General features: G+C 51.6%; 1 protein-coding gene across 3 annotated transcripts; it reads left to right on the top strand.

Moving 5' to 3' along the window:
* The first annotated feature begins 26,063 nt into the window (after positions 1–26,063).
* Positions 26,064–46,969, top strand: P2RY2 (purinergic receptor P2Y2). Of its 3 annotated transcripts, none has more exons than XM_034995637.1 (4): positions 26,064–26,283; positions 35,342–35,518; positions 38,976–39,044; positions 39,311–46,969. In XM_034995637.1, the coding sequence occupies exon 4, from the start codon at positions 39,315–39,317 to the stop codon at positions 40,446–40,448; it is 1,134 nt and encodes a 377-aa protein (XP_034851528.1). In that variant the 5' UTR covers positions 26,064–26,283; positions 35,342–35,518; positions 38,976–39,044; positions 39,311–39,314; the 3' UTR covers positions 40,449–46,969. The 3 variants fall into 3 exon arrangements, with proteins under 3 accessions (XP_034851528.1, XP_034851530.1, XP_034851529.1); XM_034995638.1 differs by lacking the exon at positions 26,064–26,283 and adding an exon at positions 27,952–27,969; XM_034995639.1 differs by lacking the exon at positions 35,342–35,518.
* Positions 46,970–62,303: the final 15,334 nt, after the last annotated feature.

The following is a 62,303-nucleotide window of genomic DNA, read 5'->3' on the forward strand; positions in this document are numbered from 1 at the left end:
AATAGTACAATGAACCCCTGTACCCATCACCCACTTCAACAATTGTCACACAAGTGCTGTTTTTACAGACATGGATTTATGAACATTCTTGTGCATAAATCTTTGTTCATAGTCCACACTGTTTCCTTCCATTTATACTGAATTCAATTCAGTCCAAACCACTCCCTCACAATGCCTCCCAGCATACCCATGGGATTTGATGAATCGGACACCGCCCCACTCTTGGGGGGGCTCCCAGTCTGGTGGAGGAGGTAGATATTGGATTGGAATGACCAGGAGGGGCAGAGGCTGTGTAACTGGAGAGAGCCCTCAGCCTGTTACCCGGGAGGGACACCTCCACACAGGGCAGTCACTCCCCCCAAGGAGCCGATTTCCCGAACCTCCGCCCAGCCCTGTCTTTCTTCCCTTCTGCCACATGGGGGCGCCAGAGCCTTTCACAGCCTCTCTGGAATCTCCCATCAGCTTCGTGGGTGGGTGGCTGGGGTGAGCTCTGTGTCCCTTCTCCTGGTGACCCTGGCCTGGTGATGGCCATTTCTTGGCCTTAGGATCCTCACATGGGAAACGAAGGAGATGAATTCAGTGAGCCATCTGGACCCACCTTTAGCCAACTCTCATAAGCAATGTGTCCTTGGGGTCCATTCCCCGCACTTGCTTCTGGGTGGTCCGGGGGGATTCATGTGCGTGCCCCTCCACTCTGGGTCCCAGGAGAGACTAATGCTTACCAAAACAACCTCCCACTTTTTAGAGGCCTACAGGAGCCCGCAGATTTGCTGAGACACCCCAGCTCCAGGCACAACATTAGGGTCGTGGGTGGAGGAAGAGAAAATGAGTCACCAGGGACTTCCAAAGTCCCTCCGGCCTAGCCCAGAGGATACGCGGCCCTCAGAGGGAGGGCCTGGTCTGTGGAGGACAGTGATGGCTGATGTGTCTGGCAGAGCTGAGGGTTGAGTCAAGGGGCAAGGTGTTGGTTTTCCTGAGAGGGCTTCTCCAAAGTTGGAGTTTCCTGCCTCGGCCAACAAAGGGGACCGTGGGCCAGGCTCTGAACTCTGACTGGATGTCTGTATCTCCCTGGGGTGCTCTCTCAGCTGTGACCGCAACATGCCCCTACTGGCCTTGCCTCTCCTTGTCCTTGTCCTTCCCTCAAATGCCTCCTCTTAATCCAGTGAGCTGAAAGCCACTCCCCAAATGGCCAAGCATCCCAGTCACGAGGGGGAGGAAGGGCCAGCTCATGTATCCCGAGCACCTACTGTGTGTGAGCCTTTCCCTGGGCCTGTCACTTTGTATTTGCCATCACATTTCTTTCCACAGCAGCACCTCATAAGGCAACCATTATACGCTCATTTCACAGAGGAGGAAGTCAAAGCTTAGCCCTGCAGCGTGAAGACAAGCCCAGGCTGGTCTGACTCACACCTGTGTCTCCTTCCTTCTCCCCATCTGCTTTCTGCACACACTCTGAACTGTTGTGCACAACGCCTACCTCACCTATTCATCCTCGCTGCCGCTTTACTTCTGCACATACCCCTGCCCACCAAGGGCACACATGCTCCCAAACTCACATATGCCAAACTGGGTGCGCTGGCGGACACGTGTGCCCGTGTGGAGCCCAGGCCTGACTGGCAGCCCCAACTGCTGCTTATCAGCTAGGTGATCTTGAGCAAGTCACTTAACCTCTGTGAGCCTCCATTTTCTCATCTCATCAGAATAGTTTAAATAAGATATCGTATGTCACGTTGTTAGAACCTTACCTGCGCAGAGTGCTCAATAAAGGTTAGCTATTTCTTTTTAAATTTTATTATGTTATGTTAGTCACCATACAACACATCATTGGTTTTTGATGTGGTGTTCCATGATTCATTGTTTTCGTATAACACCCAGTGCTCCATGCAATATGTGTCCTCCTTAATACCCATCACCGGGCTAACCAATCCCCCCTCCCCCCTCCCCTCTAAAACCCTGTTTGTTTGTTTGTTTGTTTCTTTTTTTTTTTTAAGATTTTATTTATTTATTTATTTGAGAGAGAGAGAGAGAGAAACAGCATGAGAGGGGATAGGGTCAGAGGGAGAAGCAGGCTCCCCGCCGAGCCGGGAGCCCGATGCGGGACTCGATCCCAGGACTCCAGGATCATGACCTGAGCTGAAGGCAGTCGCTTAACCAACTGAGCCACCCAGGCGCCCAAACCCTGTTTGTTTCTAAGAGTCCATAGTCTCTTATGGTTCATCTCTCCCTGATTCCCCCCCCCCATTTTTCCCTTCCTTCTCCTAATGTCTTCCATGCTATTCCTTGTGTTCCACAAATAAGTGAAACCATATGATAATTGACTTTCTCTGCTTGACTTATTTCACTTAGCATAATCTCCTCCAGTCCCATCCATGTTGATGTAAAAGTTGGGTATTCATCCTTTCTGATGGCTGAGTAATATTCCATTGTATAGAGGCACCTGGGTGGCTCAGTCGGTTAAGCAGCTGCCTTTGGCTCTGGTCACGGTCCTGGGGTCCTGGGATCGAGCCCCATGTCCGGCTCCCTGCTCAGTGGACAGCCTGCTTCTCCCTCTCCCTCTGCCTGCCACTCTGCCTACTTGTGCTTTCTGTCAAATAAATAAATAAAATCTTTCAAAAAAAATACTCCATTGTATATATGGACCACATCTTCTTTCTCCATTCATCTGTTGAAGGGCGTCTCGGCTCTTTCCACAGTTTGGCTATTGCGGACATGGCTAGGTTAGCTATTTCTAAACTTTTCGCTACTTGTCATTATTCTTAGACACGTGCATCCTGTACCCTCTCTACACACAGAACCAGCTGTGTGCGGCATATACACTGAGGACAAGGATTGCCACGCACACCTACGCAGCCAGGCAGGAGCCCACGATGGAAAAACCAGCCACCTGCTCTATGTATCAGGTGCCTATGTTCCTGTGCCTACTGGGGGGAGGTAGGGAATACCTGGGCAACAGAAGGCAGGGAGCCTGGCCCTGGGGTCTAACCCATCTGGCTGGGAAGTAAAATCCGTGATCAAGGTGTGGTCTGCAGACCAATCTAGGACCTTGTTAGAGTCTCGAAGAATCTCATACCCCACTCCAGAGCTTCTGAATCAGAATCTGCATTTTAATAAGGTCCTCGGAACACCAGGGTAGAGAGGAGGGAAGTGGGCAATGATCCCCCGGCGAGAGGGGGCTGGCTTTGGGCACGGCCCTGGTGTCTCCAACCTGTGCCCTATCAGCAGGTTGATACCTCCCGGCTCCTGCCCTGTGCTTGGGAGTTGGCGCTAATGCGTGAGGTTGTCCAACTCAGCCTTGGGAGGATAGGTTGGATCCCTCAACCCTGTTCTAAAAGTGTATAAATAGCAAGGTCTGTCCCTGGTCCTTCCCAGGGCTCTGAGAGGCTGGGGGTTGGGGACCACGTCAGGGCCCCAGCAACTGGCAGAGGGTGCCTGCTCTTCAATCCCTCTCCTGAAATGTATCCATACTTGTTTCTGATTCTCCCCACCCAGCATCATGGTAGGGTCACTGCCAGAACTCTGGCCCATCTCTCCCTCCTTGAGTAAGGTGAGGGCTGGGTCCCTTGGGGCTGTTGGAGCCTGAGGCCTGGGCCAGTGTCCCTCCCTATCCCTGTTGGGGCTAATTTTAGGGCTGTCTTGACAGCTGCCTCAGCTCAACCTGAGCTCAGCATTGGGGTCAGTTGGGGTCAGTTGGGGAATGGGCCAGACCAGCCCCAGCTTGGACTACAACAGATAAAATTAGACTCCTGACCCCCTGGCCACCATCCCCATGGCCTGGAGAGACCCCCTCAGTACTGACCAGCAGGATGGGACAAGAACTGGTCCTACTTTCAGTCTGACAACCCTCTCCAGGCAGACAAACCAAATTCTGTGGAAACCAGAAGCCACAGAGATCAGAGAACTCGGGACTTGCAGTCCCTGTAGCTCAGCACCTTGCTCGCAGAAGGGAAAGGGCAAGGGGCTGAGGCCTGGACCTGAGTCACACAGCAAGTGAGGGCAAAGCTGGGGCTGAAGCCCAGGCCTCCTGGTGCCCAGCTGGCTTCTATGTGCTGCACCCCAGGGCTGGGTGGAGATGTAGATGGGACCAGTATCTAAAGTAGCCCATGAAGGTCAATCCTGGGCCGTGGTACCTCCCTTCCTGGAACGTGCAGAGAGGGGACCCCTCTTATGCCAACCCAACACATACTTCATAAGCCCCCTTGCCATGTCCAGCTGTCTAGGATTCAGGAGCAGAAGGCACCTGGAATAGTTAGCAGAGGAAGGATTTTAGCCTCTGATAACACAGGGTTGGAGTCCTTGCTCTGTCACCAACATTCTGGTCCTTCGTTTCCTCCCTGAAGACATGGATGTGGCTATACATATTCACAGACTGGTTGGGACAGAGGCGATGAATGGAGGATGGGAAGAGCACTGGGGACTCAGGAGCATGCTGTGCCCACAGGGCTGTCAGCTAGCTGGGGACGCAGGCTTCTTCCTATGAGAAACCTGAACCCGAGTGGCTCCCACAGTCTTCACCCCCATTGCCTCCAACTCCACTGTCCCTCACCCAGTGATGTTGCAAGAGGAAAGGGAAACGAGTCTTGAAGCTGACCTGGGCAAGAGGGAAAGGAAATGCAAGCCGGGGTCAGAGAGGGAAGCTGTAGTTTTCTCTTCCCCCATCCACAGCTTTTGCTCCTTCTGTTCTCTCTGTTCCTGCCTCCTCTCATGTCCTTCTCCTGTTCACTCACTCCAACCACCCTCCCACCTCCCTAAATCCCCATTTCTTCCTAAGATCTCTCGCCCCGGAGCCCTCTGCCCTGGCCCTATGGTTCTCTGGTTGGGTCTACGAATGGGAGTGTCGCTGACTGCATGTCCATATGGGACTCGCAGTGCCGGGCTGGCACTCAATAAATATTGAATGGCCCACCTCAAATCCTTTCTGAAACAAGGCTGTGTGTACACGAATAAATAGATAAACGTTGACTGACTAAAAACACACACATGCCCCCTGAGAAAAGCCTTGTTTATCCATCCTCCCTGGATAGCAAGTCGATTCCCACTGTGGACTCTCCGGATGATTGAAAGGGGAAGAATCTGAGGATTAGGAAGGTGGGAGTCCTTCCAGGTGGAAGGAATGTCTTGAGCCAGAGCTGGGAGCTGAACACTCAGTAGTCAGTGGAACAGCAGTGTGAGATGAGCTGGTGAGACTGGCAGGTCATGAAGAGCCTTGAATGCCAGGCCAAGGAGCAGACTTTATCCTGAGGGCAGTGGGGAGCCATGGGAGGGTTTTGAGCAGGAGAGTGACAAGGTTGGATTTGCTGCCACTGGCATTTCCTCTCTGGCGCTGCATGGAGTGTGGGTTGAAGGCAGAGAGCGTGGAGTCGAAGCGCCCTCTGCTCTCAAGGTCAGGTGAGAGAAGATGAAGTATGAACACAGGTGAGGCTGAAGAAGTGGAGAAGTGGACGATCCCCCAGGATATCACAGAGGGGTGGCCAGGACTGAGTGGCAGATTGGAGGAGGGCAAGGAGGGAGGGAGAGCAGGCTCCGTGATTCTCGGAGTTCCAGGCCCAGGTGACCAGCTGGCTGGAGGCACCCTGGCTGGGAGGTTGAGAGGGCAGCAGGTCTGGGGAAAGATGCAGAGATCGGCCTTGGACATACCAGAGAGATGGTCTGACTAGAAATGGGAACATCTAGATTGGTCAGAGGGTGTGGGGCAAGCAATCTAAGTAACAGCCTCTGAATGACTTGGAAGTGTCCCAAGTGGCCCCAGGTTAGTCCTAGGAGCCCCAACCACCTACAGTGTCCGTGACAGACAGAACTCGGACTTGAGCCACGGGGAAGGACTGGGACAGGGTCAGCAAAGGGTCTGACAGGATGGAGGGGAGGGTCTGGGACACCCCAGGAGGCAGGGTAGGAGTGACTGATGCAGAGGCCTGGGATGGAGAGGAAATAGGAAGAAGCCAAAGGTGGGCTGAACTGGCAGGCCTTACGGATCAGCCAGCCTGGAAGCATCATTGTAGAGACAGGCAGAATGAGGGCCAGTGAGGGGTGGGGATGGGCCGGGTCACACAGTGAGGCAGACAGGTCGGCAGCTCCTGGCTCAGTGCTGTCCCCTGGGCCACACTGTCTGGGAGTGGTCAGCTGGGTGGGACTCTGGGATTGAGCTTCCTGGTCATGCCCGGGTGTCATAGGCTTATCTGGTCTAGCAGGGTGTACCAGGGCAGACAGGTGACAACCCAAGTCCTTACCAAGCAGCACCCCGAAACCCACTGTCAGTCCATCTCAGCCCTGTGCTATTACTGTCTCATTCCCAGACCGAGGCTGGGCTGCAGTGGAGGAGGAAGCCACACGCCCAGACCTGGGGACTCACAGCCCCGCACAGAGCCATGTTCCCGGCAGAACCTGCATGTTTGGGGAGGGGGCAACTATGGCATCATGCAGCGTGTCCTGCACAAGGCGAGACGTAATAGGGGCAACAAATGCTTATTCAGTCCTACTTAGTGCCAGGCACTGTTCTAGGATCTTGAGACATTGAGAGGGATTTATGTTTTAACTGAAGACTGACAAAAGCCAAATGAATACATAATATAATGTCGAGAAGGGTGAAGTGAGATGAAGAAACACAGAACAGGGTAGGGGGTGGGCATTTTCAGCAGGGAGCATGGAGTACTCATTTGAGAGACAGAACCTGATTGTGGATCCACCTGGCTGGGTGACTTTGGCCAAGATCCTGCCCCCCTCCCCACCTCACTAGGAATTGAGCTGAGTCATCTCTGAAGGCCCCTGTCAGCTTGGCTATTAGAAGGGCCTGAGGCGGATGGCTAGGCAATGAGCTTTCTGGAAGACCAGGCTCTCCCACAAAGTCGAGCCCCACCCACCCACACCTGCCCTGGCTGCACACGAGACCCCCCCACCTCCCCGCCAACTTCGTTCCTCTGGGCAGGGAGCCCAGCAGGAGCTGAGGAGCCCAGGGCCTTGGGTGGAGGTGGCTCACCTGGGGGTGTCAGCATCCGGGAAACTGCCTGGGGGGTAGGGGTGTGGTGGGGAGTAGAGCGGGAACCTCAAGACTCCCGCCTTGCCTTACCTGGAAAGGGCCTGGCCTCCGGGGTCCTTCTGCTCTCCAGGAGGCCCAAGTTGCAGCCAAGGGGGTGTGAGGGGCCCAAGGGCTTGCCAGGGCCTGTCCCCTCTGGGCCTCAGTCTCCTCATCCACATAGAGCGGGAGGGATCAGCTAAATAATCTTCCAGGTTCCTTCCAGCTCTAAATTCCTGTTTTGTTGAGTGTGTTGCAGGAGGCCCAGGACCTCTCGGATAGTTTCCCAGAGCCTCATCGTCGGGGTAAGTGGCAGATTCTGAAACAGGGAGTGGGCAAAGGTTTGCCAGGTTTCGCAACTAAAAATTTGAATTTCAGAGAAGCAATGAATAATTTTTTTAATGTAAGCATGTCTCAAATATTATTTGTGCTAAAGAATTATTTGTTGTGTTTCTGATATTCAAATTTCAGGGGGTGTCTTGTATTTTACCTGCCAACTCCAGGTAGAAATGGTGAAGATGGGAGCCAGGACTTAACCACCGGAAGGTCCTAGACTCTCAGATGACCAGAGTTCTGGCCACCTACCTTGTTGCTCCCCGAGTCCCTGATCCATGGACTTCGAGATACCTTGTTGGAAAGTAGGGGGTGAGGGAGGGAGAACCAGTTGTTGGGGAAACTGAGAGCTGTGGAGAGAGGCCCAAGGCACCTGAACTCCTGCCCTGTGCACCAGCTCACCTCACTGCCCCTCCCCCCAACAAGGCCGGGCCGGTCTCCCCACCAGCTCCTGCACCGCCGGACTCAGGTCTACCTCCACACCCTTGCTCCATTTCTGCCCCCTTCCCTTCTCTACAAACTACCCACTGCAGGGACCCGCCCTTGGCCGTTCCCTGGCCTCAGGACTGACCCCTCTGAGTCCTGCGGGACAGACACAGCCCCTGCCCATGCACAGTCCAAGCTGGGAGACAGACACACCAACCACCTCAGAATGGGGAGATAATTGCCCTTTCGTGGGAACTGCTGAGGCTCTGTGCAGGTGGGGCCCACGTTCTGCTTCACCGAGGCTCTACCCCGGAGCAGGCCTCCATCAGTATTAGGGGAAGAAATGGAAGTTCTGAGGGAGAAGAGAGGAGGGAGGGCCTCTCAGAACCTTCCCCGACGCAGTTGGAAGTAGGGCCTTCCAGGTGCAGGAAGAACACAGCGAGGGCCCGGTGTGAGCAGTGAAGGTGCAGGGGTGGGGTGTGGCTGGCATGGAGGAGGAGTGAGTGCTAGCGGGCCTGGGAGGTCACCGTGCCCATGGCCTGAACCGGAAGGCTCCCGCTAGTGCTGGGGACCTGTGACCTGGAGAGGCCTGACCCTCCGTGCCATGGCTCAGACAGTGGCTAGTCCTCCCGCCTTCTGCATTTCCAGAGGGCAGGGGCGAGGCCTTCCTCTTCTCCCACGTCCTCCAGGACTGGGCCCGGAGGCCAGCACAGGAGATGGATTGCTAGAAAGCTGAGGGCTGGCCGAGAGGACCAGTCACCCGCCCGTTCCCTCCCCTCGGGCACTGGATGGTGCTGGGACGATTTTAGTAGGTGATCACAGGCACTCAACAGTTATCAGGGAAGGTGGCTGGCTCTCTGGCCCTACACGGAGGCCAGTGTGGCTTTTAGTGTCTCTTTGCCCCGGGCTGCTTCACCGCCAGGGTCCTGGACAGTGAAAGGTGATGTCTCCCTACACGTCCCCAAGCCCACGACTGGATGAATGAGCCAGGCCCCCTACAGACACCATCGCCCACACCCAGATTGAAGCAGACACTGAGGCTCAGGGAGTTGAAGTGCTAAGAGTTTAGGAGTTTAGGCTAAACTGGGATTTTAACCTGGCTTGTCCAACACTGAAGCTCAGACTTCTGTGACACAGAGCTGCCCTTATTTTTTAAGTCATCTTTGAGGTGGTACTTTATTTTGGCACTTTATCCCATTTTGATCTTTGCTACTTCTGTTGCAGATGCGGACAAAGCTTTTGCTTGTCTGTGGCCTTCTGCAGTGGCCTTTGCCTGGAAGCAGTAAATTATGGAAGGACTGAAGAAAGCAGGCAGGAAGGGATGAGCTCCTCCTGAGGTTCATTTGCCCTTTCCCCAGAGTACCGCACCCTTCCTCCAGCCTGCAGCCCTGCCCTACCCTGAGTCATGCGGCTCCCTGGCACTCTTGGGACAGCTGGGCCCTATACACTCACACAGCATTCCTCCTCGGCCACCCAGGCTCCCACGTCCTCCCATCCATCACCCTAGAAGTGCTTCACCCCCCTAAGGTGTCCAGTGGCCACAATCCAGACTTACTGCTAGACAAGATTCTTTGTGGGTTTGCATTGTGCCAAGTCTCCCCAGCTAGACCATGAAGGCCTTGAAGACAGAGGCCTTTCATTCTTCCATCTGTGTGCTCAATAAGCAGCGAATATGTGCCAGGCACGGTTCTGGGTGCCAGGGTAAAACAGGGGGGCTGATATGCCCTGAGACTCTGTGGCTGCCCCTGGATGTAGTGCCTGGGCCTCCCCACAGTCCTTCAACTAAAGGGCTAGTGTCTGGCACATGAGGGGTGCTCCAGGGGCTTAGGCCATATCAACCCACATCTTGGATTTCCTAGACTTCCCTAGCCTCTCCAGGTGTGTGCCTGGTGCGGGGCAAGTCCTCACTGGGGTGGAGATGGGGCAGTTTTAATGATGATTTATCTGATGGTGACCCTGGAGAATATAAAGTACTACTGGGTACAGACATGCACGAGAACTTGAGAGCCATTCGGCAATGGTCTCCTCCCCAGTGACCCTCCCCAGCAACCCATAGTCAAGTTCGGCTATGGATACATCCTTTGCTATTCCTTCCTTTTTACCCACTGGCTCTGGGATCCAGCCAGCCCTCTTTCTCTATTCTGGCTTCTGTATCACTAACGGATTTGTGGCCTTGTGGCAGGTGCGAATTCCCTGGAACCTGTGGGCTTCTCATCCGCTTTATTCAAGAATCTTGACAGGAGTCTGAGACCTTATATACCAGGTACTATGTTAAGCACATTATATGAATTATCTCATCTCATTCTTCAACAATCCTGTAAAGCAGACATTATTATTATCCTCACTTTACAGTTGTGGAAACTGGGGTCATAGGGTTTAAGTAAATTAGTAAGTGATGGAATCAGGATTTGAATCTAGGGTTATGTATTCCAAACCATTCCTCTTAATCTCTATACTTCCCTGCCCTGCACTTGTAGTTAAGAAAGGCCTTGGTCTAAGGCCTCCATAGTATCTTCATGTACCAAATGGAGGAATGTTTGCTCAGCAGAGAAGAAAATGACACCTGGTTAATGGGCAGGAGTGTCTGTGAATATTATGTTGGATTAAGATATCGGCTTACTGTTGACTTAGAGCGTAACCATCAGCCCCAAGACCACACCCCATGAGAAGACAGTGAGAACTCATCTAAAGTTCTTCCCGGTGTAAGTCCCCTGGAGAAGGTGTGTCCAGGGCCTGGAAAGAAGGACTTCTGTGGGGTCCTAGGCTATTGAAGAGAGACCATGGCTCTCTTAGTCTGGATTTTCAAAGGTACTGGTGTCTAAGCGTGCTCCCAAGTCAGGAAGAGGTAGTCAAGGACTTGGAAAGCAGGGTCACAATCAGGCAAGACTTATCTTTCTCTCGGGGGTCAGTTAGCACCTGGAGAACAAGTGACACCTTCTACAACTGTTCAGTAGTGACACCTACAGACTGTGGAGTAGGTCGCACTCTACTCTGTTCATTTTCCCACTGTCATCTCTGTTCCAGTCCTTATAAGAATTTTAACCCCCACCTGGTTTCCTCTATTGGTTTTTTTTTTAAGATTTATTTATTTATTTGAGAGAGCAAGAATGAGAGAGAGTACATGAGAGGGGGGAGGGTCAGAGGGAGAAGCAGACTCCCCGCTGAGCAGGGAGCCCGACGCGGGACTCGATCCCGGGACTCCAGGATCATGACCTGAGCCGAAGGCAGTTGCCCAATCAACTGAGCCACCCAGGTGCCCTGGTTTCCTCTATTGTAACATACAAATCTTCCTAGGCTTACAATGGGGTTACATCCCAAGAAATCCATCATAAATTTAAAATAGCATAAGTCAAAAATGCACTTAATATACTTAACCTACTGAACTTCATAGCTTAGCCTAGTCTACCTTAAATATGCTCAGAACACTTACGTTAGCCTACAGGTGGACAAAATCATCTAACCAAAGACTATTCTATTTTACAACAACTTGTGACTCTCTCAGGGATTTATCGAACACTGTACTCAACGTGACAAACAGAAAGCTTGTATAGTACAGAGCGGTTGGAAGCGTATCAGTTGTTTACCCCCAGGATCGCCTGGCTGTCTGGGAGCTGCGCTGGCTGCCACCGCCCAGCATCACCAGAGAGCCGGGAAAAGATCAAACCTCAAAACCTGAAGTACAGTTACTACTGAATGCAAATCGCTTTTGCACCATGCTCCAGTCGAAAAATCTTAAGTCGAACCATCATAAGTTGGGGACCATCTGTATTCGTCACAACTAATGAACCAACATTGATTCGTTATTATTAACTAACTAAAGTCCGTATTTTATTTGGATTTCCTTAGCTTTTACCTAATGTGCTTTTTATGTCCAGGATACATCATCATGCCTTTCTGCATCTGCACTCTTTCTGGTCTGGGACAGTTGCTCGGGCTTACCTTGTTTTTGATGACCTTGACGGTTTTGAGGAGTATTGGCCGGATAGCTTTTAGGCTTTCAATTTGAGTTTTTCTTTCCTTTTGGGGGGTAAAATTTATTTATTTATTTTAGTAATTGCTATACCCAATGTGGGGCTCAAAACCTTACAACCCCGAGTTGATGCTCTCAAGAGTTGCATTCTCTTCCGACCGAGTCAGCCAGGCGCTGCTCCATTTGAGGATTTCTGATGATCTTCTTGTGGTTAAACTGGAGTTACAAGCTCTTGGGAGTAAGATCCTGCAGGTAAAGCGCCAGTCTCACCACATCAGATCAAGGGTTTATATTACCAATGTGACTTTGCACTGTGGTTGTTAACCTTGATGACCTGGCTAAGGTTATGTCTGTCAGGTTTCTCTGTTGCAAAGTTTCTCAGAGGATGCATTCTGTGTCATGCCAACCCCGAGCACTAAGGTGGGAGGGGCAGCACCCCTGGAAGTCTGCATGGTGGTGATAACAGTAACCAGTGAGAGAATCCGCAGTGTGGAAGGTGAATTTCAGAGGGTAGCCCCCCTCTCAGCTTCAAAGGCTTTGGGATCTACCAGCTCTAGCAGGGAGCAGGTCTCATTCATCTCTACGTTCCCATACCTGGCACAAGGCTGTCTGCTGAGTGCATTGGGTATCTTTTTCTTTTGTAGATGCATTTTTTGAAAATTGAGGTGAAATTTACTTAACATAAAAGTAACTATTTTAGGGGCACCTGGGTGGCTCAGTCGTTAAGCGTCTGCCTTTGGCTTAGGTCATGATCCGGGGTCCTGGGATCGAGCTCCGCATCGGGCTCCCTGCTCCTCGGGGAGCCTGCTTCTCCCTCTCCCACTCCCCCTGCTTGTGCTCTCTCTCTCACTGTGTCTCTCTCTGTCAAATAAATAAATAAAATCTTAAAAAAAATAGCAACCATTTTAAAGTGCCCAATTCAATGGCTTTTATACATTCACGGTGTTGTGCAATGACCCCCTCTAATTAGTTCCAAAATGTTGTCATCACCCCTCATTCCCCTCTCCCCTCAGCCCCTGTATCTATTCTGGTTATTTTGTATAAATGGAATCATATAACATGTGACCTTTTGTGTCTGGCTTCTTTCATGTAGAATAATGTTTTCAAGGTTCATCTGCTTTGTAGCATGTGTCAGACCTTCATTCCTTTTTATGGCTCAGTAATATTCCTTTGTATGTATAGACCACGTTCTGTTTATCCATTCATCCATTGATTATAAGGTTATCATCTTATCAATAAGTTGCATAAACACCGCACACATGTATCAAACTCACCCACAACAAGGAGCCAAGAAGTAGAGCTAAAGTTCAGTGGAGATATATAAAGAAGGCAAAGTATTAAGTCTTACATTAGTTTCTTCAAATGATCATCCAAGCACAGAATGTGGGAGAATAGTGATGCAAAAAGAGCTCAGAGGGTGCGTGAGTGGTTCAGTTGGTTAAGTGTCTGACTCTTGATTTCGGCTCAGGTCATGGTCTCAGGGTCGTGAGATCGAGCCCCGTGTCAGACTCTGCACTGGGCATGGAGCCTGCTTAAGATTCTTTCTCTCTCTCCCTCTCCCTCTACCTGTCCCCCACCTCTCTCTCTCATTCTCTGTCTCTCTCTCTCCCTCTAAAAAAAAGAAAAAAGGAGCTCAGAGGCTGAGCTGGCCACAAGCTCTACATGAGCCTAGGCGTAGGCTGTGCTAACAGAGGCCTAGGGTCCAGCACACGGAAGGTGATTGCCCTGCTCCCCTGCACAGTCAGCCAGACCCAGCTGGAGCTCCGAGGCCTCTTTGACATGCTGGGGTGTGCTCTGGATCAGAAGAAAGTGGCCAGACTACAGAGGCCCGGGAACCAGGTCATGTAACCAGTGGGCAGAGGACTCAAGTGCAGGCAGGATGGCTGGAACAGGGTCTTTGTGGCGCGGGGTCTGCAGGGCTGGTTGTCAGGGAGGAAGGCTTTTTTCCTACCAGGTAGTGAGTTCCCTTTCTTTTGGGGTTGGGTGTGTGGGATGAGCAGGGGACAGATTCAGAAGGACATCAGGTGAGCTCAGGTGACTCTGGGGGTCAGGTGACTGCCCTGGGGTTTTTCAGTACTAAGAAGCAGACTTAGACCGAGAGAGGAGCGGAGAGAATGAATCTTGAGGTGTTGGGTTTTGTCTCCTCCTTCTCTTTTCTCACCTCCTTTCCCTCTACCTCTCTTCCTCTCCTCCTCCCCCCTCCCCCTTTTCCTTCAGGCTGGCATCCTGAGCCATTCTATCCTGGGGAGAGGCAGCTAAATCCCAACACAAATTAAGGGGTTTGTTAAAATGAGGGGCTGAAATCAACAGGGCAGGATTTAACTGGCTAGGTTGTAAAAACCCAGGAAAATGCTTGTGTCATTATGGTGACTGAAAAAAAGCAGAGTGTACAATTATGGATACGTTAAGACTAGGTTAAAATGCGTAAAAAATTCTAGTATAAAACATACCAAAATCTTTTTTTTATTATTATTGAAGTATAGTTGACATACAATGTTACATTAGTTTCAGGTGTACAACATAGTGATTTGATAATTCTATACATTATCAATGCTCACCATAATGTACTCACCATCCATCACCATATAAGGTTATTGCGATATTATTGACTATATTCCCCACGTTGTACTTTTTCATCCCCAAAACACACCAAAATCTTAACATCAGTTATCTGTGTGGATCAGGACTGTCAGAATTGTTTATTTTGTGTTTTACATTTTTCTGTACTTTTCAAATGTTCTGTGATGATTTCTATAGTCAGGGAAAAAAAAAATACACTTTAATGCTTGAGAATGAATTTAACTGGGATAGATGTGGGATGCCATGGAAGGGTGCCCACAATTCTCACCTGGCCTCTTCCTGCTCTGCCCTGCGCTGGCTGTGTGCCCTCACCTCCCTGTCCCCACTCTCGGTGGTTCTCCTGGTCCCCTGGGACCGCCCCTACAGGGCCCTGTTCCCAGCAGGCCCTTGGGACACGTTAGTAAACACATGACATTTAGCTTGAAGAGCCATACAAATAAGTAAGTGTAGAGGAGGAAGGAGAACGCTCGCTCACTCTCAGGTAGAAAAGATCTGAAGGGTGGGGAGACCACAGGATGGACGCAACCAGAGGTGTTGGGCATTCGCCAGCGTGGAGCAGGCCTCTTCTTTCCCACTGGTGCTGCAGTCACCATCCGCCTGGCAGGGAACACAGGCCGCAGGGTCCTGAGGGGCCAGAGTCAGTGCGTGGGGCTCATGTGGTCTCCAGACATCACCATACAAGACCCCAGAATCACAGAGCACCTCCCTAGTGCTGCACTAGGCTAACCCTTGGCATGCATTCGTTTAACCCACCTAGTGAGCCCCCGAGGTCACTGTGATCACCCCATACTCCCTACAAGAAAACTGAGACTCAGAAAAGCAAGCACCAGGTCACACGGCTAGTATCCAACAGAAGTGCTCTTAACCAGGATTGCACGCTGCCTCAAGAGCGTGTACAACACTCCAGCTTTCCGCTCGGTGGCTTGTGACTTGTCCTTCTTGGCCCTGATATGGCTCCCCTGATGGTGTGGTTATTGCATGTGGTGACGCTTTAACTGTGGCCTCGGAGGAAGGGCCTCCTGCTCACTTCCTCCTTTCTCAAGAATGGCAGAGTACTGGAAGTTGCAGTGACCCTCGCCCCCACCCCCAGCCTTGGCTCTGGCTGGCTGTTCGGGGCTCTGGGGGCAGGTGGGATCTCTGCTGAAGTCACGTGAGGCAGGTCTCAGGTCCCAGGCTGGGATGAGTTCCTGTAGCTAAGGGCATTGTGATCCGAGCCTGCACTAGACAGTGGGACTCCTTAATAGGGGAATTGGAGGACATGACTGCAGAGGGTCTTCCTATCCCTTCAGATTCTAAGACTCTACAATTTCAAGACTTTCAGATATTCAGGGGGGAGGGGGCAGTGGCCAGGCAGTGGTTGGCCTTCTACCCAGGGTTAGAACCATGGGCACCACTGCCCATATGCCCAGAATGGCACTGGCGTTGTGTGGCTGCTGGTAGGACTTCTCCTGAGGGGGACAGAGACTAGCCCCTGGGGTTAAGGTACAGCTGTCTCTGAACTAACTTGACAAACATTTTCTATCATGTGCTAGGGAGAAGGGTTATCTGAGCTGAGTGCTGGGGACACAGACAGTGATCACCCAGTTCCTGCCCTGGGATGGAGACAGATAGACCCAGAGCTGGGGGCTTGATGTTAAGGCAGGAGGGCACACAGGGGACTCAGGAGGCAGAGGAAGGGCCCCTAACTCTGGGGACATGCACCAAGGGCTGGTGCTTTCCTCCCTCCAGTTCCAGGAAGGCCCAATAACCTGTGGGGCCCATGCTGGTGGCCTCAGAATGACCAGGTTTATGCTGAGTCAGCCTGCTGCCCACACCTCAGATACACTGCTCCACAGAGGCCCAGCTCTGGTCCCTGGACATTAGGAGAGAGTCATGGTGGTCTCATGTGGCCCATTGGGTAACTGAGGAGGGGCTAGAGGTTTGTGGGTGTTGAGTAACCGCTGGGTTTCCTGAAACTTCATTTCTTTCACTCCCCACCTTCCCCTTTCAGGGTCAAGCTGGGGGCTGGGGAGTAGCCACATGCCCACATTCATATATTTTTTCATTCAGCAGTCAATTGCTCACCACCTTCCCTGTTCCTGCCTGTCTCAGGCTGGAGGGACTCCATGAGATCTCCATGGGGCTCTGCCCTTCTGGATTCCCTGGCTCAGATAATGGCATCTATCCCTACAGCCAAGGCAGAAATCTGGGCATCAGCCTGGACTCCTCCCTCACACCCCTTCATGTCCCCCCTTCTGTTTCCCTGTAGTGCCCTCTACTTCTCCTGTCACATCATTTATCATCTTTTATTGAAAAAGCTCCAGTTGTTCATCTCTCCCTTCTAGACTCAATGAAGTCAGGGATTGTGTTTATCTTGTTTCCTGCCATATTCCTGGCACCTGGCATAGTGCCTGGCACTTAAGAGGTACTCATAAAAGAGTGCTGAATGAATCAGGAAGTCCCTTTAATCCCATTTTCTTAATATTCCTTGGATCCATACTCTCCTCCTCTTCCCCAGCCACAGCCTTTGCTCAGATCTCAGCCTTCACCAAACCATTGAGCAGCCTGCTCATTGCCCTGTCTACCTCGTCATCTCCCTCAGTCAATTTATTTGCCACACTACAGCCAGAGTGCTCATTCTAAATTGCCCATCTGCCCTACTCAGAACCCTTCCTGGCTCCCCATCACTCACAGGAACAAGGTCACATTTCTGGGATGAAAAAGTGATAGCAGATATGACTGATCAGCCCACTCTCTACTCTCTGTGAAAATGATCAGGAAGATAAGCAAAAATACAAAACTTACAGTGATTACTATACACATTAAAGAGAAGAGAAGATCACAAGGCAAAGTACAAGGGAGAAATTAACTAGATGACAAATGGGGACAGATTGAGAAACACAGTCTTGGATGACAACACTACCTGCTCTTCCCTCTGAAACAGAACAGTATGTGTCACATGGTGTCATTAACTGACATGTCCCTCTCCTTTCTTTACTGCAAGCTCCTTAAAGACAAGGACCATATCTAATTTGTCTTGGTGTCTCTGGCACCTAGCTCGGAAGTTGGCCTATAGTAGGCACTCAGTGAATATTTGTTAAATGAATGAATCAGAGGGTTAAGTGAATTAGTGAATGAAGAACCAATGGCTTCCAAAGTCGATAAAACAAACGAATCCCTACTATCTACTCTTTTTTTTAAGGCAGGGACGAGGGGCAGAGGGAGAGGAAGAGGGAGAGAAAGAATCTGAAGCAGGCTCCATGCCCAGCACGGAGCCCGATGTGAGGTTTGATCTCACAACCTTGAGATTATTACCTGAGCCAAAATCAAGAGTCGGATGCTTAACTGACTGAGCCACCCAGGTGCCCCAACCCACTGTCTACTCTTCTATCAGGGACCCACTGACTAAATGGACCTTCAGTCATACTCTGACAACACAGGATATGTTCTAAGGCAGTCCGAGTGGTTGAGGATCCAGACTCTGAGACCAGAAAACCTAGTTAGAGTACTGACTCCACCAATTATTAGCTGTGTGAGCTTAGGCAGTAATATCACCTCTCCGTGCCTCACCTTTATCATCTGTAAAATGAGTATAGTAACAGTACCAATCTTAGAGGGTTGTTGGGACAACTAAATTTACATCTGTGTGTAAATTTAGTGTATGTGTGTGTGTGTGTGTATTCAGCATATATATGCACACATACCTATATGTAAATTTACATGTATCCAATATACACTATATATACTATATATACAAAATAGCATTGTATATTTTCTATATATAAATATCTATATAATACTATATGTATATATATAACACTATATACATATATATTTGGCACTGCTGTTTAAATGCCAGTGAATATTAATAATGTTGGTGATGACATATCCCTAATCCACCTCATCAGCTTTTCTTTTTCTGTTTCTACACTGTCTGCCTAATAGTGGAACTGAGACGTCCATCGCTTTGAAGTAATGCCACATAAAGTTGAGAGGGTGAGGAGGTGTTCTCTGGCCTGGCTTTATTTCTGCCTGGTCAAGAGAGTGAACAAAGACAATCAGTAAGGAACCTATGAAAAGATCCTACCTACACACAAGGAGGAAGAAAATTGTTCTGAAGATTCACATGAAGAGCTTATTATCTCTGAAATGATTTTCTATAAGAAACAGAATAACACTCTAAAAGTCATCTGTTTGGTATTCTCAAAACAAACACACACCCCAGGAGGCCTTGATATAGTGGTTATTTGCTGGGTGCCTCCCAAGTGGGCAAAGGATATACATAGGCAGTTCATAGAAATGGCAATACAAATGGCTCTCAAGAAGGAAAAGATGCTTCTCTCACTCCTAAGAGAAATGCAAACCAAAATTAGTAGTAAGACATGCGTTTTCACCTATCAAATTGGGGGAAATCCAAGACTTTGGGTTTTTTTAAAGATTGATTGGTTGATGTTAGAGAAGGAGAGAGCGAGAGCACGTGCGACTGTGAGCAGGGGGAGGAGCAGAGGCAGAGGGAGAGGGAAAGGCAGACTCTGTGCACTGAGCCTGGAGCCCAACTTGGGGCGGGATTCCACGACCCTGAGATCTTGACCTGAGCCAATACCAAGAGTCAGATGCCCAACCAACTGAGCCACCCACATGCCCCCAAGTCCAAGACTAATATTGCAGGATTGTGAGGAATCCATCGTGAAATCCATTTTAAGTCCTTGTGGGGATTTTACTTCAAAGAAGTCATCCCTCCCTCACTTTCAGCAATGTTATTTAACTGAGATTTCCTCCTCTCCAGCTCCAGGGATGGCCCTGAACGGCTGAAGCCTGCTAAAGTTCTCATCACCCAGAAGAGATCATCAAATAGTATTGGGTGACCTTGGGCAAGCTACTTGGTACTATGAGCTCTGTTTCCTCATCTGTAAATGCAGACAAGAGCACAGACTTGTGGAAAACAACTAGTACAGTGGTTAGCACATACTCAGTAAGACATTTATGGACTTGGCAATTGGATACATACGGATTTCGATATATGTGCTTGACTAAAGGTTTATACAATTAACAAATTAGAGTTCTACTTTCTAAAGCATTATAGAAGATAAAAACAAGAAAAGCCTAGAATGTATAGCAAAGGAATAAGGAAGCACAAAAATAAAGAAGGAAAATGAGACATCATTTATGAAAAAGATATAAATAAGCTATGCTATTGAAGGTAAATTTTCTCACATTCTCACGTTTATTTTTTTTAAGATTTTATTTATTTATTTGACAGAGAGAGAGCGAGAGAGCACAAGCAGGGGGAGCAGCAGAGGGAGTGGGAGAAGCAGGCTCCCTGCTGAGCAGGGAGCCCGACGTGGGGCTCAATCCCAGGACCCTGGGATCATGACCTGAGCCAAAGGCAGACGCTTAACCGACTGAGCCACCCAGGCATCCCTTTTCTTAAGTTTAAAATTTATTTTTAAGTAATGTCTACACCCAACATGAGGCTTTAACTCACGACCCTGAGATCAAGACCTGAGCTGAGATCAAGAGTTGGATGCTTAGGGGTGCCTGAGTGGCTCAGTTGGTTAAGCGACTGCCTTTGGCTCAGGTCATGATCCTGGAGTCCTGGGATCGAGTCCCGCATCGGGCTCCCTGCTCGGCAGGGAGTCTGCTTCTCCCTCTGACCCTCCTCCCTCTCATTCTCTCTGTCTCAAATAAATAAATAAAATCTTAAAAAAAAAAAAAAAAAGAGTTGGATGCTTAACTGACTGAACCATGCAGGTGCCCCAAGATTTTTTATTTTTTAAGTAATCTCCACACCCAATGTGGGGCTTGAACCCACAACCCCGAGATCAAGAGTTGCACGCTCCACTGACAAGCCAGCCAGGTGCCCCAGAAAGACTTTCTATAATGTATTGACTAATAGGGCATCAAAATAGATAAAATACAAATAGGACAGGTTGATGTAAACAAAAAAAGGAGTAAGAGATACATCATTATCAGCCTAATAGGTTATATAAGCTAAAAATAAATATAGATATGCTTTATTTGAAAAAATATGCATGTATATATAGTACAACTAGACTAATAAAATATCAAAAGAGAACACATATCTCCCTTTTAAAAATCCATAGAACGCATAAAATGGAATTCCAAAAAATAAAATATACACAAACTCCACACTTCAATTAAACCAATGTCCCTTATATTTCTGCAAATAAAACTAGAGATTCATAACCCAAGTTTGAATAATTACAAGAAACAGCAACAAAACCTAAATATTCCCCTAAAAAGACTTCTGATTGGGGTCAAAGAAAAATTAAAAATGCAATTATTTAAAAAATAGTGATAGAGAAAACTTTACATATAAAAACACAGGTAACGGAGCCAAAGCAGAGATCAGTGGGAAAGCATAGCCTTAAATGCTTATGTTATTTAAACAGAATGACAATACCCAAAATAAGTATTCACTTTAATAAAATAGTAGAAAAAGAACAGAAAAGCTACCCCAACATAAAAGCTACTCTTTATTAAGAGAAAGAAAATAATAAAGGCAGAAACGAGTTACTTAGTAAGCTACTATAAACTGAGAAATAAATTCAGGTGCATTTAAAAAAATTCCGTAGTAGGACATATAAAACCTGCACTGACTTGGTACTTGGAGTCTATCAACCCCTTGATGACCCCTCCTCCCTCAGTCCTGGACTCTCGACTCCTGTGATTCTGAACTATGGACCTGTTGCTATCTGAACTCAGGAACCAAATAGATTGATCCAGCTAAAATGTTTGAGAGAGGGGTGGTATCCCTGGTTCCCTGAGCTCTTGTTCCTCACCCACCACTGCTGTCTGCTAGTGATGTCCACCTGCCCTTCAAGGCCCAGCTCAAAGGCCCCTCCCCCAGGTAGGCTTCGTGGACCTAAACTCCGGCTCAGGCCAGAGAGGGATAAGCAAGAGAACATGTAAATCCAACATTTGTGGCAGAGGGAAGTTTAAGTCCCACTGTGGGGGGTGAGGAAAGCTGCCTGGTTGAAGGGGCCTTTGAGCTGGTTCATGAGGGAGAAAGAGCTCAGCCAGCAAAGGTCAGGGGGAAAAACACTCCAGGAAGAAGGAAAAGCATGAACAAATGCAGGGGTGTGTGTGTGTGTGTGTGTGTGTGCGCGTGTGTGTGTAAGCACCAAGTGCTTTGAAGAAATCTGGGACTTCTCAAATGACCAGGGTGTGAAGGCTAATGGGAAGTAGCGACTGGGGAGTGTGAAAAGGTCATTGGGGCAGGTCACAAAGGGCCTTGAATGATACACCAAGAAGCTTATGCTTCAACCTCCTGTGGGTGATGGAGATTAGCCAGAAGTTTCTGAGCAAGATTGTGAAGTTGGGACTGTCAGATGGTCAGCTGCCTGAGCCTTACCCTCACTGAGGTGGGGGAAAATGGGGTGGTAGGTGGTAGGAGGGGGGATTCCTTAAGTTGGCAGGCTGTCCAGGAGGAGCCAGGGAAAAGTAGGGTGTGCAGTTCTGGCCCTGGAGGCCTGGGGCTGGGGGGAGCTCAGCCCTATTTGTTTCTCCTCGATCTATTTCCTGGCTCCTGTGTGGCACCTCCACCCCCATCACAACCAGGGTCTGGGAGGCAGCTCCTGGCACCTCCCTCAGTCACCATGGGGCTTTTCTACCCACCCCCCCCCCATTTGGCCCAGCCCACACAGGGGCCTCTGTGGTCAGGCCTTTGTGTCTGCACAGTGGCCCTCTTTGTCCTGAGCAGCCCCCACCACCACCTCCCTCCTGCCCTTCTCTCTTTCCCTCTCTCTCTCTCCTGTATCACAAAAGTACCAGTTTTGCAGAAAGATAGCTAGGGCTCTAATCTTGGCTTCTGCCACTGAATCTCTATATGACCCTGAGCAAGTTGTTTTCTTTCTCTGAGCCTTACTTTTGGGTCCATGAAAAGACGCTGGGTGAGGAATCAAACTCCTGGCAAGAACTGGTCTGCTACCCAGTGCTGAGACCTAAGCAACAGATGCTGTCCATGGGGACCCCTGCCCAACATCCATGCTCTTCTCTGAACCTCCTACTTATATCTCCAACCCTATCCTGTCTACTGCCTGGCCACGTGGCTGTCATTCTTCCGTTTGACAAATGAGGAAACCAAGGCCTGAGGACAGGGCTGACTTCATGCATGTGTGACCTATATGGTTACGCAGGGCCCCACACTTTGAAGGGCCCTGCACTTGATTTACTGCATTGCTGTCCCATCTTGAAATTCTTATTAGTTTTTGAACAAGGGTATCTTCATTTTGCCCTGGGTCCCACAAATTATGTAGCTGGTCCAGCTATTGTGGAGATGGAGGGGAGGTTTGCCCGGGTCTGGACCAGGCTTCCTGCCTCCTGGGCTGCCTCCCCTGGGTGCCTGCATCCTGGCATGCCAAGAGCCAGAGCATCTAGTTTGCATTTGGCATCAGGGACCTGGCCCCTGCCTGGGAAACCTGAGGAGCCTGGGTTCCCAGCCGGCTGGCGAGGGAGGGAGGATGGTCCCGGCTGATGCAGTAGTGCAGAGAGCAAGACCAGGCTGCTGGAGCCAGCCCAGCCCTATGTAATCGGAGCCACCAGTGTGGGTCCCAACGTCATGGCTCAGCCATCGCTCGGGGAATTCAGCAGGGCCTTCCTTCCCAGCAGGTTGGGAGTTCCAGAGTCGGGGGACCCACCACAGACTCACTGTGACTTTGGACATTCACTTCCCCTTTCTGAACTTCAGTTTCCCTATTTATAAAATAGTCATGATAACACCTGCCTCACAGGGTTCTGGGGAAGATTAAAGGAGGTACTTGCACACAATGGTGATCACTAAATCAAGTTCCTACTCCCTCACAAAACAAATATTCATGAGGGCTGACCGGTGACAGGGACCATGCTAGGTGTTGGGCATTTAACCATGAACCGAAAGACCCTGGCTCTGTCTTCAAAGAGACGCCCACTAGAGGGGAAGCTAACCCTGGGGTAAATGGTGTGACAAAGGGAGGTACCTGATGGGGCTCCTGGGCTGGGCCTTAGAGAAGCCATGGGGGTGGGGCAAGAGAAGGAGTCGAGGCAGAGAAGCATGAAGGGACACTGCAGGCAAGGGGGGCAGCAAGTGCCAGGCAGGAGCGAGCGAGGGCCCCACACTGTAGCATGGCTGCTGAGGCAGAGAGAGAGGCAGAGACGTGGGAGGGCCTGGCGTGGCAGGCTGCAGAGGTGGGCTTTCTCTAGAAGGTGGTGGAGCCACAGAAGGTGTGAGGCAGGCGATGGCTGGGAGGGGTGACAGATACCCCACCTTGGCCTGTGAAGGAGGGCTTGGAAGCATCCCCGCTGAGCGAAGGCAGGGGCTTTCACTCCCAGCACCGAGTCTCAGAGCAGAAAGTTTTCTCGGGGGAGATGAGAGAAGTAGAGAGACGGAAGATGAGAAGGCTTAAGAACGCCAAGAGCCTCCTCAGGGTCGGAGAGACAGGAAGCCTCCTAATGCATGGGGAGAAGTGCTCTTGGGCTCATCCTTCCCCATCCTGACCTGCTGCTGCTAATGGAACCCCGCAACCGGCTCCCTCCCACGGCTCCATTAACCCTCCTCTTGGGGACCATTACGTGCCTGGGTCTTCACTACCCGTCTGCCTGGGCTGCTTGGTTCCAGGGAGGCTCCTTGGAGGCCCCTCCGACCTTCCAGAGAGGGCCTTGTGTAGGGCTTGTTGTGGGACTTGTTGAGCCTCAATTTCCTGGCGGGGGTCAATGGGTCTAAAATCTTTCAGCCACAGAAACGTCTATATTTTCTCAAAAAAACTATTGCCAGGAAATGTAAATAAGTATGAAGATAAAAATAAGGGCACTTAGGTTGCAGTGGATGGGGGCTCCTGAGGCCACCCCAAGTAGGGGGGTACTCAGCTGGGGGATTTGGAACCTGCTAGACTCGATCTCTCAAGCCCACTGAAGACAGTGTCAGGGGAACATGTCAAGAGACCCAGATTTCTAGCCCCTCATTAGAAGGGATACTAACCCTTCAAACCCGGGCAGCTCAGGAGGATGGGCAAAACCCTAAAAAAAAGAACTTCAGTCAGGCCAGTGAGAAAGCGAATATTACCATTTTGCAAAAGAAGAAACTGAAGCTCAGAGTCATAGGAGAGGTGAGGCAAGACCCCAAGGCTGTAGGGTTCAAGGACATGTCCCTTTCTTCTGTTTCTCAGGCCTAAGTCACTTGCTGTGGGAGCTCCGCCTCGGGGCGTCTCAGGAATGCAGTTTCTCTGACCATAAAGTAAGGGCGTTGGCCTAGAGCAGGGCAGGACTCTGGCTACCCACTTTCCAGGCGGCTGGAGACTGAGGCAGAGCCCTGGCTCCTCATCTTGGTATCAAAGGAATTTTTTCTCTTGAGCTTAGTAGTAGTTACAGTAGAGGTCTGAAGGCTTGGGAGAGAGAGGAGAAAGGGGTGTTGGCTGGGGCCTCCAGTGACCAGGGGACTTCCCCACATTGGGACCCCGAGGCCTGGGCTCCATAAGTGGGAGCCATAGGATTCCTAGCCCCCTAGAAGCTGCATGGACCAGCTTGGACAATAGGTGGAGGAAGCTGGACAAGAGGCCTTTGTGCCTTCCAGGAGGAGGTCCCCAGGGGACTGCAGAGGTGGCTCAGCCACACGGGGCTGTGTGTCCACTCTGCTCCTGGCAAGACTGCAGCCAGTATCCTTCTTGGGCCCTTTCTGGGCCCCTCCGGGGGCCGGGAGCTAGACCTCAGTCAGCTGACCTGGAGCCCAGAAGGACCCAGGGCCTCAGGGCCCTGGGCAAGCTCCTCCGCCACAGAAAGGAGCTTCCTCTACACTTTCTAGACACCCACTATCCAAAGCCCCAGATGGATGAACGCTGTGATTGCCTCTGTCACAGAAAAGGAGGCTTCAAGAGGGACTGGAACTAGGGGTCAAGGTCTCCCGGAGTCAGTGCTGAAGCTAGACTCCTGACACCTACAGCAGAATGGGGAAGGGGGGGGCATTCATCCGTTCATCCGTTCAGTGTTCAACAAGTATTAAGCAACTCCTGGGAACGCTGGTGCCGGCTGCAGGCCTTCCTCCTCCAGGCGCTGGCTCACAGTCTAGAAAACGCACAGACATAGTCCCTGACCAGAGAAGGCCATCAGAGCGGGGTTGGAAGCGGAGAAGGGAGTGTTGTGTGTAGTCTGAGAAGGCGGCTCAAAGGAAGCCGCTCAAGAGGAGGGATGAAAAAAAGCCAGCTGTTCAGGAAATTTCTAGGGTCTATCAGGCCCAGGAAAGGGAGCACAGGTGAGGCTCTCCCCCTTGCCCCGTCCGCTCTGGAACTGGAGAGACGCAGGACCCAGAATGTATTTCCTCTCTAGGCAATGGGGACACCCTCCCCCGTCTCCGCCTCCGGGTCACAAGCCAGGGAGGCGAGTTCTCGGCGTGGTGCTCCGCGCAGGTACCTGGCAGGAGAGGGCGCGGGCTCGCTGAAAGGTCTCGCGGTGCGCAGCGACAGGAGCCACACAGGTGGCCGACCAACTCCGCCAATTTAGTGTCTCTGAAAACCTGCCCACATCTCGTGTGAGGCAGGCGGGCGGCCTCCGTCCAGCCAGGCGCTAGGGCAGTCGCCGCGACGCCTTCCCGCTGCACGCGTATCGCCGCGGTGTCCCCGCGCGCCTGGCGCGGGGTCCGTCCTGGTGGGAGGGGCGGTGCCAGGCTGTGCCCAGAGTCCGCCCCGCCCCGGCCTGCCCGGGCCTGGGCAGGGAGCTATAGGCGGGGCGGGCGGGGCTCCAGGCACGTGGGTCCCGGCGGCGGCGGCGGCGGCGGCGGCGGGAGCCGGGCGGCCGAGCGCCCCGCCGACGTGCCGGGCCGGCCGCCTGGAGGGACCCGAGGCGGGGAGAGCCGGCAGGCGCGCCCGGGACGCGGCGGCTGCCCCCTCGGCGCTGGGCCGGCGGAGCCGTGCGCGTGGCCGTGCGAGTGCGCCGGTGGGGCCGTGGTCGGGCTCCGTCGCCAGCGGCGCGTCCAGCTCCGGGAGCGCGATCGGATACCCCGGTGAGTGTGTGTCGGCGTCTTGGGGAAAGTCTGAGTATCAGTGGGGCAGTGCGTGCGCCCCGGCGGGTCGGGTAGCTGAACCTGCGGGACTTGTTTGTGTGCGTGCTCTGGTGTGAGCGCCCCGAGGCGTGGGCCAGCGCGCCGGCGACCCGCGAGCCCCTGGAGGCCGGCTGCGCCCCCTCAACCCAGGGGCACTCTGGGCGCGCATCCCGCCGGGGCCTCGTAAAACTGGGGGCGGGGTGGGGCGGGGGGTGGGGGTGGGGGGCTGGGACAGTGGCCTGGAAGGACAGTTAAGCCTCTCTCAGGGGAGTTTTAATCTGGAAGGCGGTGCTGTAGGCAGGGTCAGATTGAAGAAAGGCAGTGCCCTCCCTCCTCTCCCCAACTGTCCGCGGCGGGTTGCCACCCCCCCCCCCCTTCCCCAGGAGCCAGACCCAAGGGCCAGGCCCAGCTGTGGATTCAAACTTCCAGTTTGGGGTCTGTGGGGCTGGTGGCGCTGTTCCTTTCAGCATGGCATCCTCAGCTTCCCTGGGCCAGCAGCCTGAGGTGCCCGGTTTGTTTGGGGCTCTAGGCGGGAATAATGGGAGCTTTTGAAGGCTAGGGTGGGGCCCTGGTAAAGTCTCAGTTATCTGTGTGTGGGAGTGGTTGGGAAGGAGATTCTTTAAGCAGACAGGGCCCACAAAAGCTCTCTGGAGACTCAAACCTATGTTCCAGTCCTGCCTTGGCCACTGTGTGACCTTCTCTGAGACTCAGTGGCCTCATCTGTGAAAGGGGATCAATAATACTATGGAACTTGAGGGCTGTTGAGTTGCTGAGGTGTGGGTCATGTTCAGTACCAGTGTCCTCCTGGGTAGGCCCAGTGCTTGGGTATCCCAGTGGGATCAGTCCTTGGAGGAAACCTCCTGAAACCCATATCTCAGCTATTCTCTTCCCTGGACTAGCAAGACCCAGCTTGAACCCCTTAACCTGGGACTCAGGGCCTCCAAGAACTGCTCCTTGCCAACATCTCCAGCCCCTTCTCCTGCCTGACCCATCACCCTCTAGTGATCGCGTGTAGCACTGCCTGAAATGCCCTCCTAGCCTCATTTTCCTTAGTTGGAGAATTACCCAGGCTTGGGGCCGAGCTCAGAGTTCCCCTCATTGGGGGAGCCTTCCTTAATTCCACAGTTTGGTTGGAGCCTCTTCTTTTTTTTTTTTTTTTTTTTAATATTTTATTTATTTATTCATGAGAGTCAGAGAGAGAGAGAGACACAGAGGCAGAGGGAGAAGCAGGCTCCCCGCCTAGCAGGGAGCCCGATGTGGGACTCGATCCCAGGACCCTGGGATCATGACCTGAGCCGAAGGCAGACGCCAACCATCTGAGCCACCCAGGCGCCCGGGTTGGAGCCTCTTCTGACTATTTCAAGTCCCAGTGCTGACAGCCCTGGTTCCACCTTGGACTGTTATGGTCTCTGGGTCCAGATGTCTGGGGCCCCCTGGAGGGCAGAAAGTGGCTCTTGCTCATTTCTCTTTTGCCAGCACCCTGCATGGGGCTGAGCTGAACTGAGAGAGCAGTAGCAACCCCTATCCCCTGCCCCCCTGCACCCCTGCCCCCCTGCCCCCATCCCCCCATCTTTTCCAGGGAAGGCATGTCTACAGTGGAGCTCTGTGTCATCACAAAGTAGAGGAAACTAGAATCCAGTCATTGAGGTAGGTGACATAGGTTGTCAGAACAGTGTGTTCTGGGACACTACAGGACCCAGAGTGTGCAAGCTGAAAACTTTGATTTCATCCTGAAGGCCACAGGGAGCCATGAAATGTTTATGGACAGGGAACATCCATGGTTAAAGCAGGATTTCAGAAAGATCTTTCTGGCTGCCGGGTGGAGAATGGATTGAGTAGTGCTATACAAGGAGGTCAGATAGAGACACCAGAACCATCCAGGCATTATTTATACTCTGAGCCCTTGATCCCTCGGCCAAACACTTCCCTCAGCCCTTAGGTGCTCAGGGTGAGGAATTTGGGGACACTTAGGACTCTCCCTCCCCCAGTGGGAGCCAGGAGACCTGCAATTGATCCCATCCCAGCTCTTCCCCCAACTTGCTGGGTGACCTTGGGGCAGTTCCTGCCCTGCCAGCCTTTAAAAGGAGGCCAGCACTGTTAAGGTGCTGTGTCGAGAGTATGTGCTTGGGGAGGCCACCGCATGAAAGAATTGTCAACCTTCTCTTCTTCCTGCCTTGGAATGTCCTGGGGTCTAGCCAGAGGAGTTGGAGGATCACATTAGGCGACCTTCATAAATGGCTGGCAGGCTTGGGCTACAGAGTGAGGGTATGACGCCTCCATTCCTATCCTCTTCCTGCCCAGGATGCACAGGGCTCTGGGGCTTCTGGAGCCGCTAAGGACCAGCTAAAAGAGTACGAGAAATCACCAAGGCCTCATGGGTGAATGCTTTGATTTGGCTTCTTTCCTGGCTGTAGCCCTTAGAGAGGCCACGTGCCCTTCTAGGTGTCAGTTTTGCCATCTGTAAATTGGACGTGATGATCCTTGTACCTTCAAATGCAAGGTTGCTATGACGATTCTTAAGACAGTAGTCAAGAAAGGGCGTTGTAAGCGGTGGAGTGCAATGCACAGGGAGAAGTGTGATATTCAGAGACTTAAATGCATTTTGAAGATACTAGAACATGGATGCAGTAACAAGGGGTTGTACTAGTTATTGGAATTTTAACTACCGACTGCCTTCCTCCCCCTGTGCCCCCTCTGCAGAGACAGCTTACTAGGAACAATTTATAAAAGTTCCTTATTTTATCCTCTACCAACCCTATGACGGAGGAATTATTACCCCCATTTTGCAGATGAGGAATGAGAGGCTCAGAGTTTCCTTCCCAAGATCACAGAGCCGAGGTGAAAGCTAAGGCTTCTGCTTCCCTGACCCAACTTACCTCTCCCTGTTCGAGACAGAAGTTCCATCTGAGTAGGCCTGTACCTCTGGCTTTCAGGCTGAAGGAAGTTTGAATCTTGCCCAGAAAACGTGACTTTAGGTCTTGCTTGTGGCCTGATGAACCATGCTGCTCACAGGAGCAGGGAAGCCCGGCTGATCCAGTGAGAAAAGGTGGAGGCTCTCCTAGTGAAATCCTCTCTCTGCCTGAACTGTCTCCTGTGGGCCTGGCTGGTGCACTCTTTGACCCACACCTTCCTTTTGGCTACCTTCGGGTCCTCAGTCCTGGCCTCTCCCAGCCGTCGGGTCCTGACGGGGCGAGGCTGGCTGTGGGGCCTTCCCTGACCTCTGTGCTCATCCTAGAGGTCAGTTGCAGGACTAGACCAGCCTGCTTTCTCTCCATCCGTATCACCCAGCACAGGCTGGGCACAGAGCAGGTGCCAGGGAGTGCTTGGGAAATGAATGAGCGTGTGGAAGTGAGTTTGTAGTGGAAGAGGAGGGCCTTGCTCCATGGAGAGCTACAGTTGGTGCTTGAGCAGAGGAGTTCCTCCACTCCCCTGTTACAGCATCTCCTAGGCCTGACTATTTCTGGTCCAGGGTGAGTAGCCAGAGTCCCTGACAGGAGGGTGGGCAGCCTGGGCCCTCCTGGGCAGCTGCTTCCTCCTTGGGCCCCTAACCTGGCACCTGGCACTGGGTTTACAGTGGCAGCATACTGCTTGGGCCCTGGAGCTTGGGAGGAGGGCCTCCTTCAAGCTTCTTGGGGCCCACATGACCCTCTCTTCTCCCCCTGCCTCAGGGGAGGCTCCTGGCGTTGCTCTGGCTTCCTGGTGAGTGCCCAGCGTCCCCAGCCCCAGCTGTGGGAGGAGTCGTCTTACTATGACTGTGCTGTGGGCCAGCAAGGATGCTCCCCATCTCTCAGAGAATCCAGGGCTAAGGGACCAGCGCTTCTCACTAGACCTCCTTGGTCTCCCTCCCTTTAGACCCCTCTGTTCTATCCACTTTGCATGTGGCACCATCACTGTCAAGGTCACTCTGACTGTGTCCTTCCCTGCTTAAGCCCTGCCATGGCTCCCCATTGTCCTCAGGATGGAGGCCCAGCTCCTCAACCTGGCATCCAAGCCTTTTCATGTGAGTCCCGCAGGCCCACACACATTCTGGGCCACCTACCCCTCCATACCAGTCTCACATGACCCGAGGGCCACACTAGGAAACCACTAAGTCTTTGCACACGCTCTTCCTTCTGCCTTCAGTGCCCTCCTCCCTTTCTTGTCCACCTGCCAAACTCCTAATCTTCCATCAGGTCCCAGATCAAATGACCCCTCCTCTGGGCAGCCCCCACAGGCTGGTTAGGAGTTCCCCTGGGCTCCGTGGCTCCTGGGCTTCCCTTGGTCGTGGCTTAATCACCCAAGTGGACCTAGTCCATGTCTGCTTCTTTCTCCCCATCCAGAGTGGAGCTCCTGACCAAGTCTGATCTGAGTCTGGGTTTGCGGGGTCTCTCTGCGGTTGGGCACATGGGGACACTGGCAAGTGTTTGCTGAGACTTTGTGGCTCCAGGGACAGTGATCTATGATTACATTGCTCTGAGAGTCCAGACTCCTGTGGTTTTGAGAATCTCAAAACCAAAGGCTGTCAGAAGCAGTGAGTAACAGAGCTGAAGAAACACTTAGAGCCAGAGACTCTTGGAATTGGACTGTCAGAACCAATGAACTCAGAATTCTGGAAGCACCCAGAGTGAGACAGTCTCAGAATCACAGACTTACTTGTATCCTGTTCTATACTTCTGTACTTATTTTCTACCTTGGCTTTTCCAATTCTCCCCTTTTCCTTCCAAGCTGGACCCTTCCTACTTCTCTCCAGACCTGACCACAGCCCCTTCCCAGAGCCTTCCTTGCCTACTCTGACCATGACTTCTGCCCCCCTCCTGGTTACCCAGGAGGGCCCCCTGGTGAAAAGGGTTCCTGTGTCTCTTTGCTAGGACAGGTAGACGCAGCCCCCACATCAGGACAGGAGCATGATTTGCTAGCTGCATGGAGCACCACCTGCCCCCTTGTCTTACTCATTCCTTAGGAGCTGTCTGATAGAGTGGTGGTGATTCTCCCCATTTGATCAGTGAAGAACTCGAGGCTCAGAGAAGGGAACTGACTTGACCAAGATTGCACAGCATGTGTGGTTCTAAGCTGGAGCCTGAACCCAGGGTTCTTTTTCTTGAGCCTGGCTAGAGGTATTTGGATGTGAGAGGTCAGGGTGGAGTCCAGGGCACTGTGGTTCTGAACTGGTTCAGGTTAGCAGTGTGTCTCTAGAGCACTGGGCTGGGCTGGGCCATGCTGGGTCGAGGAAGGACAGGTAGTTTGGAGTCCTGCTTAGGGCTGGGGGTGAGGGTGCCCAGCCCCACACTAAATATAATTAGAACACCAGGCCTTGAGTAAGGCCCTTTCTCTTAAGGGGTCTCAGCCTGCTGACTCGTAACATGGGAGGCCAGCCTGATTGATCTGAGACCTATACTCACATGTTCTCCCAGTGCATGGCCCCCACAGCCAGGATTCTAGGGGCTTCCAAGGAGAGAGACCTCCAAAAGGGGCTGCCAAACCCAAGGGTCTCCTGGGGGAGGCTGCAAAGTCTTCACACTGCAACGGCACCTGCTGATAACATCTGAGGTTACCCCTCAGCTATTTCCCCAGACCAGCCCCAGTGCTTGTGGTGCAGAAAGCACACCAAGCAAAGTGGGGAGACTATTGGCCTTCAGCCCTGTGGGGTATATTTGTTGGGGGTGGTGGAGAATAACTTCCGAGATCCTTCGTGTCCTCCTAGCCAGCCTTGCCTTCTCTGCTTCCCTCAAGCCACAGGGATGACTGTCAGTTCCCAAGACATACTATGTGATCTCTTGCTCACTCTGCTTCTCTTCTCTTTCCACTCACCTGACTCCTCTCCATCTTCCAAAATGCAGGTCAGGTGTCCTCTCCTCCAGGAAGCCTTCCCTGACCACCCCGCCCCCAATTCCCATTAGGAACCCTCTTGGCTTTTTCAACCCTGGTGCCTCTGCTTCCTTCAGCCCTGATCACCCTGAGTTGTCATTGCCTGTTTCTGGGCCTTCCCCCATCCTCCCTTACACTTTCCACCTTGACAGTGAGCTCCTGGAGATCACAGAAGGGTCCAACCCACCTTGGAGTCCCCAAGTGCCCTGCATGGGGACAGGCATAGAAATGGCAACCTTTGTAAAGGGTGAGTGAATTAAGGAGTATAGTGGGGTCTAGTTCCTGCAGGGGGTCCCTGGACTGTCCTCCCTTCTGAGGATGGCCTTCAGGGTGGGAAACTTGATCTATAGCCAGGCTGGCTGTAACCTTGCTACTCTGCCCATGATTTTTGTGGGTTTCCTGCCTGTCTTGTCTTCCTGGGATGTTCCCATCCTTCCTGCCTTCCCCACCTGCTGAAATCATATCTTTTTAAATTATTTCATAAAGTGAGTCTAAATCATCTCCTTTAACTGTCTCAACAACCTTATGCAGTGGGTGCTCTTCTTAGATTGTAAGGAAATTGGGACTCCAGTCGTGGAGCTGAGACTTGTCCAGGTACCACAGCTGGGAATGGCAGAACTGGGATTTCCCACCTGTCCTCTCCTGCCCCTCAGTGGTGTTCTGGGTCCAGGTCCTCTGTTTCCCCTCATAGCACCTCACCCCCATTAGAGGCAGGTTGCAGGGGTTTCCAGAGTGGTGATGTCACACTGCCCTGCCAGGCTGGACAGGGCCAGCCAGGTGGGCGGGGGAGTGGGCAGTGCATTCATTCTGGAGCTGCCCTAGTGGAGAAGCTGGAATGTTGTCCAACCACCCTGGAAAGTCTGCAGTCAGCCTGGAAACTGCCTCAGCCCCTCCTCATGGCTTTGAGTTAACTAGCCTGGGGCTACAAGGAGAAAGATAGGGGTGGAGCCAGGTAGAGGGGGCAGGTGGTCTGCCCCTCACTCACTGGTGACCTTGGATGAGATCTTGGGCGACCCTTTCCGGGCTTAGTTTGTTGTTGTTGTTGTTTTGATTTGTGATGGGTACAATAACCATCAGGGCTGCTTCACTCTGAGGAAATACCAGGAAGAGTAGATTCTAGTACCTAGAGTCCTAGAACACTAGGGTGTTCCCTCTGGCAGAGAACTGACCAGACAGGCAGAGCCATGGGGCTCAAAGAGGGCTGGTCGGGGAGCTTCCTGGAGCAGAGGATTTGGGCTATGGAAGGTAAGATGTAGTGATCAGGGGCACAGCTCCTGAAGTCAGATCAAGACTGCAGTTTGCTAGCTTTGTGATCCTGGAGAGATTAGTTAGCCTCTCTGAGCTTCTCAGGATTAAATGAGAAGAGGTCTACCTAATACGGACCTGGTACAGAGAAAGCACTCCACTCTTGTTATGATATATATGTTAGAAGATAAGGGAGGGCATCCCTGAGCAAAGATAAGGATTGCTATCCCATGGGATTGCTTTTGCTGTGCTTGAGATGAGATGAGTCTGAAGGCAGAGAGAGAGAGTTGTCTAGCGGGGTGGCAGGGGTCGGGTCAGCCAGGGCCTTGAATGCCAGGCTCAGGAGCTTGGACATTAGCCTGACGGCAATAGGGAGCCGTGGAAGAGCTTTGAGCTCAATAGCAGATGGTCAGAGTTGTGTTTTAGGAAGACCCATGACTGCGGTATGAAAGATGGACTGTAGGGACGGGGTGGGGGCGAGGAGACAAGTGAGTAGGCTGGTGCAGTGGTCTGGAGAAGAAACACAAGCCTGAGGCCATGGGCTGGGGCTCAGTGGCCTGTCTGAGCCATTGCATTGGTTGAACTGATAGGGCTTGGTGAGTGACCAGTGGGTTACACGCGGTTGGGAGAGAGGGGCAGTGTCAGGATATATTAGAGTTTTATAGTATGAAGGATGGATAGTAGAGATCCCCCTCAGAAATGGGAGGAATGGCCTTGAGAAAGTGCTCTGCTCCACCTTTGTCTGTTAAGTGAAGGCACCTCCTAAGGAGAAGAAGATGGGGTGGAGTGGGGTGAAAGGTGAAGCTCTTTCCTTGGTCACTGGACTCTTCAGCAGGTTGGCAAATGGCTACCGGCTGGCTGCCCCCACGTCAGCCCGAGGCTCCTGGGGCAAGGTGCGCTAGGAAAGCAGTGGCCTGGGGGCATTTCCCCACACCACACCTCCTATCCCCTTCCCGCAGCCAGCTGTCTCCTCCTCTCTTCTCCCTGCCCCCCATGCTTGCACTTTGCTTCCAGCCCAGGGACCTGGCTTTAGCTGTCTCAGACACACTCCCCTGTTGTAGGGAAATGAAGCAGATGGAAAAAGGAGGGGGATGTCCTTTTTCTCCTCTGATGAGTCTGAGGTTCTGGTGGGTGCTGGGACTTGCACATCCAGAGGGGTCCCTCCACCAGGTACCCACTCCCTCAATGACACCTTGTGCCTGGTGTGTGTGAGGGCCTCAGAGACAAGACAAGAGCCGGGGCCAGAATCCAGGAGGCCTGCGTTCAGTCTTGGCTCTGTCCCTGGCCTCTGGTGAGATCTTGTGACAGGGCCTCAGTTTCCTCCTCTGTCAAATGGGAGTTTGGTGCAGGTGATTTCTAAAGGCTGTTCTAGGCCCTGTCTAGGATGGTGTGTGTGTGTGCTCATGCTGTGTATACATCTGAATGTGACTGTGTATGTCTCTGGGTATCTGGGTACGCCCATGCCTGTGTGTGTTCGTGTGTGTTTATAATACCTACGGGGGGGAATGATTAGAGGTGGGACAGGGAGGAGGAGGATTCCAGATAGAGGCATAGCTTGAGCAAAAGTGTGTTGGCGTAAGTACTGTCCAGTGGATACCAGGCAAGGAGGGTGTCGACTGCTACTGTAGGGACTGAAGCACAGACCAGGATGGAAGGCGGGGCATTGGAGACGCAGCTCAGCTCTGCAGGATGTGGGGAAGACCTTCCCCAGCCGAGCCACACTCCTGTGAAAGGGGCTGCCCGGGGAGGGAGACTGGGAACAACCAGCCCTGGCCCACGTGAGCCGAGGGTGGACAGCTAGGGAGTGTGGGTGGGCAGAGTGCACTCCTACTGGGACAAGTGCACACCAGAAGCAGGCCTGGGAGGGCCCTGCCTGGCTGACTTCTGCCACCAGGAGCCCAAGAGTGCATGCTGTCTCCACTTCCCACAGAGCCCACAGCACGGCCTGCCCTGAGAAATGCTAGAAGCTGGGTGCAGTCCCAGGCCAGGGCACCTGTTTTTCCTGTTTCCTGAAGAATTCCCTGCATCCTGGTCCAGGCCTGCGCATTCCTGAGCGAGGGACCCGAGCAGGCGCTGAGTATCCTGCCTGAGAGCAGGGGCTGACCAGGTACGGCTGGGAGGCTCGCGCAGCCTCACCTGTGCACGCGTATATCCTGACCGGGGTTCAGTCGGGGGGATCCCCACCCTGCTTCTTCATCCCAGGCTGTGATGAATTCAGGTTTCAGAGCCAGAGAGCCCTGGTATCAAGCCCACGTTCTCCAGTTCCTAGCAGTGTGACCTTGAACGAATAGCTTAACCTCTATGGCAGCATCTACTGAGGAGTGGGTGTGGGGGGGTGAAATGAAGATGCTGTGTGGAAGCTGTTCAGCCCAGGCTTGGCCCCTACAAAGTGAGGGGTTGGGGGTAGGGGGCACCAGGACCAGGAACTCCTGATCCAGACCGACCCAGGGTTGACCTGAGCCAAGGATGAGCGAGATAAAAGAATGTGCTTGGCTCAGACAGCTGACCTACCTCCAGAATGCCTAGGTCCAGTTCCTCTCCCCCTGGCATTTCCCTGGCCTGGCCAGAGAAGGGCAGGGCTCTTGAAAGAGAGGCAGTCCAGCTGCCTGTCTAGGGCAGGAGCCAGGAGCAGGCCTCAGGTGAGCCGGTCCCCAGGAGTGTTCCCAGGAGGCCACCTAGGGTCAGCAGCTGAGAAATCTGTGTCAGGACAACTCTGAGAGGCCCTGAGAGGAATAAGGGAAAGGAGGGCCACTGTCATAAAGCTCAGCCTCCTCTGGACTCCTATATCCTCTTGTGCTTGCTTCATTCATTCATTTTCTCATTCATATCATACCTGCTCTGGATCAGGCCTCTCGCTGGATGATTGGGACAGAGAAAAGAATCAGATGGACCCAGCCCTCTAGGAGCACCTGGAATGTGTTGGGTTAGAGGGTGGAAGGACAGATTCCCAACAGGGTGTGAGGAATGTTGGGGGTCGTGGAGGGGGAGAGTTTCAGAGATGGGGTGACATTTGAGAAGAGCCTGGAGGGGTGAGCAAGGTGAGGTACAGTGTGAGTGGGTTCTGGAAGGGCTTTCCAGGCAGAAATAATAGCATGAGCAAAGGCAGGGAAGCCTGACAGGTCACTTACAAGGCAGGGCCAGCCAGAACTGGGCACAGAGAGGCTGGCAAGTGGTGTTGGACAAAGTTAGGTGGAAGCTGGTCTCTAGGGAGCTGGGGGTGAGACCCTGAGGGCATTGGGGGTGAGGAGAGGCAGAGCAGAGGGCCGAGGGAGAGGGCTGGGGATTTGGCTGTCTTCATAAGCAGGGGCTGGGGGGCAGGAAAGATGCACTCACAGGTTGGTGGACCAGCCAGTGGAGGGAGAGGGCAGGCAGGGTCATTCTGGACAGGGGCCACGGCAATGGAGTCCCCAGCTGGCCTGAGAGGGTGGAGGCCAGGATATCTTAAAACAGGTGGAAAGGACAGCTTCCTCGGTTCATGAGAGACTTGGGGAAGTCTCCACCCTGCTCACTAGAATCAGAGATTCCACCCTTAGTGATTAGCAAGAAAATCTTTGTGTGGAGACACTGACTATGGCTTGGGGTGGGCAGGGGCAGGGGCGGGGCGGGGGGAGAGGGCCCTGACCCAGAGGAGAGACCTGCCAGGCCTAGGCACTGTCATGTCTGACAACGAGTGCCCCTCCCCCCACACCTGCTCCTCCTCCAGGCATCCTGCCAGCCTCCCTCGCCTGCCCCTCCCCTACCCAAACTCCCTCTGGGCCAATCTCTCTGGCCTCTGTCCCTAACCCTTCCAGATCTCTCCCCTCTCAGGGTCCCCAGGCCTGGCCCCGGCTTGGGCCTTAGTGTCCCTCCCCTGGCCCGCCACTCTGCCCTGCCGCACAGCCTCCCCCGTTGGTGACCTGAGAGAGCCTCCGGAAGATTTCAGGAGAAGGCCACACCTGGGCTGAGCCGTGTAGCTCATACTGCCACAGTGTCCCTGCTGTGCTAGGCACTGCTCCAAACATTTTACACAAATCAAGTGACTCAGTCCTCACAGCAGTTGTACGATGTGGGTTAACTGCCGCATTTTACAGATGAGGAAACAAAGGTGGTCTGGCTCCAGAGGCCAGGTTCTTAACCACTGGAGTTTGCTGTGCTGAAGGATAAAAAGTTGTCATTGCAACAAGTGGAGGTGAGGTGTGTGAATGGAATCCAGGTTGAAGGAGCGCCATGAACTATTGCTGGGAGCGTGTGTTAGGTGCATCCAGGAAACCACAGGTCACAGAGGATGGGGCTGGTGCGGCTGACAGAGGCTGGGTTATGAAAGCCTCCAGCACCAGACCGAGGAGGAGCAGGGTTTTCGCCTGAGAATAGGCAGGAGTCACAGAGGGTTTCAAGCAAAGGAATGACTTAGTCTTTACAAAGACCCCTCTGGATTGGGGGGAACTGAGGCTAGAGGCAGGGAGGGTGGAGGCAGCACTGAGCTGCATGGAGCAGGGGTCGGGTACAGGAAATGCTTTAATGCCGGGTCCTGAGGCCTGGCTCTGGGCAAGAGGGGTCCCAGCTGGCCAACCCTGGCCAGAGTTCCCCCTGGCAGGGGGAACTGCTCCCCTCTCAACCTGGCACCAGAGAATCTCCCTGCCTCCTCACCCTGGATCAGGGATGAGGTAAAAGGTCATCAAGATAGTGGTGGTGTGTGAAGAGAAACTAGATAGGCCTGGGAGAAGCTGAATTTGCCCCACAAAAGAAGTCCCCCTCTGCTCCCATCCCCATCTCTGTCCCAGACTTCCCTGGAATCTTCAGGAGGGTCACTGTCCCATCTGGTAGCCTCATAGGCCAGGGAACAGACTGCCACTTACAAATGCAGAAAGTGCCAGAATATAGGAGTACCTAAAAACTATTTGCCGAGAGGTGAATGAATGACTAACGGGGGAGACCCTTAGAAATACCCCCTCAAATGCCAAAATACCAGGCATGGGGCCAGAGCCTCTCTAGAGAGTGGAAAGATGAGCTAAAGGAAAGAACTTTTTTTTCGTCTTTTAAGAGAGGGAGAGAGGGGGTTGGGGGATGGAGGGAGAGGGAGAGAGAGAATCCCAAGTAGGCTCCATGCCCAGCACAGAACCCGACGAGGGGCCTCGATCTTACGACCCTGAGATCATGACCGGAAATCAAGAGTCAGACGTTTAACTGACTGAGTCACCCAGGCGCCCCTAAAGGAGAGAACTTTCTAATGCCTCCCAGAAGGTAGGGGCTGCCCAGTGGCCAGAAATGCCTCAGCAGGCAGTGGGCACTGGGTGTGAGGTGGATCCAGCCATCCTTAAAGGCCCCTCTCTGTGAATCTGAGATGACACCGCTCTGGGACCCGCAGCTCCTCAGATTCTAGAGCTCAGGATCCTCGATCTAGAATTCTGTGCTCCTGAGGTTCTAGAGCAGGGTCGCCAAACTTTTTTTTTTTTTTTTTTTTTTAAGGCCAGATGGTAACTATTTTAGGCTTTGGGGAACATATGGTCTCTGTCACAACGGTTCAACTCTTCATAAATAGATGGGTATGATTGTGTTCCAATCACGCTTTTTTTTTTTTTTAACAGAAACAGACGGGTGGGCTGCATCCGGCCCTCAGGATGTAGTATGCCTACCCCTGTTCTGAAGTTTTAGAGGTATGTGGCCCTGATATTCATGGATCTCAGACCTTCTCGAAGCTCTAGGGTTTCAGGGTTCTGGGCCTTCTGGGTCCAGGGAGAGAGCCAGGTCAGATGGCTACAAAGGCCTTGAACGTGGTTGAGCAGATCTGAACCAAGGGGATCTGTGGGTGCGTGGGGCCCCTCATGGCCCCAGTCGGGTGGGTGTGTCAGGCCTATCTCCCCCCCCCCCCCCCCCCCCCCCCCCCCCTGGCCCCCGCCGCCCCCCCCCCCCCCCCCTTCAGGGCGATGGCCACAGGCCTGGGCCGCTGGAACGGCACGGTCAATGACTCCTGGGAAGGGGACGAGCTGGGCTACAAGTGCCGTTTCAATGAGGACTTCAAGTACGTGCTGCTGCCCGTGTCCTACGGCGTGGTGTGTGCGCTGGGGCTGTGTCTGAACGCCGCGGCGCTCTACGTCTTCCTGTGCCGCCTCAAGACCTGGAACGCGTCCACCACGTACATGTTCCACCTGGCCGTGTGCGACGCGCTGTACGCCGCGTCCCTGCCGCTGCTGGTCTACTACTACGCCCACGGCGACCACTGGCCCTTCAGCGTGGTGCTGTGCAAGCTGGTGCGCTTCCTCTTCTACACCAACCTCTACTGCAGCATCCTCTTCCTCACGTGCATCAGCGTGCACCGGTGCCTGGGTGTCCTGCGCCCGCTGCGCTCGCTGCGCTGGGGCCGCGCGCACTACGCCCGCCGCGTGGCGGCCGCCGTGTGGGTGCTCGTGCTGGCCTGCCAGTCCCCCGTGCTCTACTTCGTCACCACCAGCGTGCGGGGCGGCCGCATCACCTGCCACGACACCTCCGCGCCCGAGCTCTTCGGCCAGTTCGTGGCCTACAGCTCCGTCATGCTGGGCCTGCTCTTTGCCGTGCCCTTCGCCGTCATCCTGGTGTGCTACGTGCTGATGGCCCGGCGGCTGCTGAGGCCGGCCTGTGGCACGTCGGGGGGCCTGCCGCGGGCCAAGCGCAAGTCGGTGCGCACCATTGCCGTGGTGCTGGCCGTCTTCGCGCTCTGCTTCCTGCCTTTCCACGTCACCCGCACCCTCTACTACTCCTTCCGCTCGCTGGACCTCAGCTGCCACACCCTCAACGCCGTCAACGTGGCTTACAAGATCACGCGGCCGCTGGCCAGTGCCAACAGTTGCCTCGACCCCGTGCTCTACTTCCTGGCGGGGCAGAGGCTCGTGCGCTTTGCCCGAGATGCCAAGCCACCCTCAGATCCCTCTCCTATTGCCCCGGTTCGCCGCAGAGGGGGCCTGCGCAGGTCCGACAGGACTGACATCAAGAGGACAAAAGATGTATTGACCAGCAGTGAGGACTCTAGGTGGACAGAGTCCACACCAGCTGATGGTGAGAACACTAAGGACATCCGGCTGTAGGACCTGAATCCCTCAGGCCCGTGCAAGTTTATATGGGGGGGGGGGGTGCTGTAGGGATTAGGACTTCTTCAGATGGGATGGTCTCCCCAGATAGGGCCCATTAGTGACACATGCCTGATGGTCAAGGGAGCCATGACCTCAATGCTCTGTCATTTGGCAGGGGCTCAGAATGTTCTCTGCGGTCCGGAGATCTCAACAGTTCCTATGACGCCAGTCACAATTTGTATGTGTGAGCTGGGGAATAAGGCTTCAAGAAAGGCAAGGGTAAGGGGCCAATGCTGCCCCTGGCCTGACTCCCACATAAGCAGCTGGCTGTGCCTGCCAGGGTATCCAGCCTGATCAAGTCAAATGGAGAAACAGGCCCAGAGGGGAAAGTGACTTACCAAGGTCACAGTCTGGGCCTGAGGCCCCTAGGAGGGGCAGGGTTACAGGCTGACCGAAGGACCCTGGTAAGGGGTCAGGGCCGAGCCAGAGCTTCCTACAGAGGGGTCTAGGGCAGGTCTGGATGCCCCAGTGGACACACCTCTGAGGAGGAGCCCCAGCCTGAGAGATGAACGTAATGTCAGGGAACCAATGTCATAAACCCATCTGGAGGCTCCCCTGGGCTGGGAGCCAGTTGGAGGCTGTAACTTCTACTAAAGTTGTTGCCTGCTGCGCTGTGCCCTATTGTGTGGTTTGAGGATGAAGATACAGCCTAAGAAGCTCTCACCATCCACACTGGGGTCCTTTCTCCAACTTGTACTCTTCTGCCGCCTGCCTTCCCACTAGCTGCCACAGAAGACAGGAGAGAGATGGGGTCCTGTCCCGGGATCCCCTAGTTGAGGGCTTAATGGCTATGACCAGTCATGCTGGTAAATGTTAAACCATCTAACTGGCTCTCCAGGGGGTGAGGGGAACCCCTTATTTGTAGCCTTGCCGACTGCCATGGTGCAAATAGCCTGCCTTGGCCAATTTCAGACTACTAATGTGATGTCAGCCTCCTCGCAAAATTCCTGAAAATTTAACAATTGGCTTTTGCAAGCAGGTCCCAGATGCTCCAGCACACCATGAAAAATGCTGAGTGGTTGGGGCTGTGGACCAGAGGGTCAGGGAGGCTTCCTGGAGCGGGGGACACTCCTGAGCTGTAGCTTCTGAGGAAAGCAGTTCATCAGAGAAGAACATCCAGGGGCAGGGTGCATCCTGGGCAAAGACATGGGGACAGGAAATCAGGCTAAGCAGGAACTGGAGGCAGGCCGGGCAGCCGGCACCCAGGCTCACAGCAGGAATGAGGCTGGGGGGTGGGTCACAAGGATACCAAGACAGGGCTCCCTCCTTGCCTTTACCTGAGGTTTCCTTTGTGCAGGGGCTAAGTATGGGAGAGATTCGCTTCTCTTCCTGTCCCATCCTCTGCCTCTTGGGAAGATCCAGCTATATGGCATAATAGTTGGTGCTCAGCCTGGGTCAGGGCTTTGGGTGAGGGAGATCTTTCTCACCTGTGACAGATTCTGGGTCCAGCCAGGACCACTGCGGAGATTTGTAGAGCTCAGCTGAACAGGGCCCAGCTCAGCCTTAGGGCAGGAGTAGGGCAAAGCTGACAGGCCTCACTCTTAATCTCAAACATAAAGACTCACTCCCTCTCCCTCTGGGAGACCCCTTGCCCTATCGGCCCACTCTGCCTGAGAGAAGGTTCTTTTCCCACCCAAATTCCGCCCGCCTCTTATGACTTCTTCACCCTTCCCATTCTACTTTGTCAGAATGGGGCATCCCCCAAGGGTTCTCTATTTAGAGTCTAGCTCCACAGCTCCCTCATGCAACAGGGACCCATCACAAGCCATGATCCAGGAAAATTACATCTGCATTGCAATGTGGGTGACCTGCTTAAAGTAGTGTGAAATGCTCACCTCCCATATTCTAGGTCCTATACTTCTGTTAATGTAACCAGAGTCCCTGTGAGCTTTTTTGTGACTATCTTTTGCAGACTGTCCTTGAGCCTTTCCTGCAGGCCCAAGCCTATCTCTTTCCTACCAGCTACTGCTCAGGCTGGACCCCATCCTAGTTTATAGGAACCCCATACCCAGGTAAGATTACACCCAAGAGTGTAAATGCTGGGCTCTGATTCCCTCAGCCCTGCTTAGACCCAGAGGCAGGAGGTTATACATCGTGATTCTGGGGAGTCCTGAGTGTGCATCTATGGTTGGGGGTAGGGCTGTGGCCACCAAATGTCCAAGTACCCTTAGTCCCCATTCCTTTCTTTTTTTTTTTTTTTTTTTTAAGATTTTATTTATTTATTTTGAGAGAGAGAATGAGAGAGAACACATGAGAGGGGATAGGGTCAGAGGGCAAAGCAGACTCCCTGCCGAGCAAGGAGCCCGATGCGGGACTCGATCCAGGGACTCCAGGATCATGACCTGAGCCAAAGGCAGTCGCTTAACCAACTGAGCCACCCAGGCGCCCAGTCCCCATTCCTTTCATGTCCTGCCTACCTACTCCTCAAGCAGTTGTCCTAGAGACCCTGAGAACCCAGGGCCCTACAGCACATGGAGCCAACACTATGGCCTAGCCCCAGGAAGCCTTCCTTGAACCAGCCGCCTGCACATGTCTAAGGACAAAGGACCTAGGGAAAAGGAGAGCCTTACTCACCATCTAATCCAGTGGCAGACACTGGTGGAGGTGGAAAAGAGAGACTCTAAGGGAACCAGGGACAGGCCCAGGGTTCCACCCCTGGGCCCCAGTCAGACTGCCTGACCCCTCAATGTGGATGTCTGGCCTTACTGCCCAGGGCCCAAACCATCCACCTAGCGGGTGAGGTTCCTGACCCTCCTGCCTTGTGCTATTTTCAGCCCGAGTAAGAGCAGGATTTTCCACTCCCAGCCCCAGACCATTGTCCAGTAGTGACGTGGGGGGACCTGCCTGCTCTCAAAATATCTCCTCTTACTCACTGGGTCTCCGTGCTCCCTCCCAACCACCCCACCTCCTCACCCTGACATCACGTCCTGGGGCTGTTGACTCTTGAAGGCCACTGTGAAAGGGCATAGTCACCTGACAGGGACCCCGGGGATTATCCAGCCCAGCTGTAGACTTGAGAGGGGTGGGGCCTTGCCCAAGGTCACTCAGCAGGTCAGCGTGGCACCTGGATGTGTGCCAGGGGCTCAGGCTGTCCCTGCTGCTCTGCTCCCTTTAGTTCAGGTCGATGCCTTTGTGGGATTCCTGTCATCACCCTCACTGCCCCAGCTCTCCCCACCCCGGTGGATGGAGCTGGTGGCCGGAGCCGTGGCACTGAGGCCAGGGGCATAGGAGAGGAGAGGGGGGACAGTGCGGGGGGAGGAGGTAGTCTTGGTGAGCTCTGTGCATCCAGGATGGGGCCCTGGCACACAGGGGGTCTCTGCCCTGTGGGGCAGGTGTTCCAGGGCCCAGGAGGGAGGTTAGGCCCCCAAAGCTACCCCTCTGCCACTACCCTTGTCATGACAGATCGAGCTATTCTGTTCAGAGTCAAGCTCATGAGGAAGGGTACTCGTGTATTAACGCAGGCCCCAGGCACCTCTCGTCTCTATTATTCTTCCCCACAACTGTGTGAAAGAGACATTATTATCCCCATTTAGCAGAGGAGGGGACAGGCTCTGAGAAGTGAGGACTTGCTCCAGGCTGTACAGGCAATCAGGGAGTGAGTCAGGATCGAATCTGAGTCCATCAGATGCCCAGATTAGTTCCTTTCCAGCATCCCATGCCACTTGCAACCTCTGCTGGGCAGGAGGGTCTGTAAGCAACCCTCCGTGGGATTCAAGATGAAAGGGGCAGTGTGGTGGGGATGGGGTTGAGAGCACAGATTCGATGCCTGTACTACCTCTGTCTGAAAGTTATCTCTGCTCCTGCAGCTGTACCACCTTGGGCAAGTTACTGAACCTTGCAGGGCCTTGGTTTTCTCATTTCCGAGAGGACGTACCACCTCCCACGCAGGGCATTGGATCAATATGCACGAAACACTTGGTAAGCATTTACATGGCAGGCACGGTGCCAAGGTGATACAGAGGCAAACCAGCTGGACCCTGCCCTCATGGAGTGGACATAATGTAATATATAACCACACTAGGATACATTATTGAAGGAAAGGAATGTCCAGCCAGTGAGCAACAGTGGGCCTCCTGTGACCCCAGGATGGAGGAGGAGGAGGAAAGCGGGTCTACCCTTGGCACTGGGTGGCCTTCAGGCCCATGGGCCTGTGTGTGTTTACAGCACCTCGTGCCTGTGCCAGGCCGTGAGAGGGCAGCAGGGAGAAGCAAGAGGGGGAAGGGGAGGAGGAGGGAGGGAGGCCCTTGATATCAAGCTTCTGGAGCCAGCCCCTGTGGACCAGAGAGCTCCCACTCGCCCATGGCAACAGCCATTTCTCCCTAACTGATGGTCCGCATCGTGGGGTGCTACAACTACTTCTTGGTTCAACCAAGAGCCCGGAGACCCAGGCTGCCAGGACCCAGAGCAGGCATTGAATGGGTAACTTTTTCTGTGTGACCGGAGGCTGCCCGCCTGCCCTCTCTGGGCCACCCTCTGGAGCTTGGAGCCCTTGCCTCCCATGACCCGGATTGTCCCTGCCTCAGTTAGGACATCAGCCACCTCGATCTTCAGCAAAGGCACAACAAACAGGCATTCCCCCCCAGGCATCCCCCCAACCCCCTGGGCTCTCAGTTCTGAGGACTGGAGTGGGCAGTGATTCTCCCCTGGCATCAAGCGACAGAGAGGTAAAGCGACACCATTGGCACCCCACAGGGGCTCGGAGCGGAGCTGGTCTGCTGTCCGATGGCCCTGCCCCTTGCAGGTGGAGGGTGGAGTCTGGCCAGGAGTGCCTGAACTGCAGGGTGAGAGATGTGTTTGCCTTTCCAAGCGGCATGTGCTGGTGGGGGGTGGAGAGTGGAGGGCAGATGAACCCCAGAAGCCAAGCTCTCCTCCTCCTCTCCCCTGTGCACCATGTGCCTTGGTGAATCCCTTCGCCTCTCTGGGCCTCAGTTTTCCCGTCTGCCATGGGGCTTGGCTCTGCCCAGCCGCTCTTCCTCCAATACAGGCTTCCTGAACTTCAGCCTCTGTCTTGGCTCTCGTTCAGCCAGGTGTCCAGTCTCAGTCCTGTTCCAGCCAGGAACAATGGGCCGGGCTGGGCCAGTCACTCATGGCCCCAGACTCAGTCCCCAAGGGCTCACCCTGGACTATTTTCAGCTCTTGGAGATGGAGTCAGAAAAGGATTTTCCACTCCCGGCACAATGGCCGCCCTGGACCATTGTCCAGCAGTGACCGGGAGACCCACCCGCCCCAAAATATCTTCCCTGCCCCTACCCTCTGGGCCTCCCCAACTTGACATGGCTTCCCGGGCTGTTAACTCCCGAAGGCTGTTGTGAAGCAGCACGTGAGTACCCTGGAAGACAGGGCCGGTTGGAATCAGTTTTCCCTCCTGGCAGGGACCCCAGGGATGGTTTGGCTGCTTAGAGGGACGAGAGGCCCAGAGAGAGCTGTGCCTTGCCCAAGGCCACATAGCAGTCAGCATGGAGACTGGATGCGAGGCCCGTGAAGCCTCCACTGCCCTCATCAGCACCGCATGCGCCTTCTGAGAACCCCCCTGGGAGGACCTCAGCGGGGCGTGCTGGAAAGGGGCCTAAGGGACGAGGGTGGAAGGGGGTGTATCTTGGGAACCTGGGGCACTCTCTTCAGTCCTGTTTTTCGCGAATGTGGCTTTAGCTTGCACTGAATTCAGGGTTACCGAGTTGTGGCTCTGGGGAAAGAAGGAGGTTGGGGGACCCAGGGAAGTTGAGGCAGGAGGAGCAGGGTTCTGGCCTAGCTCAGCCATCACCAGCTCCATGACCACAAATTCAATATCTTTATAAAATGGAACTGCTAATACTTCTTTTTCCAGTTTACTGAACAGTGAGAATGCAGGAAGGCCCAAACACAGCTATTTTATTTTCCTACCAGTACTGCCGAGTATACTCCATGTCTGATTTCCCTTTCCCATCCATGAACTGTTTAAATGGCAAACTCCCAATATTTGAGTCACTTGTGGGTAACAAAGTTCATTCCAGCTTAAGGTTCCAAGCCCTACTTAATTTAATGCCCACCCCTCTTCTTCCCCCGTGCTGGGAGGACCCACCTCACCCCTCCTTTGTGTCCCTCTCTCCTCCGGATGTCAGGCAAGGTGGTGAGGAGGAAAGGGACCAGTATACCTTCCCCAGGACTGCCACAGTCCTTTCTTGCTGTCCTTGCTTCTCTGGCTAGGACAACATGGCCAACAGTGCGCCTCCGAGGGGAGCCCTCCAAACACCAGCCCACACCTTTGTAAAGAGTCTCTTCATTCACCCAGTCTGAGTGTGCCCCGTCTTTCTTGCTGAGACTCTAACTCCTATGCCCCAGACTCTTGAGTGACTTTCCGAGAGCACCCCTCACCTGGCTTGGTTCAGAACTCACAAACAGCAGGGATGTTTTCCAGGTCACTGAGCCCAGTGTTCAGCTTGTAGACAGCATGGAGGGTGGTAGAGGGCTGGGGTAATAAACTCTGAGAAGGTGTCTGAGCCCAGTTGTTTTGGGGTTTCTTTCAAATGTAGGGTATTTTATCCCCTGTGTATCCTTAGATTTATATCCTGGAGCCAAATTCCAAATCAGCAGCCACATGAAAAGTCCCACCTCATTGTGGGATTAAACTGTTAGACCAGCCTTTGTGACCAAAGCAACTGCAAAATGTGGGGGAGGAAATCAAAGCCTACTGCATGGGTCACCACACAGCCTGTGCTAATGTGTGTGTGTGTTTATGTGTGTGTTGAGTTGTGACATCTGTGTTCCAGGGGGAGTGCCGAGGCGGAAGGGCAGCCCCCACAGGTACCAAGTAGATACCTAAGAGACAGAAGAGCTTCGGGTGGACAGCCACCCTGGAGGAAGCAGAGGGAAGAGGGGCTGCCAGGAGGTCAAACTAATGGAAGGGGATGGCAGGGAGAGACGGGGAGTGGGGAGAGGACCCAGTGTGTGCGTGCTTCATGGCCCAAGTCAATTAAGTTCTCTATTCTTAATTTACTACTAAATCCCCAGCAGCCAGCTCCTTTCTACTCCCTTCATTCCCCATTCTTCTTCCTTTTCCCCAGCTCCTGTCCCTCCACTCTCCCCATTTTCCTTCTCTTTTTGCTCCCCGTTCCCAGAATTCCTGGCAACAAAGGGAAGCAAACCCAGCAGTTCAGAGCATCAGACCCATTCCTTCATTCTTGAGCGCGGGCTCCCCTCCCTTCTTGGGCTGTGCTTCTGAGGCTGTAGGTGCCCAGTTCGCGGACGCTTCCCTGCTGCCCCCTGGTGGCCAGAGTGGCTGCAGACGCAGGAGTGGTGGGGGAGGCCTGGGCTGAGGTCCAGACCTTCGCCTGTGGAGTGATAAGAGGAAAAGGATCCTGCTGGCCGCCAGGTTGTTGGAGAGTGCGAGGTGGGAGTAGGACTGAGAATTGAAACAGGGAACACAGTTTGCAAAACATACCCTGACTTGCAAAACAGGTAATAGTGCTTGATCAAGCCACGCTGTCCATCTCAGACTAAGCGCACACTTATGAACACCTATGTCCTTAGATTCACAGTTCCAAGACAAGACTACAGACAAAGAGCTCTAATAGTAACACTCCTGGAGGACTCCTGTGTTCTCAGCATAGGATTGCTGACCCCTCCAGCAAATCCCTGCTCTGCAAATTCTGACCAATCTCTGCCAGAGACCATCCTTTGAGTAACTCTAGCCCCCCACGATCCTATAAGCACCCTTCCCTAACTCCCTGCTTTGGAGACACCCCAGGGATCCCCCAGTGTGAAGTCTTTGTTGCATCAAATAATAAGCCCAGGCTTGCTGGCTACAGCTGTGTTCCTGGTGGCGCTGACCCACACTGATAAGAGATTCCTGGGTGAAAGAATGAGAGCAGGTGACATCTCAGCTCTCTATTCCAGCCTACCCACCCCCATGGGCTCTCAGGGACTGCCCCATGTAGAGCCCTACAGCCCCCAGCTGACCCATCATGTGTGCTCTGGCGCCAGGACAAAATGCCACACTGTGGGTGTTTTCCCCTCTCGGAGGAAGCACACCATGTCCAGATGTTGGCTTTGGCAAGACTGAGGGGCAGACCCAGCTGCTCCATCTTTGGGGCATTGCCCCTGGCAGCCTCCCAGGTTGAGGTTTCAAAGTTGCTGACTTGACCCTCTCTGGTTCTTCCAGGGGTGAGGGGTGTCCCTGAGGACGGTGCCATAATGTCCTCTGGCCTTGTGTGTCCCTTTGACCTCCTGCTTACCTTCAAGGCCCCAGACGGGGTTCCCCACCTTCACTGGCTGTCAGGAAGACACCCAAGCTCTGGGTTTGAGGACATAGCTGAGTGTTTGGGAGAGGGGCTAGAGGCCCTCCTGAGGGGCTTTCTCAGGCACCTGCCTCATTCCAATGCCTCCACCCCCACTAGAGCCCCGGACCTCTGGATGCCCCTAGAAGTCCTTTCCTCCTCACATGGTAGCCTCTAAGACTGGACTCCACCTCCTGGGAGGTGTGACCAAGCTCAGCTGGTCCTCCTAACACCCCCTGTGACTGCATCTGCGCGGAAGTCAGGGTTCACCCACTGCCCAAGTGATGTCTGTAATTTGGATCCCACCAGCACATTAGTACGTAAAATGCATCTGACTCTCAGTCATGTGGAAGGGGAGGCCCAAGTGCAGGGCCCTTGGGGATGAAGTGGGAAGCACAAAGGTGAGCCAGCCCTCCAAGCCCCACCCTCACAGCTTTGTTCTACACCTGCAGCCCTCACCTACAGACTTTTCCTCCACCTGAATCCAGGTGCCTTCATTCATGATGCTTAGAAATCACAGAGACTTTGGGCTTTTCCATTTGAATCTTGACTCTGCCACTCATTAATCAGATGATTAATGGGCACTTCAGTTTCCTCATCATAAAATTCATATTTTGTTGGTACTACCTGTCTCTTTCTACTAGGGTGAAAGCTCCCAGAAGACAGGGGTCTTTGTCTATTTTGGTCACTAATTTATCCCCAGTGCCCAGAACGGTGACTGGCACATGGTAGGTATACAACAATTACTTGTTGGATGAATGAATGAATGAATGGTTATTCGTAATGAGGAATAAATGAGATAAACTCTATAAACTGTTTTGTAGACTATCTGGTACCAGTGGATACTCATTAGATGTTCATTCCTTTCCTTTGCAAAACAGGTCAAATTGATTATTTCATGTAAGCTTCACAATGGCTCTTTGAGGTAAAAATATTATCGATTCATTCATCCATTTATTCAACAAATATTTACCAAGAGCCTACTATATTCCAGGTACTGTTGTAGATAGTTGGAAATCATCAGTGAATAAAAAAACAAAGACCCAGGCGCCTGGGTGGCTCAGTCGTTAAGCGTCTGCCTTCGGCTCAGGTCATGATCCCACAGTCCTGGGATCGAGTCCCACATCGGGCTCCCTGCTTGGCAGGAAGCCTGCTTCTCCCTCTCCCACTCCCCCTGCTTGTGTTCCTGCTCTCGCTATCTCTCTCTCTGTCAAATAAATAAATAAAATCTTTAAAAAAAAAAAAACAAAGACCCTTCCCTTGTGGAGTTGACATTCGAGGTGGGATGAGAGAGACAAAAAAACCCCAAAAAACACCAGTCTTAATTAAATGTAAATTCCATGGTATGCTAGAAGATGAACAGCAGAGCAGAAAGAGGGTTTGGGAGGGTGGGCAAGTAGAGGGTAACGGGTGGTGGGGGGGTGTGATTTTAAAGAGAATGGCCAGGTGAAGCCTCAGGAGGGGCCCAAAACAGGGCATTTGAGCAGACTTGAAGGAGGAGTGGGAGTTAACCGAGGGGCTCCCTGAGGGGAGAGTAAACACCTGTTCCCCCTGCCTGTGTAAGGAGGCAGTGACTGGAGTGCAGGCAGGAGGAGTGGAAGCCAGAGATGGGGAGAATCTCGTAGGACGTGGAATGAGGCGGAAAATCAAGGCAGAGATACAATTAGGCTTGCATTTTAGAAGGATCTGGCTAGGGGCGCCTGGGTGGCTCAATCAGTTAAGCAGCTGACTCTTAATTTCAGCTCAGGTCATGATCTCAGGGTCGTGGGATGGAGCCCCATGTTGGGTTCCCTGCTCAGCGTGGAGTTTGTTTGAGATTCTCTCTCTCTCTCTGTCCCCCTGCCCCTCCCCCTGCTCCCATTTGCTCTCTCTTTCTCTCTCTCTCTAAAATAAATTAAAAAAAAAAAAAAAGGATCTGGCTGCTGTGTTGTGAATAAACCAGAGCGGAGCAGCGAGAGCAGGAAGGAGCTAACGCAGGAAGCCAGGAGAGAGATCGTGGCGGTTGGGACCCGGTGGTAGCGATGGAGGTGGTGAGAAACGGACCGAAGCCAGATGTATTTTGAAGGAAGAGCCAATAAGATTCCTGATAGATTTTTCCCGCAAGGTTTGGTAGGCAGTGACTGCAGTCCAGAGGAGGTCTAGTGGGGTGGCACATACCCACAGGTCCCTGAGTGGGGTGGAGAATGGCGCTAGGGATAGCAGGAAGGTCCCCAGGTCTGGGGCAGTGTCTGGGGGAGGAGAGGGCAGGATGGGAGCAAGGATTCTGTTGCAGCAGGTCACAGACCAGCCCCAGGGCAGCTGGGCGTTGATTTGATCAACGGCTTTTTCCTCTTCCTCTGTATCCCCTTTTGATGGCCTTTTAATTGGGTCCATTTGTTCCAAAACTGTGAGCTGAGCAGACACCAGAGTACTTGCCTATTATTAAACAGATTAGAAAATGGCCCTATGTTTTGGGCTACCGGAAAAGTCAGAGCCGCTGTGTGGCTTGTCTGAGGAGTAATCACAGGCTTCCGCTCATGGCAGAGCCCATGCCAGGCATCTTGTCTTCATCCTCGCCCCTGCCTGGCTCATCTGCTAAGTGTCTCCTCCTCCTCCAAGACTCACTTCAAAATCCCCTCAGGAAGCCTTGCTGATCACCATCCTTGCCCTCGGCCTCACCTTCCTGGGCAACTCTCACAGGTAGGGTGAAGGGTCCCTCAATGGAGGGCCTGCCTCCAACAGAAGACATGGTCCAAGTGGGGGTTTTTAGGGAAGAAGGACACCCAAAGAGCATTTAAATCACAACCCCACTTAAGTAAAAAACACCTTTCCATTTCCCACAGTTCCTCCCCACAGAGAAGCTGGACTCCAAGAAAGGGGTGGGGGTGGTGCTGGCAGGGAAGGGAGGAGAGAATTGTCAAATTCATGTCATGTCTGGAGAAAGGCGAGCCCTCTTGCACTGTTGGTGCAAGCCACTCTGGAATACAGTATGGAGGTTCCTCAAAAAGTTAAAAATAGAACTACCCTACAATCCAGCAATCACACTGCTGGATATTTATCCAAAGAATACAACACTAATTCAACATCCCAGTGTTTATAGCAGCATTATCAACAATAGCCAAATTATGGAAAGAGCCCAAATGTCCATCAGCTGATGAGTGGATAAAGATAATTAGTATACACACACAATGGAATATTACTCAACCATAAAAAGAAATGAAATCTTGCCGTTTGCAACAACGTGGATGGAGCTAGAGAGTGTAATACTAAGTGAAATAAGTCAGTCAGAGAAAGACAAATAGCATATGATTTCACTCATATGTGGAATTTAAGAAACAAAACAAATGAGCGAAGGGGGTAAAAAACAGAGTAAGAGAGACAAACCAAGAAACAGACTCTTAACTATAGAGAACAAATTGATGGTTGCCGGAGTGGGGGTGGGGGGTGGAGATGGGTGAAACAGGTGATGGGGATTAAGGAAGGCGCTTGTCGTGATGAGCACCCGGTGATGTGCGGAAGTGTTGAACCACTATATTCTACGCCTGAAACTAATAGTACGCTGTTGGTTAACAAATTTGAATAAAAACTTAAAAAAATAAAGCACACAATTCACCATTTAAAAAATTCATATCATGGGAATGAGATGGAAACGTACACTTGCCTGGAGAAAAAGAAAACCATTTCCTGCCAGTAACACATTCAGACTGTAAAAAAACTAAAACAAACAAAAACACTGGTTACTTCCATGTTTAGACATTGTCTACTGATACGCTCTGTGAAAGATGAGGATTTAGTTTTCTTCCCTCATCCTCCCATTGCAATTTCTGGGTAAAACAATATTCAGTGCTTACATTTTTATGACCTTGAAAGTATTGTTTGCAGTAACATAGCATTCTATGATTACATTTTCTTTCTTGCATAACTTTTTTGTTTTTCCTAGAATTAATAATTGTGTATCACTGTATACCCTTAAGAGGGACATATGCTAAGGACAAAATTACAAGGAAATCTTAAACAGTATTTGTAATCATATCATGAGTGGCTATTGAGCACTTGAAATATGACTCATCTGAATTGAGTTGTGTTGCAGGTATAAAACCACACTGGGTTTCAAAGACTTGGGTACAAAAAAAGGTGGTAAAATATTAATTTTTTATATTGGTTGCATATTAAAATGGTAATACTTTGGATATAATGAGTTAAATAAAATATATTGCTGAAAATAATTTCATTCATTTCTGATTACTTCTAATGTGGTTCCTTGAATATTTTAAATTATACCTGTAGCTTGCATTGTATTTCTATCGAAATCTAGGCAGTGACTGTCAATAGCTGCTGGTGGATAGAACAGTCTCCTAAGACCTGGATGCACTGACCAATATAACATCACAAAAAAGAGAGAGAACTAGATGTGATGTCTCGTTGATGTGGTGCAAAAGGAGGTACATACCACCAACTATGAATTTTTGCCAAAAGACTCAACCTCAGTCAGATTAGATCCCTGGACTTAACTACTACTTTTCAGGAGATGCAGGGTACATAGGAACGTGTTAAATGACAACGTGGACAATTGGCTAGGTTCAGAATCTGAGAACCTTTACAGGATTAATGACCCAGTTTCTTCACAAATACATGGGGGAAAAAATGGCAAAGGAGTAGACATAGAAATGGAAGTCAAAGCCAAGGTCCGATCTCCCCTCACTGCTACAAAAGTAGAAGGCCCCAACTTCCTAAATGTTCAGAAGCCATTTATCCTGGAGGGTAACAGGGAGAAGAAATCTGAAACAGAGAAAATGCTGGACAACATTTGGGTTTTCTCCACTGTTATAAGCTGCACTGTGTTTCCCCCTCAAACTCAGGTGGTAAAGTCCTAACACCCAGTACCTCAGAATGTGACGTTATTTCGGGAAAGGGTCTTTAAAGAGGTAACTGAGTTAAAGTGAGGTCACTGGGGTTGGCCCTAATCCAGTGTGATTGTAAGAACAGAAAATTTGAACATAGACACATCCGGAGTAAGGTGATATGAAGATGCAGAGAAAACAGCCATCTACAGGCCGAGGAAAGCCAAGATCCATCTCTCACAGTCCCCAGAAGGAACCAACCTTGCCGTCACCGTGATTTTGGACTTCTAGCCTCCAAAACTGTGAGAAAATAAATTTCTGTTGTTTAACCCCCTGGTCTTTGTTATGGCAGCCCTAGCAGACTAACCCATCCTGGTCTTTGTTATGGCAGCCCTAGCAGACTAACCCATCCAACTGTCAGTGAGGCAGGCACTCATGAGAATCATCCTCTCTGTTATCAGGGGAAAGGGAGCTGTGTTTTCTTTGCCCATATATCCCCAGATGGGAACGCCTGGTGGAAACTACTTCCCAGAGCCTGAGTTTCTCCTTTCTGGGTTGACAAGTTGTCACCATGGTGGGGGCCCTGGCCCTAAGCACACTAATCAGCCTAAATTCTCCTCTTTACTGCCCCCCCATGCTGTATTTCCTCTTCAACCAGTGCTTTACGGACTTCTGTTTTCACCCCCCAAATGTTTATAATCTTTGTATCAAAGGACATCATCTCTTGTAGCAGTTGCATGACTCAGCTGGTTTTCTTCCTCTTTAGTGTCATCTCTAAATACCATGCGTTGACATTAATGGCCTATAATTGCTTTGTGGCTGTCTATAATCCATCATTGTCATAAGGCCACCACGTCTTATCAGGTGTATTTGGTGTTGCAATTTGGTGTGTGTGTGTGTGAGAGAGAGGGAGAGAGAGAGTATGGGATTTGCTGGAACCACTGCCCATAGAGAGCACATGCTTAGGCCAACCTTCTGCAGCTGCAATGGCACCAACCATTATCTATGTGATAACTTCTTGGTCCTCCAAACATCTTGCACCAGCACCTCTGGCAATGAGGAGGTCGTTTTCATTGTGGTGAGCACTAATATCCAGGACCCAGTCTTCATTTCTTTCATTTTCCTTCAATCTGCCCAAGGCAAATCAAAACCCTTTAGCACCTGCTGCTCTCACATCAATGCCATTTCTCTTTCCCTTTTTTCCTATTTATTTATTTATTTGACAGAGATAGACACAGCGAGAGAGGGAACACAAGCAGGGGGGTGGGAGAGGGGGAAGCGGGCTTCCTGCTGAGCAGGGAGCCTGATGTGGGGCTTGATCCCAGGACCCCGGGATCATGACCTGAGCCGAAGGCAGATGCCTAATGACTAAGCCCCCCAGGCGCCCCTAATTTCTCTTTTCTTTGGGTGAGCAGCATTTATGTGTCTTAAACATTCTTCTCTGGGGTCTACGAATCAGGGTCTATGAGCTGGTGTATTTTCTATTCCAATGTGGGTCCATGCTGAGCCCCCTCTGTAGAGCCTAAGGGAAAAGGAAAATCCTGGTTTAAGTCCAGGAAAGCAGTGATAATGTAAGGAGATCTAAATTTTTATTTCATTGGCATTTTCTCATAATGGGCTTTTGTTCCTGACTATGTTCATTCTACATATGGAGGGATGTTTAGTCTTTTCTTAAAATAGACTCTTTCCATCACTTCCCTCATAGGTAATCTTGGCTCGTTCTTTGCATTCTCATCCCCTGCACACCATGTAGACAGGTTTGACTAGGTGTAGCTGCTTATACACTAAACACTTTTTCCTTCTCTTTGGCGCCCCTTTGTCTCCTGCTCGCTTCCCAATTCTGCACATATACTACGAGTCCATAGTGACCTGGAGAAAAGTTGCCTACCTAAACCCAGAAGTGCCAAATATTTTGGAAGGGCTCTCTTTCTTGTCAGTTCTGTCACTGGAAGAGGCAGCAGGATTCCAAAGAAATGCCTCTCTTTCAACCTGTGTAAACAGCTCAAAGTGGACGCAAACCATCTTGATCTTGGTTTATTATTCGTAGTCACCCTTGCTTTGCTATTCTGGCCTTTCTTGTCTGCTTCTAAGAGTGGCAACATCTCGGAGCTTCTGCAAGTGGTGGCAGGTAGAGGCATTTCCGCTTAAAACCACGCTCCCTGGTGAGTAAGGACATTTGTGGCCCCCTCCACAAAAGAGAAGGAAGTCAGGGCTTTTTCCTTTGAGATGTGAATCACATCCCCCTATTCTCAAACTTTGGAGACAAAAAATAAACTGTAAAGGACAATTATGTTGTTGCTTATCTAATAATTTTCGTTTTTAAAGATTTCTTTGTATGAGAGAGTGCACACGCACAGAGGAAAGGGGCAGAGGTGGGGCGCCTGGGTGGCTCATTCGGTTAAGTGTCTGCCTTCAGCTCAGGTCATGATCCCAGGGTCCTGGGATTGAGGGCTCCCTGATCAGTGGGGAGTCTGCTTCTCCCTCTGCCCCTCCCCCTGCTCATGCTCTCTCTCTCTCTCAAATAAATAAATAAATAAGTAAAATCTTTAAAAAAATAATTGTAAAAACAACTCTTCTGCTTCTTAATTTTACAGTGAGGTTCAGCATGGAAAAATCAGCTGAATGCTGACAATAATAAACTGTCACCCTAGAAAATGTGTGTAGGTCTACCTAAACTTTGTCTCACTAATAAAACCATAGTCATCATTAGGACAAAGGTTGTTTCCTATACTTCCTTCATTTCTTCAAAGCTTCTCCCCTTCTTAGTTTATATGGCAAGAAATATCAAGTTGAATATCAACTTGAAATATCAAAAAATATCAGTTGAATTGGAATGTCTTGTTCTATTGCTTAAATAAAGCACTGCAATAGTTAAAGAAAGGTTTTGATTATTTACTCTGGGCTAGGCACGGTGCTAAGAGTTTTACCTACATTACCTCAAACCATACAGGAGCACAGAATTATTATCCCCCTTTTTATGAGGGACTGGCTCTCTGAGAGGTGAAGGCTTTGTTCTGCCTTTTCTGCCTGTTATCAGGACCTTGGGCTCCAGTTCCAGTTCCTTTCCTTACAGATTGGATGACCTTGGACAAGACCATGGGTCTTTCTCCCTTTCCTCCTCTGAAAAATGGGAGTAATCATGTGTTCTATGTAAGGCCTAAGAAGATTAATGTGTACATTTATGCAAACAACTTAGAAAATGGTAAATCCCTTAAGGGGCGCCTGGCTGGCTCAGTCGCTGGAGCATGCAACTCATGACCTCAGGGTTGTGAGTTCAGGCCCCACGTTGGGTGCAGAGATTACGTTAAAAAAAAGAAAATGGTAAATCCCTATATAAATTTTTGTTTACATTCATTTTCAATTTTTCTCAGTAATGAGATCAAGCCCCAACATTTGGTGCTACTTTATTAAATGTGACATCTTGATTTAAGAAAGTGATATGTATTGGGGCACCTGGGTGGCTCAGTCAGTTGAGTGTCCGACTCTTGGTTTAGGCTCAGTTGTGATCTCAGGGTCCTGAGCTCTGTGCTCAGCTCAACAGGGAGTCTGCTTGGGATTCTCTCCCTCCCTCTGCCTCTGCCCCTCCCTGTGCTTGCACTCCCTCTCAAAATAAGTAAATAAATCTGTTTTAAAAAGTGATATGTTTGGGCGCCTGGGTGGCTCAGTTGGTTAAGCGACTGCCTTCGGCTCAGGTCATGATCCTGGAGTCCCGGGATCGAGTCCCCGCATCAGGCTCCCTGCTCGGCGGGGAGTCTGCTCCTCCCTCTGGCCCTCTTCCCTCTCATGCTCTCTGTCTCTCATTCTCTCTCTCTCTCAAATAAATAAATAAAATCTTTAAAAAAAAAAAAAGTGATATGTTTCGGGGCGCCTGGGTGGCTCAGTCGTTAAGTGTCTGCCTTCGGCACAGGTCATGATCCCAGGACCCTGGGAGCCCGCATCGGGCTCCTTGCTCCGCGGGAAGCCTACTTCTCCTTCTCCCACTCCCCCTGCTTCTCCTTCTCCCACTCCCCCTGCTTGTGGTCCCTCTCTCACTGTGTCTCTCTGTCAAATAAATAAAATCTTAAAAAATAAATAAATAAAAATAAATAAAAAGTGATATGTTTCTTCTTTATTTAATTTTTAACTAAATAACACATTCACTAGGTACAAACAAAAAAATATATTGAAAGGTAAACAGTGAAAAGTCTCTATTGATTCTATTAAGTAACCACTGGTCATGGTTTTTTTTATCTTTCCAGATAATTATATGCATTTACAAGTCCTAAAAACTGTGCTTTCTTTCTTCTCCTAACACAAAAGACTACATACTTATACACATATTTCTAGCTTACTTCTGCAGATTTCTTGGTCTTTTTCCACACTAATAACGTAAGTAACTTACTTCATTTGGCTTACAGCCATAATTTATCTAACCAGTTCCCTGAGAATAGACAGGTAGGTCATTCCCAACCTTTGGATATCCATTTGTTGATTTCTTAAAGACCTGAAATGAATGAAAGTATCAACTCTTTCTTCACTGTGAAGTTTAAATTATGGAACCAAACAATAATGTCCGGCTGCACTTCAGATTCAACAAGTCTGATTTAAGAGGGACAGGGATCTGTTGGCACCAAGTGAAAGATTTGCCTCCTGATCTCAAGGTTCCACTCTCCTGTCATTTGGCTTCTTGGGCCGTGTTGATTTTGTCACCCCTGAGTCCCCCCTGCAGCAGCAGGGCTGTAGAGACCAATGAAGCTCTAGAGGCAGTTTGAGCCACAGACCTCTGTGGATTGCCATCTCTTTTGTCAAAGGTACTATGTTCCTTTTATTTATTATTATTAATTTTTAAGATTTTATTTTTAAGTGGGGCTCGAACTTACAACATGGGGCTTGAACTTACAACCCTGAGACCAAGAGTCTTGTGCTCTACTGACTGAGCCAGCCAGGCGCCTCTGTCCCTTTCAAAGCACGTAAACTTCTGAATCAGGAGCAGCTCTGATGGGCATGAAGCTGGTAGGAAGGAGCTGAGCTGAAACGAGAAATGCCTAAATCTCGCCTCAGAAATCTTGAGTTCCAGTTCTGAGCAATACTTTCTAGATGTGTAACCTAACGCAAGTCACATATGTAGTGCCTCTCAGCCTCAGTTTCCTCAACTGTAAAATGGGAATAATCAGAATAGCTACTCAGACTCCGTGTACAAATGAAGCAGGATAATGAAGGTAAAACATTTAGCGCAGTCCTGCTAATCCAGAGCACACAAGAAATAAATAGTAGCATGTTTTATTAGTAGAGCTTGGCAGGATAATCAGGACCCACTGAGAAGACAAGGAAAGGAATAACATTCCAAGAGGGGGAGCGGCATGTATAAATAGCAGAATTTATGAAGTATGAACCCTCAGAGCCAGCCGGGGGAGGGAGGCAGGGCAGGGACTGCTAACCCAATTTTGTATCATTGAGGAGACTGAGACCCAGAAAAGGGCAATGATTCACTCACATCCACCATCACTGTACACGGGGAGGCAGGAGAGGGATTCAGAGCCCCGAGGAAGAGCAGGGCAGAAATTCCTGGATCATGAATCTGTGAATCAACACTTGGACAGGCAGCTGGAATAGTGTGGGGATGTGAAAGGGGCTACTTCCATGGCTGCCCATGGTTTCTGGACTGACAAGGCAAACAGAAGCAATGTGGGGCTCCTGGGCCTCAGGAAAGGGGTTGGGGAGTCCTGGGGCCATGGCTGGGGCTGAAAGAGCAGCCCTGGCCTCAAGAGCAGGCTGCAAGCGCATCAAGTCTGGCAGCTGACAGGGGCAGGGGAGTCTCAGGAGTCGTTGGAAATGCCAGACATAGCTCATCCTACTCCAGCTCCAGCTGCCAGCTTTTGAGGCCATGGGCCAAGGCTGAGAGGGGGAGGAGAAGGGAGAGGAAGAGGAGGAGGTAAGTTTGCTGCCAGACACAGTTTAATGGAGAGTTCTTAAGCTCTCCTGGGGCCAGCAGGGGATGGGGCCTGGCTTCTGGGCCAGCTCTGAGCCTGCAACCTTCTCCCACTTTCTCTCAAGCCTGTCTTCCCTCGGCCTCAATGACACCACACTGGTCTCCTGCTCATCTTACTGCTCTGGCTGCTCCCTCCTCAGTCTCATCCTTGGGCATCTCCTCTTCCCTCCTTTAACTGATGGCTCCATCCTAAATGTTCTTTTCTGTTCTTCCCTCCCCCCTTAAGCAACCTCACCCATCCTATGGCCTAGAGAACCAAACATTAAGCTGGTAAGTCCCAAATCTGTGTCTCCAGTCCACTGCCAGCCCTGGGTGACGGGCCTTGATTTTATTAAAGAGCCACCAAGTTGCTCTGCCTTGATGTGGGGGCAGGGATCAAACCATTTGGCTAAGCTAATTGGAGTAAGCATTTCCAGCAGCTGGAGCGGTCTCCACTGAAATCGGGTGAGGCTCTGCATACTCAGGAGGGCCTAGGAACAGTGGATGGACAAGACAAGGGAGGCTGAGAGCTGAGGGAAGGACGCTGGGCAACAGTCAGGGCCACCAAGCCGGCCCCCACTCCCCCAGCTCCAGCACAGATTCCCCTCCTCCGCCCACCTTGGAGAACCAGGGCTCGGCCTATTGGGAGTAAATGAGACAACTCTCTTCCTGCCCTTGACCCTCAGCACCCACTATTCCTCACACCCCTGCAGCTTCCCATTGAAGGTGCCTGGGACTCTGCCCAGGGGGCTTTCTCTGGTTGCTTGGCCCACACTTGGCCAGAAGTGCCAGACGGTCTGGGGACCAGCCTTTAACCAATGACAGCTCCAGATTCCCTCCCTCAGGTGGGACGCCTCTGAGGCCTGGTCTGTGCTGCCTCCTAGTGGTTCCCAATGAGATTGACCCCCAGTGATCCTCTCACTGACCACCCTGGATCAGCCTCCTCCCGGTCACACTTCCCCACACCCTACTCATGCTTCCTGGGGTCACCTCAGAAATTAAGTACTTTTGCACTTAAATCCTCGACTCAGGATCAGTTCCAGGGGAACCCAAACCAGGATACCCCCTCTGTCTCCCTCACATTCATATCCCATCTGCCTAAGTCCTGCTGATTCTACCTCCTAAAAGCCCCACAACCCATCTTCTAATCAGCTCCTCACTTATCACCCCTCCTCCATCCCCACCGCCTGGACTACTGGCCCAGACTTCCCACTGGTCCCCTGCCTCCTCTTCTGCCCCTCGGTCCGCAGCCAGGACATGCAATCTTTCTAAGACAGAACTCTGATTATATCCCTCCCCTGCTTAAGCCCTTCCATGGCTCCCATCGCCCTCAGGATAAACCAAGCTTCCCAGCCTGGCATTCGAGTCCCTGAAAGACTTGGTCTCCGCCCCCTCTTCAGCCTTGTCCTGTCTACTCCTCCTCGCCACAGCAGGACTGAGCCTCACAAGACCCCCAGAATTCACAATATTCTCTGTCATCTCCAGGGCTCTGCATGCTGCCCCCTCTCCTAGGCACACCTTCCCCGGATTTTACCCAGACAATTCAAGCTGTTCTCGAAACTCAGCCTAGGACACACTTGCACTCTGATACCCCCTGTGCCCCTGCCCCCAGGCTGGGTCAGGGGCCCCTTGGCATCCTATGTCTCAGTGCATGTCTCTGTGTCCCAATGCCCAGCACGTCCTGCTTTATCCTCTCTCCATATTGGACACTTCTCGAAGGTACTAGCCACAGACAATTTGTCTTTGGATCCAGTGTCCTGCACATGGTGAGCACATAGCAAGGGTCAGAGAATAAATACATGATAAGGATGACTCTAAATCCTCAAAGAAATCTATATTCATTCCTTCATTTAGATATTTACAGAGCACTGTGCCAAGTGTGGGGGAACATAGGGCTGGTGAGCAACAGACATGGTTCTGCCCTGAAAGACTTCTCTGCTGAGAGGGGAAAGATGTGGAGACAGACAACATTAGGAGGGAATGATTTGGTGCATCAGAGGCCAACGCTGGGGCCCTGGCAGCCCAGAGGAGGCGCTGGGCCCTGTCTGGTGGGGAAGGGGACAGGGAAGGCTACTGACACGAGGTATGCTCCTCTCTGTGCTGGCCCTGCTCACCCTCTGTCTTGGCAGAGCGTGCAGGGGAGCCGGGGGGTCAGGAAAGAAACAGAATCTATCAGTGTGTCCCTTACAATTGCACTTCCTCCTTCCCCTCAAAGGTGACCTCTAGCCTGTTCATCATTCCCACTCATATCTTCATGCACTTTCTACATGACTTTTACATTATTTTGAATGTTTTAAAACTTTATGTTCATAGTATCATTCTGTGTGCATCCTTCTGTATACTTTTCTCAGTCACGTTATGGTTGTGAGATTTAGCTTTGTTGCTATGTGTTGCTCTGGTTCCCGAATTTTCTCTGCTGTATAATACTCCGTTATATGACTATACAGTCATCCTTTATTATCAGGACATAGCTCATCTCTAATAGCAAATTCATGAATAGTGAAAGCTCATAGTACAGAATTTTAGCTGGGAAAACTAATATGTTCCCAGCTCATCCAAAAACTTCAACTGATTTCCCCCAAATATCACTAAAATTCTTTAAAGGTATTAATAATCAGCAAAGATTTCTGCACAATATAAAGCTATACTGTCCAATATGGTATCTACTAGCCACATGAGGCTATTTACATTTAAATGTAAATTAATTAAAAGATAAAAATTCAGATCCTCAGTTGCACTAGACACATTTCAAGTGCTCAGTAGCCACGTGGGACTAGAGGCTACCACACTG

The sequence above is a fragment of the Mirounga leonina genome, unplaced genomic scaffold, assembly GCF_011800145.1.
Source record: "Mirounga leonina isolate KUSES-001 unplaced genomic scaffold, KU_Mleo_1.0 Mir_92, whole genome shotgun sequence".
NCBI classification, from domain to species: Eukaryota; Metazoa; Chordata; class Mammalia; order Carnivora; family Phocidae; genus Mirounga; species Mirounga leonina.

Bases quoted from the DNA above. Each gene is read 5' to 3' on its own strand.
- P2RY2 (XM_034995637.1), top strand. From the start codon at position 39,315: ATGGCCACAGGCCTGGGCCGCTGGAACGGCACGGTCAATGACTCCTGG.